This window comes from Amblyomma americanum, chromosome 8 (genome assembly GCF_052857255.1).
Source record: "Amblyomma americanum isolate KBUSLIRL-KWMA chromosome 8, ASM5285725v1, whole genome shotgun sequence".
NCBI lineage: Eukaryota > Metazoa > Arthropoda > Arachnida > Ixodida > Ixodidae > Amblyomma > Amblyomma americanum.
This window is the reverse complement of record NC_135504.1, coordinates 18384867-18456208: the sequence shown is the minus strand read 5'-3', so window position 1 is coordinate 18456208 and position 71342 is coordinate 18384867. Positions and strand designations below refer to the sequence as shown.

General features: G+C 47.7%; 2 protein-coding genes and 2 long non-coding RNA genes across 5 annotated transcripts; all 4 read right to left on the bottom strand.

Annotated features, from left to right (window-relative positions):
- Positions 1-10657: 10657 nt before the first annotated feature.
- On the bottom strand, positions 10658-11474 carry LOC144100199 (uncharacterized). The gene is made up of 3 exons (XR_013307554.1): positions 11387-11474; positions 10990-11146; positions 10658-10930 (listed from the first exon to the last, which is right to left on the bottom strand). It is a non-coding gene; the product is annotated as an uncharacterized LOC144100199 (long non-coding RNA).
- Positions 11475-11701: 227 nt separating this feature from the next.
- LOC144100109 (uncharacterized) lies at positions 11702-14161 on the bottom strand. Its single transcript, XR_013307524.1, has 4 exons — positions 13983-14161; positions 12664-13905; positions 11956-12045; positions 11702-11897 (listed from the first exon to the last, which is right to left on the bottom strand). It is a non-coding gene; the product is annotated as an uncharacterized LOC144100109 (long non-coding RNA).
- Positions 14162-24032: 9871 nt separating this feature from the next.
- LOC144102190 (uncharacterized) lies at positions 24033-45981 on the bottom strand. Its single transcript, XM_077635503.1, has 8 exons — positions 45934-45981; positions 41873-41985; positions 39755-40053; positions 36405-36490; positions 34532-34625; positions 32714-32807; positions 32307-32460; positions 24033-24149 (listed from the first exon to the last, which is right to left on the bottom strand). Exons 1-8 carry the CDS (start codon positions 45979-45981, stop codon positions 24033-24035), a joined length of 1005 nt encoding a protein of 334 aa, XP_077491629.1.
- Positions 45179-59541, bottom strand: LOC144101015 (protein argonaute-2-like). 2 transcript variants are annotated; one of them, XM_077633998.1, is made up of 6 exons: positions 59373-59541; positions 53654-53958; positions 49092-51128; positions 48407-48634; positions 47512-47839; positions 45179-45296 (listed from the first exon to the last, which is right to left on the bottom strand). In XM_077633998.1, the coding sequence occupies exons 1-5, from the start codon at positions 59401-59403 to the stop codon at positions 47528-47530; spliced, it is 2913 nt and encodes a 970-aa protein (XP_077490124.1). In that variant the 5' UTR covers positions 59404-59541; the 3' UTR covers positions 45179-45296; positions 47512-47527. The 2 variants fall into 2 exon arrangements, with proteins under 2 accessions (XP_077490124.1, XP_077490123.1); XM_077633997.1 differs by lacking the exon at positions 59373-59541 and adding an exon at positions 56333-56400.
- Positions 59542-71342: the final 11801 nt, after the last annotated feature.

The window sequence follows — 71342 nt, the reverse complement described above, 5'->3', positions numbered from 1 at the left end:
GTGGAGCAGAGGAAAAGAACAAGATTATGAAACAAGTACTGCAGAGGCAGTCATGAGCGTCAAAGGAATGCCCGTATTGCCTGGAATCAAACATGGTATGAGTGGGACTATTTTGAAAGAGCCTGCAAAACCAGTCATATGGTCCCAAGCGTCAAGCAAAGCCAACTCATTCACAACCTTTATTGTCAACGGAAGAAAATTCAAACTGCAGCCTGACAGCAGTGCTGCCATATGATTGTGATCCTGATGAAGTTGGCGACAGGAGGATAGATCAAGCAGATGAAAACAATGACCGTGCGAATGTGGAAGGGATCCATTGTTGCCCCTCTTTGGAACGCAAGATTGAAACCCTGGATAATGGACGCAGGCATGTTGATGCTGGAGGAAATCGTGAGAGCAGACCTGGTGCGTGACTCCACAAAGCGGCAAATGAAAGCGAATCGCCGCCGTCACCCGTTCAGTGGATCAGAGTCAAAGAACAAGATTACGAAACAAGTACTGCAGAGGCAGTCATGAGTGTCAAAGGATCGCCCGTATTGCCTGGAATCAAACATGGTATGAGTGGGACTATTTTGAAAGAGCCTGCAAAACTAGTGATACGGTCCGAAGCGTCAAGCAAAGCCAACTCGTTAACAACCTTGATTGTCAATGGAAGAAATGTCAAACTGCTGCCTGACAGCAGTGCTGCCATGATTGGGATCCTGGTGAAGTTTGCGACGGAAGGACTGATCAAGCTGACGACAACAACGACGTACGAATGTGGAATGGATTCATTTTTGCCCCTCTTGGGAACGCAAGAATGATTGGAACCATTTATAAAGGATAATGGACACAGGCACGATGCTGATGCTGGAGGAAAATGTGAGAGCAGGCCTGGTGCGTGACTCCACAAAGCGGCAAATGAAAGCGAATCGCCGCCGTCACCCGTTCAGCGGAGCAGAGGCAAAGAACAAGATTATGAAACAAGTACTGCAGAGGCAGTCATAAGCGTCAAAGGATCGCCTGTATTGCCTGGAATCAAACATGGTACGAGAGGGACTATTTTGAAACTGCCTTCAAAACCAGCGATACGGTCCAAGTGTCAAGCAAACCAAACTCTTTCACAACCTTGCTTGTCAACGGAAGAAAAGTCAAACTACAGCCTGACAGCATTCATGATTGGGATCCTCAAGTTGGCGACGGAAGGACTGATCAAGCTGACGACAACAACGACGTACGAATGTGGAATGGATTCATTGTTGCCCCTCTTGGGAACGCAAGAATGATTGGAACCATTTATAATGGATAATGGACACAGGCACGATGTTGATGCTGGAGGAAATTGTGAGAGCAGGCCTGGTGCGTGACTCCACAAAGCGGCCAATGAAAGCGAATCGCCGCCGTCGCCCGTTCAGCGGAGCAGAGGCAAAGAACAAGATTATGAAACAAGTACTGCAGAGGCAGTCATGAGCGTCAAAGGAATGCCCGTATTACCTGGAATCAAACATGGTATGAGTGGGACTGTTTTGAAAGAGCCTGCAAAACCAGCGATACGGTCCGAAGCGTCAAGCAAAGCCAACTCGTTCAAAACCTTGATTGTCAATGGAAGAAATGTCAAACTGCTGCCTGACAGCAGTGCTGCCAAGATTGTGATCCTGGTGAAGTTGGCGACGGAAGGACTGATCAAGCTGACGACAACAACGACGTACGAATGTGGAAGGGATTCATTGTTGCCCCTCTTGGGAACGCAAGAATGATTGGAACCATTTATAATGGATAATGGACACAGGCACGATGTTGATGCTGGAGGAAATTGTGAGAGCAGGCCTGGTGTGTGACTCCACAAAGCGGCAAATGAAAGCGAATCGCCGCCATCACCCGTTCAGTGGAGCAGAGGCAAAGAACAAGATTATGAAACAAGTACTGCCGAGGCTGTCATGAGCGTCAAAGGAATGCCCGTAGTGCCTGGAATCAAACAAGGTATGAGTGGTACTATTTTGAAAGAGCCTGCAAAACCAGCGATACGGTCCGAAGCGTCAAGCAAAGCCAACTCGTTCAAAACCTTGATTGTCAATGGAAGAAATGCCAAACTGCAGCCTGACAGCAGTGCTGCCATGATTGTGATCCTGGTGAAGTTGGCGACGGAAGGACTGATCAAGCAGACGACAACAACGACGTACGAATGTGGAAGGGATTCATTGTTGCCCCTCTTGGGAACGCAAGAATGATTGGAACCATTTATAATGGATAATGGACACAGGCACGTTGATGATGCTGGAGGAAATCGTGAGAGCAGGCCTGGTGTGTGACTCCACAAAGCGGCAAATGAAAGCGAATCACCGCCGTCGCCGTTCAGTGGAGCAGAGGCAAAGATCAAGATTATGGAACAAGTATGGCATAGCTTCAGGTACTGTGAGGTAGTCATGAACGTCAAAGAACGCCTGTATTGCCTGGAATCAAACATGGTATGAGTGGGATTTTGAAACAGCCTACAAAACCAGCGATAGGTCCCAAGTGTAAAGCAAAGCAAACTCGTTCACAACCTTGCTTGTAAATGGAAGAAAACTCAAACTGCAGCCTGACAGTAGTGCTGCCATGATTGCGATCCTGGTGAAGTTTGCGATGGCATGACAGATCAAGCAGACGACAACAACGACCGTACGAATGTGGAAGGGATCCATTGTTGTCCCTTTTGGGAACGCAAGAATGATTGCAACAATTTGAAGTGATCATGGACGCAGGCATGTTGTTGATGCTGGAGCAAGTCGTGAGTATATGCCTCGTGCATGAATCCACGAAGCAGCAATTGAAAGGCAATCGCCGCCATCGCCCGTTCAGTAGCGCAGAGAAGGCAAAGCTAAAGACAATGAAACAAGACGCAGGTTCTGCGAATGCAGCCATGAGGATGCGGGAAACTCCTGTATTGCCTGGAATCAAACATGGTATGAATGGCACTATTTTGCAACAGTGTACAAAGCCGTCCGAAGCGTGAATATGTTGCACATGTGGAACGACTGCGTTGTTACACTTGGCTAGACAACAGTGAATGCAACAATGGACACAAGCATGTTGCTCGAAAAGGTACTGATATAGTTTAGTTTATGGAGTACGTCCCATAGCGACTCAGGCTACGAGGTACACTGTAGTGGAGGTCTCCGGTTCATTTCGGCCACTTACGGTTCTTTAACGTGCACTGACATCGCACAGTACACAATCTTTTAGACTTTCGCCTCCATCGAAATGCGACCGCCGCGGTCGGGCGCATATCTTTGAAAGCGAAATGCTAGAGGCCTGTGTACTGTCCGATGTGAGTGCACATTGAAGAATCCAAGTGGTCGAAATTATCCGTAGCCCCTGTGACGCTGAGGTCTGGGAGTATGCCTGGTTCATGACACTGCAAAGCAGCAAATGAAAGCATTCAAAGAATGTTCAAAAGTGGATGAAGAAGTTCACACACTGGAAAGAAATCGCCGCCATACGGAGCTGTAGATATTATGGAGGCAATCATGTGCATGGAAGGAACGCTTGAATTACCTGGAATGAAATAAATGCAAGAAGTGCGACTATTTTTCAACAGAGCACAGAAGCAGCGATTTCACGTCCCAAGCGTCGAGAAAAGCAAGCTCACAACCTTGCATACAAACGAAGAAAAATGAAATTCAAAGTTGATGTCGGTGCCATGAATATGATTGGAAATAAGTTTGTGACGTCAGATCTGATCGAGACGACGAACCCGTGCATGGGAAATGGCTGCATTTATGACCCACTTGGCAAAGGCAAGAATGAATGCAACAGTGGCGAATGGACAAAAGCAGGTAGTTCGTCAGAGTGTGTCTGGTGCATGAGTCTTCAAAGCAGCAAATCAAAGCGTTCAAAGAATGTTCATCACCAGCCGAAGATGTTCACACGAAAAAATCGCTGCTGTCACTCGTTCACTGAAGCAGTGAAGGCAAAGCACAAGACCATAAAAGCAAGCAGTGCAGAACTGTGCGTACTGAGAATGCAATCACGAGCGTGCAAGAAACGCCCGTCCCGGCCTGAAACAAATATGGAATAAGAGCCAGAAGAACTGTTCTGCTCAAGTGTGCAAATGCAGTGATCCCATTGCAAGCATCGAGCATGAAAACATTCTTGAGGTACTCGTGGTGTGAGACTGCAAAAGACTGTAAAGCAAACTCGTTCAAAATGAGGCATGTCAACTGAAAAAAGTTTAAATTCCATGTTGAAATTGGTGCTGCCAATAATGCGATTCAGAAGAAGTTTACTACGTCAGGACAGCGCGAGCAAACGACGAAACCGCGCTTGTGGAATGGCTTTCTTGTTGCCCCACTTGATAAGGCAAGATTGAATGCAACACTGGCCAATGCACACAAGCATGTTCTCGCTCAGAGGTGAGTGTGCCTGGTGCATGAATCGGCAAATCAGCAGATAAAAGCGTTGAAAATGCTCAGCAGCGGCCGATGATGTTCACTCCCTGAAAGGCAATTGGCGCCGTCACTCATTCTGCTATGCAGAGGAGGCAAAACACAGTACCGTGAAGTAAGCATTATGAAGCTGTAGGTACTGTGGAAGAAATGAGCTTGCAACAAACGGCTGTATTGCCTGGAATGAAACAATCAAGGAGAGCAAGTGGAACCATGTGGAAACAGTGCACAAAAAGCGATACGGCTTCCCAGGAGTTGAGCAAAGGAAACTTGTTCGCAGTCTTTTCATCTATACTGAAGAAAGTCATTCACAGTTGTCTTGGTGCCATGAATATGATTCGAATGAGGTTTGTGACGTCACATCTGATCGAGACAAGCCTTTGCATGTGAAATGGTTGCATTGATGCCCCACTTGGCAAAGGCAAGAATGAATACAAAAGTGGCCAATGGACAAAAGCAGGTTATTGATCCTTGAGAAGTTTGTCAGAGTGTGCCTGGTGCATGAATCTTCAAAGCAGCAAATCAAAACGTTCAAAGAATGTTCAACAGCAGCCGAAGATGTTCACACGATGAAAGAAAATCGCCGCTGTCACTTGTTCACTGACGCAGTGAAGGCAAAGCACAAGACCGTGAAGCAAGCAGTCCAGAGCTGTGGGTACTGAGAATGCAATCGCGAGCGTGCAAGAAACGCCCGTCCTGCCACAAAACGCAGCAATAAGAGCAAAAAGCAGGGCTATCTTGGAACAGTGTGCAAAGGCACCAGAGGCGTCGCAAATCGGGCATGAACCAGAGGCGTCGCAAATCGGGCATGAAAAACTCTATGTGCTCTTGATGCGAGACGACAAAGCACATTTGTTCGCAACCTTGCATATCAGTGGAAAATAAAATTTCAAGGACAGCATAGCTGCGGTGAATGCGTTCCCAAAGAAGTTTGCGACGAGAGGACGAACTGAGCAGAGAACGGCGACCCTGCGCATGTGAAGGGATCCATTGTTGTCCCTCTTCGGAACGCAAGAATGATTGCAACAATGGCTAATGGACCCAGGCATGTTGATGCTGGAGTGAGCCGTGAGCGCAACGCCTGGTCCATGAACCTACAAAGCGGTAAACGAAAGGCAATCGCCGCCGTCACCCATTCAGTGGCGCAGAGAAAGCAGAATGCAAGACCTTGAAGTAATCATTGCAGAGACACAGGCACTGCGAAAGCAATCATGAGTGTGCGAGAAACACATGTATTGCCTGGAATCGAACATGGTATGAGTGGAACTATTTTGGAACAATGTGCAAAGCGGTCAGAAGCATCAAGCAGAGCGAAAAAAAAAGGAAAATTCCAAGTTTACAGTGGTGCAGCTGTGAATGTTTCCGAAGAAGTCTGGGGTCAGGACAGAGACGATCGACAAGCCTCTGCATATAAAATGGCTGCATTGTCCCACTCAGCAAGGCAAAACTGAATGCAACAGTGGCCATGGAACAAAAGCATGTTGCTGATGCTCAAAAAGATCGTAAGAGTAGGCCTGGTGCCCGAATATAGAAAGCAACAAACGAAAGCGTTGAAAACTTTTTTCATCAGCGACCGAAGATGTTCCCGCAATGAAAAGCAATCGCCGCTGTCAACCGTTCAGTGATGCAGAGAAAGCGAAGCACAATACCATACAGCCAGCAACACAGTTTTGGTACTGTAGAGGTAACCATGAGCATGCAAAAAACGCCTGTACTGCCTGAAATCGAACATGAAACAAGTACAAGAAGAACTATTTTGCAACAATGGGCAAAGGCAGTGACCCCGTCACAAGCATCGAGCATGAAAACATGGTTGAGGTACTCGTAGTGAGAGACTGCAAACCAAATTCGTTCGTAATGTTGCACGCCAATGGAAGAAAATTGCCAAGTTCACAGTGGTGCTGCCGATAATGTGATTACGAAGTTTGTTACATCAGGGCAGGGCGAGCAAACGACGAACCCGCACATGTGGAATGGCTTCTGATTTGTCCCACTTCGTAAGGCAAGAATGAATAAAGCAGTTGCCAATGGACACAAGCATGTTGCTGATGTTTGTTGCTGAATTGTTGGCAGGTGAATTTGACTACAACCTCGATGCCAACATCAATGAATCGAGTGCTTGCGACGCGATAGGCCACATTTTGAAGTACCCAGAGGTCTCTGGCCCAACATGAGGTGGTCTACCCGGATTTGTCCACCTTGCAACTAAGCCGGCCTTATGTTTGAAAACAGCGACTGGTTAGCTGCCATGCGCCTGTGAGCGTGAAACTGCACACTGAAGTGTCACTGAACCAACGCCGGGTGTTAGCCTCATGGTTGTGGCAACGAAGAAGAACGGACAAGTGAGGCGCTGCATTGATTCTCGCGCGCTCAACGATGCATTGGAGCGTGAACGGCACTCACTGACAATCCTCGAAGACATCTTTCCCGAAGTCGCAAAAGCAAGGATCTTCTGAAAACTATACCTGGGTGATGGCTACTGACTGTTTTAGATGAGTATAATCGCCTTACCATGTTGGCGCAACAATAGAACATTACCGCTGGCTGCGCCTTCCCTTTGGACTCACTGTCAGCAGTGAAATTTTCAAAAGAAACTACAGTAAGCATTTTATGGCCTGGATGGTGGGCTGGTTTTCAATGTAGAAGAGGCCGATCATGAAGCTCACTGCGATCGTGACGAGAAGGTCGAGAACGTGCTACAGAGATAGATGTCAGCAGATTAGTGTGCGTCTCTACAGAGAAAACTGAATTCAACTGCTAAAGCAAGGCATTTCTAGTTCACATTCTGACAAGAGAAGGGGTACATGCAACCAAAGAAGGCGCTTGAGAGCAACAGTGATCCACAAATGGCATTACTTGACTTAAAGAACATGCTGCTACATTATTTGAAAGCAAATCTTGTCCAGCTCGGCAGGAGCATATCGCAACGACAGAACTGTTGCAGCCAAAAGTTGCAGTCAACGTTGACAAGCAATTGAAAGAGAATATGTGAACGATGGTGTTCTACCATGACTAACAAGCAAAGAATCTGCCACATTTAGTGGAAGGACCTATGTCACAGTACAGCAAAGCCAACAAGTCACTTGGGAAAGAGAAATAGTGACCGAGCAGTGCAGCGACAGGTTGTGAGGGGAATAAACCACCAAGGGCAGGTTCGTGATTACCTCAGGGGCGTGACACCGGAGGATCAAGTAAACCATACGAGACCGAGCCACATAGCGAAAGAAAAAAAAAACGTTGCAATGAAAATGGCGGATGTAGGAACACTAGGAAGAGGGAAAACGTAAACTACAAATGAGCCAGCATGAGGACAGTTCACCGGTCTGTGGCGGTCAGTGCGGGGATCGGAGTGGACAGCTTGGCAAACGACCAGACCGACGTGTGGTTCGCTCGGTAGTAGCTGCTGCTGTCCGATGATGTATATAGGCCCGGCGGGGCCAAGCACCGCCGCAGGCCTGACCTCGCAATGGTAGTCAGGATGCCGGGTGCTGAACCACTGCAGCGGAGGTTAAGGCACTTCCAAAGCCTGGTTGCGCCGTGAAGGAGACTGCTGTCCATGTCCCGTCCAGGTCCAGACACCTTGACAAGCAGCAGGCCCTGCAAACGGGAAGGCAGGCACACAGATGGGCATCCTCATGTGGCAGTCCATAAGGATTTTACTAGGTGTGGTGAGGGAGGGTGGGCGCATGAAAATTCGTGAGGACGAGGGTGAGGGAGGGCAAGATGCACCACCTGAGGGCGACGGTGGTGGCCCAAACCGTACTCCGCGCTAACGTTTTTTTTGTCTATGCAGCCAGTTATAAATTACCGCTTTAAGCGCTACTTCTTGCGGCGGAGATCCCCGGGGAAGACGTAGTTTGCGCAGTTATGGAGGTACACGAGGCGAACACGAAACGCGGGTGTCGCACATCTCTGTCAACGCGATGTACTACACCGCTGACAATGCTATGCCGAAAAAAAGCGCTATTCTAGCTAAAACAGCCTATTGTTAAAGAATTGTGAAGTCTTAGGTGAAACACCCTGTATAGTGCGCTAACAAGGGGCACTGGCCGGGCCGTGCGAGTGGCCGCCGGCCCAACGGGAACTAAATGTGGTACCACAGTCAACATTTGCATCATCAGCCCCGAGTCTGTCGGATGATCAGAGTGTAGAGTAAAACACGTAGAAATTATACCTAGTAAGGCCGCTGAATTCGAAAGTTCTAAGCCTGCTATACCGGAATGAGGTCCGATTTCAGGTGAGTGGTGTTTCAAAGAACTGGCTGCAGTGCAAAAAAATGCTGAATTCCACTGCCAAATCGAAGCCTGTTGGCGGCGTTGGGGTGGAATTTTTTTCATTAATACTGAGTAGTTCAGTACAGTCGTATCTTCTTTCTACTTTACTTTCGCTGTAACTGCGGTGTAGAAAGCGGTGCCGCAATGAGGTGGGAAAAGCCAACCCCTGTAGTCATACCATGGAAATAAAGCAGCAGCTTAACCAGCTTAGTCTGAATTATCGCTCGCTCCGCCTTGCATTGTGCGATAGGCTAAAAAATAAATATATTGTGCTGCTTTCCAAAGAACAGGGACATCTCCTGTTCTGCCGCTGGTGAGACGTGTAACCATGTAACCTCGCGCCTGATTTTATGAACGAAATTTTATGCAGGCATAGTAGGGAATTTGATACTCGGCGTTTGAGTAATGCGTAGACGTGCAAGCAAAAAAAATCACGTTCGGCTTAGTTTGGGGTTAATTATCGTGCGCTAGCACCATTAGCCGGGCTTTTGGATTGTTTATCTTGATTTTCTATGCTTTTGCTTGGCCTGAACTGGCTTACATTGGTTTATATATCACATGATGTAAGTTTGTGTGGTTTTGCATCATTTTAGATTTGTACTGCGGTAGAATTGGTCCCACTAATTCACAGATACCAGGGAGTCCTGATTCTGCTCCTGGCGCAGAGGTTCAGCGGTTAAGCTACGCGCCACTGCCCTGCGATGGCAAGTGCTGCCATCGGTGGGGCTTGCGAGACCTATGTTATTCCTTGGAATCTCTCGCGACTAAATAATTGGTACTGCCACGGTGGGCATGCAGTTTGCTCACAATCCGGTGGGCTTGTGATGACGTCACAAAGTCACGTGACCAAAGTGGCCCACGTGCTAGAAGCAGGCTTTGGGCAGACAGACAACCACTTTTCGGCGGATTGGAAACGCTAGAGAATTAAAATCGCAACTACAGGAATCGTTCACTCCAGACTTGAGGAGTTAGTGATTGATTACCAGTATTCAGCCCAAATGCTGCATTTTAGCGAACCGTTTGATTTTCAAGTAGCCTGAATATTTTTTTTTTATTTTAGGCGGCATCACAAGAGCCTCACTGCCGCGGAAAGCCGGCAAAACACTGGGGGAAGCCACTAAATAAATAAAATCTTTATAGCGGAGGAGCGGGATCCGAACCCGCGGCGGCGCTAAAAAATCAGTTCCGCTGGCGGCTGCTTCAGATCACTACGCCATCGCCGCAGCTTTTTTAAGCATGGTATTTAATACATTGCAAATAAATTATCTTTACATAAACTAAATTATTTACAAAGCATTTAGCAAACGCCACGAAACACATCGCAAAAAGACAGAGCAACAGAGCACTAGACGCGAGACAAGGCTGAGCACATCACCAAGAGTGAAATTCAAAAGACGCAGTGGTATGGTAATTTTATCGGGTAATGTAATTAAGTGACCTACAAACTTTCCTAATTTCTGAGTCTATTCTGCACTTAGCACTTATTGTAATTGTAGTGGTAAACGCTACAGAATTGTTTTCTAAATATTCTTTGCGTACTCATTTTAGCAGTCCATATAGATAACAATAAATGTTATAATTGCAGGGCACATGTATGCATGCAGTGCGTTCCAGAAAAAAAAGGCAGTGATATTTTAGGTTTCATAACTGTCTCGGTTTTGCCTTACGTATTAGCTCAATGAACTCGCACACACGTACGCGCACATAAATATAAGCGTCTAGCCTCTCCTACCATAGTGCCTTGTGGGCTTGTCTTGTATGTTTATTATTCATTAATATCACCAGAAGTTCCCAACTAGAAAATATAACTCGAGTTTTAAAACGACTGTTAGTGAGGGTGAGGGAGGGCCGACGATGTCAGGGCAAGGGCGAGGGAGGGCCAGCAAATTTTTAGCAGTGAGGGTGAGGGAGGACCGGACTTCAAAATGAGGACGAGGGTGAGGGAGGAAAAGTAAAAATGAGGACATTTGCCCACCTCTGGGCAGGCATGGTCGAAGAGCCTGCGGTGCCGGCAGGATCCCCAAGCGGGTAGCAGTAGACAGTGCCCAGTACAGCGCCCACCGTTCGAGACAGCAGGAAGGAGACGACAGGCCCCCGGTTCTGCTAGACCTGCTTCCCAAGTCTGGTCTCCCGGGTCAACAGCAGCCGATTATCTGTCGCCCGTTCTCTTGTGCTTTTTTCCTTGAGCGGTGTGTTCCCCCACACAGCACGAAGTGGCCTGTGGAGCATACGGCAAAGCCGGAGTCCGCACATCTGCGAGACAAAAATGGAACTGTAACAGATGCAAACGCATACAAAATGCTGTCGCTTACTCTAACTGCACCTGTCTTGGGGACAGTTCAGTGTAGGCGACAGCAGCAGCAGAACGGCAGATTGATGTACGACGATGGTATGGCGCCTAAGTGTCCCCCATGCTGTCAGAACGGGATAGCCAGTGTGCGCTCGGTCTTGTAGATTCTGAAGGAGAACCTGCGAGGAAAGCGGGGATGTCGTGCACGCTTTGTGGAAGACCCGACGGACACTAGCAGGGGCGGTGTCAGCGGAAGAGGCAGACGGCATGGAAGGAATAGGAAAATGAGCTACTGGAGGGTTATGGACTGCAGAATGCGCAAAAATCTGGACAGGCTGCTTGTAACTAAGAAACAGAAACATCGACCAGGCATACTCATCATCTAAACATAGAGCTACGGACAGAACTCGAACGCTTACTGTGCGAGTGTCCGAACAGGTCCAAGTGCCGCGTGGAATACTGTAAAGTAGGGTAAGGTGTGGAGAAAGGCAGAGCCAAAGTCCGTGAATCTGCGATGATAAAAACAGAGCTGTAACAAGGGTGTAAATATACAGAATTCGGATGCTTACTCAGAGCGTCAGAACAGATTCAAGTCACACGGGGAGAGAGCCAGAGCCAAAGTCCGTGAATCTGCGAAAATAAAAACAGCTGTAACAAGGGTGCAAGCATAAAAAATTCAGAAGCATACTCTTACAGCGTCCGAACAGGTCCAAGTGCCGCGTGGAGTACGGTAGAGTACAGTAGGGTGTGAAGAAAGGCAGAGCCAAAGTCCGTGAATCTGCGAAAATGAAAACAGCTGTAACAAGGGTGCAAGCATAAAAAATTCAGAAGCATACTCTTACAGCGTCCGAACAGGTCCAAGTGCCGCGTGGAGTGCGGTAAAGTGCGTACAGTACTGTGTGGAGAAAGGCAGAGCCAAAGTCCGTGAATCTGCGAAAATGAAAACAGCTGTAACAAGGGTGTAAGCCTTAAGAATTCAGAAGCTTACTTTTAGAGCGTCCGAACAGGTCCAAGTGCCACGTGGAGTACGGTAAGGTACAGTACTGTGTGGAGAAAGGCAGAGCCAAAGTCCGTGAATCTACGAAAAAAAAACGTTTGAGGTCACTGCGGTAGCCCGCATTGGCGGAATGCGGAAGCATTGACGCCTCCTCGTTTCTCTTTGCCCCTCTTTTCCTCTTTGCTTCACTTCTCCCCTCTCACATTTACTCGATTAAGCAATGATGTAAATTCATTTTCCCAATTACCACAATTGTCTTAATCAATTTCCAACGATTGGCCATTTCGAGTTTTCAAACTTGGCGACACGCTTCGTTTTCAAATTTGGCCGCGCGCGTGGGAGGTAAACTTTATTAAAGAAAAGGTCTTTGGCGCGGCTCCTGCCATCCTTCTGGATTTTCAAATTTGGCGCCACACGTTGCCCTGGCTCCCCCCACTTTTTGAACATTTTTGCCTTTAACTAATAACTCTACCGACATTACTTTTTGCGCAGCATCCTAGCTCACATTCTCTTTCGATTACAACCATTCGCTTGGCGCTACCTCTCGTAAGTTCCTCACAACTGCTGCGGACACGACCTTGTCGACATAGCATAGTAAAGCTTTCGACTTAAAAACAACTGAATTGCGGCTCTGGCGTTACGGGAGGCGAAAGCAGCAGTCACGATCAGGTAGCATGGGAGGAATGGCACGACGCTCACGAGTCAACAGGCCAGAAGCTAGCTGCAGAATGGTCCTGCGTCCCCGCTGGTACGGATGAGGTTCGTTTGCTGGAACACGCGCGCAAATCTGAAAGAAAAAAAAAACTGCCTGCAGCGAAAACAATGCCAGCATAAACCTGCTGTACTCACCATGTAGCGAAGGGTGCGGCCGCTTCTCGGAGACATCGAGCCGCAGTGGCGGACGCGCAGACCGGAGCCAGAATGCGATAATGAAAGCTGGCCACTGACCTTGGCTGCAGCGGAAACACGATGTGCCACAGACCGCAGGCAGCGTCCGTTCTTCGGAGTTGCTGGACGAGGCTGGCGAGAATTCCGAGCGCCGTGTACGGCCACGAACCACATGTCGCTCAAGAATTCAAGAGCAATAGCTTGCGCGCGCGCGATGGCTTTAAGGCCGTACCCTTTTGAATGGCGGATAACAAAAGGAGATTAAACCAATTTCTTAAAGCGCGCGATGGCTTTAGGGCTGTACCCTTGGAAACGGCGGATCACACATGGAGATCAGACCAATTTATTCCTTAACGCCTCACGCGTTGGCTTTAAGGCCGTACCCTTTTGAACGGCGGATCGAACAAGATTAGACCAATTTTCTTCCTTTACGCGCGCGCGCGTTGGCTTTAAGGCCGTACCCTTTTGAACGGCGGATCACACAAGGAGATTAGGCCAATTTCTCCCGTAACACGACATGGTGGCTGGGCCGCAAAGGCACTCGGAACGGGTGCTCATTCCGTCACGTAAGCGACAGTGGGCACTGAGCTACCCTGCCTAGTGTCAGCTAAGCCGGAACGTGTGCGCGTCGCGAATCCTAGCCCGCTGCGCTTCCGTCACGGAAAGAAGACCCGATGGCGGCGCTTCGTGAAACATATATACAAGCCTCGTGTTAATTTTGCTACACTGTTAGCCAGTGCTGCTTTTTGTTTTTCTGGGGTTTAGTACGTCCCAAAGCGCCTCAGGCTAGGGGACGCGCCAGTGCCAATTGTTGCAAAAATGCGAGTATTCTGATAGCGAATAGCCAAGAACTCGTTTCACGAACACAGCCGCCCTCGCCGCGAGGCTTAGCCCCGCTCTCACCTTCGTTGCCGAAGGCCTGGCTCGAAGAAAGTTCCATCGGCGCTCCTCAGTCGTTCACGAGCTCAAGGGTTTTGCAGCGCCTCCGGGGAATGGCGAAGATGACAGCAGCCAGCTGGCAACACGGACGAAGCCACGGCAAGAAGCACCGCACTGCAAAATGATAATAGCCAAGAGCTCGTTTCACGAGCACATGACACCCTCGCCACGAGGCTTAGCGCCGCACTCACCTTCGTTGCTGGATGCCTGGCTCGAAGAAAATTCCACCCGCGCTCCTCAGTAGTTAGCGAGCGAAAGGGTTTCGGGGCGTCTCCGGGGAATGGCGAAGACGACAGCAACCAGCTGTCAATGCGGACAAAGACACGGCAAGAAGGAGCGCACTGCAAGGAGCACCGCACTGCGAAGTGGCCTCATCGCTCGTCTGACAGCGAAGAAGGCAGAATGGCGTCGTCTGAGCCTGGCTGACAGCCTGCGCATGCGCTGCTGACGCTGGCAGAATGTTCTCGAAGGCGCTGTGTGCGTCGTTCGAGTCATCGCGATCAGTGACGGAGTGCTTTCATATATTTTTCTTGCACGACCCCCCCCCCCCTCTCGCTCTTCCCAGCTTCAATTAAACCCCATGCGATCTTCGACAAGAGGTGCCACACGTGCGCAGGCGGCAGCCATGACGATGCACCGGCGCCGCTCCTTCGATGCATGCGGACCATGCTCGCAGCTTTTCCAGCGGCATGACCTTTTTGTTTTTTCTTTAGATGACGGTCCGTATCTTATCTGGTGCGAGATGCTCACGATGAAGGGATACGAAGACGCTCCTCTAGACTACACGCCGCGTCTTTTTTTAACCTCAGCAAGTCCCGTCTGTAGTAGCGCTGCTTTGGCGTTCATTTTATTTTTTCAAAAGCGCGCGTTTTCCACGGCCGGCCACGAAACTTGGAATTATGGCCGTCAAGACAGCAAATTTTGGAAATTAGAAAGCATACGCAAAACTGTCTGTCTCCCTTTGTGCTCTTGACTTTTCACGCGCTTCAGCGGGTGTACTAGAGTCTCGCGGCGATAATTAAGTGCTTTGCGTACATTCACCAAATAAGATGTCGGCCTTTTCAAGGTGCAGTAGCGGCTGCTCCTTGGCTGCGACGTTGTTTTCACTGCCGATTATACTCTGGTTCAAACGTTGACGTTTTCAAGAGGTCAAATAATGAAACATAGAAACCGCATGCCGGTTTGCTTTGTTGTTGTTGTGTACCTCACAAAATGGCACATACCTACAAGGGAGATTGGCCGCAACCAGGCGTTGACTACTTGCATGTTGCCATTTGCAGCAGCCGCGCTTTTTGACGACGTCATCGTTCTTGGTGCATATTTTGCTGGCGGGGCGGGTAAATCCAGATAATAAGAAAAAAAAGCTGGTGCGACCACAGCAGAGCTCCTCCGTACCTGCTCCTAATAATTGGATGATGGTGGGGTTGAATAGCTACCACCCCTCGATCCACTATTCTTATTTCTCTTCACAGTTTTGGCCGCCGTGTGAGTCGACTGTTTTCGTTTTTTCGCCGTCTTCTATGTTTTTGCAGTCTGAACAACATAGCTCACTTAGCAAAGAGTAGCTTGTTTCCCTATCTCAGGTACTATCGGGCCGGAATGAAACGTGAACACGGGAACGCGTGGCCTTTGGTTAATTTTGATACATACAGTTTGGCGCGAAAAGCACCACGTGATTTAGATGTTACGCCGTCGTAAAACTGGGCTGTTTCAGTGTCCTTTACGGTTACGACCTCCATCGATTGAAGGGTTGCTTGCTTCTCATATGTGCGTGATCCCTATCGAGAAGGAGTACTTGCGCACGCACTCACAACAACACGGTTGTTCAGAGAACTATCATGGTGTGTATGATCGTATGACTATTTTTTCTTTTTTTTAATGCGAAAGCAATATCACGTTAGGCCGGCACAGGAGGTGTCCGCAGCAGGTGTCGCCTTAGCTGACGTCATCAGCTGATGGCATCAGCAGTAATGACCCAATTTGTGTGACACTTGATGTAAAAATGGTATATCAGTATTGATCTGTCCGTAACATGTAATTATCTTAATTGATTAGCACAGTCAGTACACCTAATTACAGATCATAATTATCACACTAAATAATTACAGCAACTAATGTTTACCATTAATTGGGTAATTAATCGGATTAATTAATTGTGCTCATCAGTGAGACCATGCGACGTCATAAGAGTGCGACGTCATCCATGCGTCTGATGACGTCACGCCCACACCCAATCAGAACTGTACAGCAACAACAAGTTCACATCGTCGAGTGGTAGCATCGGAGATCAAAGAACGACAGACTGACGACGTCGCACTCTTATGACGTCACATATCCATACGTCTGATCACGTCACGCCTACAACCAATCAGAGCACAGCAGCAAAAAGGCCACACCGTCGAGTGGTAGTGGTAGAGGCGGTAGAGGGGTAGGGAGTGGTAGCATGAATTGGTCATTCTCTGCACTCTTAGATCCTTTTTATAGTTTTCCTAGCACTTGTGCAGCGGTCAAGCGAAGCGCCACTGCCCTTCTATGGCAGGTGCTGCCACAAGTGGAACTTGGGCTGCTTCGGTTGGGTTGCGATCTAATTTGATCTTCCCAAGCAGCCTCTCACTATTAATTGATCTTCCGCCTCACTGAAGCCTGAGCGCAGGCCTAGCTGCTGCTCACCTGCGCACCACTCGGTGGGAATGGACGGGTCGGGGTGGAGGGGAGGGTGAAACAAACCACTCGCCCAGAGGAAACACGCTAGCACACTTTTAAATAGATTGCCTCGGGATGTAAACTAATTATAATTAGGTTGTTTTTGCGTTTGACAACCCGAGGCGAGAAACTTTCTGGAGAACGAAGCATGCAGGCTTGTGCACACAGACCGAGACACCGAAACAACCAACGTTTTCCGAGCTGTTTGTTGATCGACGCTCCATCAAGAAATATTTCGTACCATTTCACTTTCTTCGATCAGTGTGAAGAGACAGGTGGACAGAGCGAATACCAAGGAATACGTGGCACAGTTTTCAGAGACTGTATGAGGTACGACTTCCTGTCATGTGTGGTAAGAGAGAGCAGACACTGTTCCGCTGCACCAAACGTGCATCTCATTGACTGCTTGAATTATGTATGCACACCCACAGGTTAAAAAAACAAGATAGCATGACCAAGGCGTGGCTCTGCACGACACCATGTCATGGCAAGATAACCGCTGGCCCTTAAGGGTAACGAAGTGGATTCCAAGGGAAAGTAAGCGTAGTAGAGAGCGGCAGAAGGTTAGGTGGGCGGATGAGATTAGGAAGTTTGCAGGCAAAGGGTGGGCGCAGCTGGCAAAGGACAGGTTTAATTCGAGAGACATGGGAGAGGCCTTTGCACTGCAGTGGGCGGAGTTGGGATGATGATGATGACGTTGAAAAACCATTCACATTGATGAAATGCCGAAATATGATCATGTTCCAAGCAAGGCTTGTGGCTGAGAATCACAGAATCAGTTATGTCCACTACAGGAATGTAGCTCACTCTCCATCATAAAAAAAAACACTTGCTGTCATGCTATACCTCCCCTTTCTTGCGCTCTGATCTGTTGTTACATTGTCCACAGTTAATGCACCGTTGTTTCTGGGCTGATGATTATTCGATGCGAACGTACAAGACACGGGGAAACGATAGACAAAAAAACGAGACGTTAAACGGTTAAACAGTTCGGGGGGGGGGGGGTACAAATGCTCGCCTAGATGGCCCAGATTCCTAAAAATTCGCCATTTTACTCTTTAAACAAGCATTCGAATTTAGTATTCTTAGGATTTGTCCGCAAGAGCAACAACGGGAGCAACTGAGCTTGCGCACGTGGTTATGATGTCTTCTTTTCTGCATTGTAGTGCACGTGCGAGTAGCCTTTGCAAGAAAGGCTAATTATTATGTTGCGAACTTGAGACCAGTGTGTTCGCCAAGGTTGTCATAGAATACAGATAGAAGGCTAAAACAAACTCGCCAGGCGAATTCAGTTCACCAGTAAGCCGTCGCCGAGCAGGGTGAAGACAACTGCGTCGTCTGCTACGGCGTTCGCCATTTTGAGCCCACTGCTTATGGAGCCAGCGGACACCGCTCAGCAGAATGTTTAGTTTATTGCAAAAAAAAAAATAACGAAGGGGGGGGGGGGGTGGCGCCCTGCGTAAAAAAATATAAAGAATGCACCGAAATGAGCATTGTGTTTAAAATGGTCACTTATTGACGCTCTAAAAACTTTCATTGTCAATATGCAGTTGACGACTGCATTTATCGGCAGCAGAACAACACTTCGTCGACAGCTGCGTCAAGACGTTTTAGCTGAAGGCTGAATGATGAATTTCATAAAAAAAGCAGAGCGTAGTCTCGGTGCTCTACAAAAGATGGCATGACACACCCTGAATTCAAATAGTGTTCTCCCTCATCGACTATAGTAGGACACAACTTATAAAAACAGCAGTTGTTAACACTGGGCCACGGTCCGCGGCGTACTGTATTACTCCGCTAGCCAGTCACAAAGGGAACGAAATCAGCTTTTTAATATTTGACTTTATTAAACAAGCCAGGTATCAAAATTCTAGAACTTATAACTTTTTTCTCATGGTTAGCTTCTTGTTTAGGTGACAAGAGAAGTTTTAACAACGGCCTATATTTTTTTCGTGGAGGAATTCTGTGCGCCGGTCCTGAATGTGGGCGGAGCTTCACTGCAGACTTATGGTGTCTTCGGCTTACGGCACTCGTGGAGTTTTCCACGCACTCGTGCAGTGCCCCACGTTCGGCTGGATGCCACTCGTGCAATGCCTTACGTTCGGCTGGGACGAGCACGACACGAGTGCGCGCCACCGTGGAGACCGACGGTGGAGCGCGGTGCAATCCCGTCGTGCAGCTCGCGCTAGCAGACGTCGCGGGCGGACGATGCTGTTGGCGCAGACAATATCACTACACAGTGGCCGATAGGAAGCATCGACGAAGTGGAAAAAACACGAAGCATCACAAGTGGGCATATTTTAAAGAAATGTTGAATGTTGTAGCGGCTGCGATGCATTTATTCGCGCTGCAATCATGCAGCCACTGGCCGGCGAGCGCTGTGCCTTGACCGTTTGAAAAAATTAAAAGTTCGTCAATATTTTTAGTGCGGCGAACGGCAAATGCGGTTCATCTGGCACGCATGCACTTTATGACATCAAACTTTTTGTCAGCGTGAGCATTGGTTAAAAGATATATCAATACAGTGTCAATGTCGGGAGCTGAGATTGGATTGAGAATCGTCGGCAGATATTTCCGGAAGTCACTATAGCTGTTCTAAAGCGTATGCGTCAAAACCAGCAAGCATAACGCCGTGGTGTGTCTGACAAACCTGCACAAGCACAGTCGCAGTATTTGATGAGCATGGTCGTGGTTCCCGCATTGCCCACATCGCTATGAACGTCGGTCCTGCGCGCTGTTACTGAAGAGGTTGTTGCTAACTGTACAAATTGCTGACTGCAGTCGGCGTCGGCCGCTCGTAAAAATGGCCTCTGAGATCTGTGAGAGTCTCAGAGGCCACGGTGAACAGAGGGCAGAAAGAGCAACGGCACTCTGCGAATGCTTCGCACGTTCGGCTGGGGTGCAAGTGGACGTGCCACTCGTGTAGTATTTGACGTCACTTCCTAAGCACCGGCACGCAGGCAGTGCGGCTCAGCCGAAGACACCATTAAGTTGTATCCGACTATAGACAAAGAGTGTATGCTGCCCCACCGAGTAGAAAGCTGTGATGGTGATGTCATGTAATAGCTCTGCGTCTGGAAGAAGACCGTGCCTAATGGTAAATTCCAATGGCAGGCCCGGAGCGGTCTGCACGCTCTGTGACAGAGCGCCTGAATCCGGCGCAGAGCGCGTGACCTGGAGTACACCTGCTCTGGCCAGAGCATGCAGGCCAGAGCATGTAGGGCGCAGCTATCGCCGCTGAATAAGAACGTCACGCAAACTTCCGGTCGGATCCGCCGATTTCGGCGGAGCAGTCCCGACTGCTCCACGGAGCAATCTTGGCTCGGCAACCGCTCCCTGCCTACGATTGGAAGACACGGTCCGTGCCTCAGATCTGCGTTTGGAATACAGTTGCTCCAAATAGAGCAGAAAACGTTGCTCCAGAAGTGCTCCAACTCTGCGTTTGGAAGTCACCATAAGTGGCGCTCTGCCAATGTTAAACGGTCATTTCAGCGACGATGTGAACTGCAGCGAAGGTTCACTTTTCCGATTAATTTCACGTTACCCGAGTTGTGTGCTGCTATAAAGTGGTAAAAAGGATTGAGATAGCTTAACTTTTTTTTTTTGCTGGCCTTGTAAGAATATCTAATTTCTAGGAAACTGGTGGCCCGACTCAACAAAGAAAGGTGGCTGTAACCGGTCACCGCTATCAGTTTCGGGGAAGACCTTTCTCGCCGCGGTCTTCGATGGTGACATCTAAATGTCTGACTTTCTCTTAAGTGCAGGTGTCGCTGAGTCACCTTCTGGCTTAGTCCGTTCCAGAGGATACAACCCCTGATTCTGTACTGTTTGTACAGAATGGAGGAAATGACCAATTTTCTTGACCGAATCGAGTGATTTGATGATGAAGGGAAATCATGGAAGCGAGTTCAGAGAAAGCATGAAAGGAAGGGGGAGGGGGGAAGCAGGGCAGGGATGAGGAAGCCAAGGGTTCGTTGGCTAGTTGGTGATCTTTAGATTCAATGCACATGGTAACTAGCGCTAAAGATAAGGACAGAAGAAAGAAAGACGGATACCACGAACGCTAGACATCAACTGGTTTTATTCCAGACAGACACATTCAAGATGTAGGCAAACATGTACAAAAGATCACACCCTAAAGCGCATGTGCAACGGCACCTTCTCGTTCATGAAATACAATTCTTTGGATGACAAAGATAACGTTGGGCTGCTTACACACGACTGTCGTTCCAAGTGAATGAGGAATGCTTCCAGTATTTCGCGTTCCTTCTGGTCTGAGCTTGCAAAAATGACCTTAGTCTGATGATAAATCGGAGCACATTTATCCTTGCAACGTTTGCAAGGAGCCGCCAAGTGTCCCGGACCTGATAATGCCTCGACAGCCAGCTTGTGCTCCATTAGCCGAACATTGATACAACGGCCAGTTTGGCCGATGTAGCAATTCCCGCATGAGAAGGGAATTCTGTAAACCACGTTGGTCCTGCAAAACCACATACCGCATTTGGTGTTTTATCGGGAAATGAGGCTTTTTCTTTTTTGAGGCAGCATCAACTGCCTCACACATTTTTTCGAGTTTATCGGGTGCAGTAAGCACTACTCGGACCTTGCCTTTCTGCGCCACCTTCTTTAGGCGGTGTGTCAGCTGGTGGATATAAGGCAGTGCCACGCATCTGGCCCGCTCATGAGCTTGTTGCTCATTCGTCGTTGCCTGTTTCGCAAAGGTTATCATTTTCAACAGGCCTTCAGCGACAGATGTCACGAGTTCCCTAGGGAAGACTGCCTTCGTCATGCGATCTGCCTGCAGGTGCACACTCTCATTCACCTTGTGCAAGCAGGATTTGTCTAGGGCAGCACGAAGGCATGTCTTGGCGATACCTCTTTTTACTAATTTAGAATGGGCCGAATTAAAATTCAAAAGTTCTTTTTAGACCTTGGCTGGTACATATAGCAAACCCTTGCGCCACTCAGAAAGAGCCGGACCTCCAGGAACTGTAGGCTGCCATCTTTAGGAAGCTCCTGAGTGAAACGACAGCAAGAGATGCAGGGCATAATCTAAGGGTAAATTGAAGAGAGAGTAAAATAAAAAAAGGTGCGGTAAAGAAAAAAATGTCACTGAAAAAGGGGGGGGGAAATGGGCTGAGTGGCAGGGTGAATTAAAGAAACGATAAAAAAGCGTTACGAAGGATTGGAAGATTGCTCTGACCATGTGCAGGTCCTATTCAAAGAATTACGGCAGTTTTATATCTCTTTGTCTCGATATGCTGATCCCTGCTGGTTGTAAGGTTTAAAATATCTGGATTAGGACTCTCTGTATTTTCTGTCCCTTGCAGATTTGAAGCCTGACTGAAGAATGAACAGTCTAAGTTTATCGAAGTTGCGACCGCTTTGATTAAAATGTTGGACGCTGCCCTTTGTACATTACTGGCTGTGTCAACACGATGACCATTTAGTCTGGCGCACATTGATTCTCCGGTTTCTCCGATATACTGCTTCTAACAAGAGGAGCATTGAAGCACGTAGATAACATTAGAGGAAGCGCAGGTTATCTTTATGTGGAAGCTGAAGTAGCTTGCAATGCTTCTAACCATAGTTTCGATTTGTTAATGCTTGCCTGTCTCGTATCTAGGTCGAAAGCATGAGCTCACTGTAAGCAAAGGCTTCTTATCAAGAAGCCTTTGTCAAGAAGGTTTTGTGTTGCGTCTGTATGGTACTCTGCGTCAGGAAATATTTTCTTGAAACTATCGTTTCCAGTTAACATAGGGTGGTATTTCCTCAGATTATTGTTTATGTTCGGGAGAACGTTCGAGTATTTCCTTACAAGTGCAGTAGGCCGCTCACTGTTAGCTTTTTGTTTGTTTCTTAAGTACCTCGCCCCGTTTTACAGTGGTGCTCTTTGAAAAACATTATTAAGGCAGTTCTGAGTATGGCTCTTATAAGTTTGGGTGTTTTTTAGTGAGTGGAGGTGTTTCAAATAGTCGCCGTCGTAGGCACATTTTCTTCTAAGGAGCGTTGTCTGCTCTACAAATATGCCTTGCGTATACAATGCCTTGGATGATGATTAGTGAAACCTAAGTATTGTTGTTGGTCTGTAGACATCCTGTGGAGTGCGGTTTTAAGCGGGCTATTTTCTAAACGGATGGTAGTGTCGAGAAACTTGACACGGTTTAGATAGTGGAAGGTAAATGTAATGCAATGAATTAAGGTACCAGACGAATGCTTTTAGGGTTTCAGATCCGTGTTCCCATACCATAAAAATGTCGCCTATGTAATGCAAGTTACATGAGTGGTTTTTTTATCAATTAACTTGTAAGCTTAGAGTCCAGCAGCCCCCTGCTAGTTCCAAATGCTTGATGGTAATAAGAAAAATCGAACTCGAAAAATCGGATAGTTGAGTGTGACTATACCAATTGAAGTAGCTAGAAAGGAGGAGGAAACAACTTTATTGACTCCAAGAGTGGGTCAGTTGAGGGGGGGGAGGGGTGTAGGGCCGCACTTCAGTTTCATGTCGGTGTGGATTTCAGTTGGAGCGCTAAGCAGATTAACCATGAAAATCGGTCGACACCATCAGATTGAGGGGGCCTTTGAGGGGCATCTAGGGCTAAGGGCTCGAAATTTCAGGTGCTCAGCAAAGTCAGCGCTTATCTCCCTTAGCCTTCCAGGTGCAGGGACCCCTGATTCACTGGCAAGAACACGATGCACCCCCTCTTTCCTTTCTTCAAAAGGGGGTGCGCGCGCGGCGTTGGGCCTCCCTTTATGCAAGCAGAGTGTATGTTTCCCTTCTCCCCAGTATTGTGCAGCTGCAGGTTCCTAGTGTGTTATTATCAGTGGGTCATTGTAAACTACAAAAGCAATTTTTGTTGGACGTGGCATTTAGAATTGTAGCTATAGTCATATACAATTCAAGAAAAAAGCGGCTTCTCATGAACCTGCTTGCATATTAGGGTGACAATCAGGCACATCGCCAGTAATTTTTTTCGGGAGGGGCCCGAGGCAGTTGTATAGGGCGAAGCCCGGTGGGAGGGAGGGGGTGTGGCGAGGGGAGAAGGGGCAGGGCCCATGCCTAACAAGACCACTGCTGGGGGGGGGGGGGGGGGTGAAGAGCGCGATTTCGGGGAAGGAAGCAGGCCCCCTCCGGCAGTCCCCTTTGGATACCTGCCTGGTTACAATGCAGAGATTTGCAATGACAATACATCGAGGGCACTATCCCCCCAAAGCAGGGAGTGGGCTATCTCCTTTCATCTACCACTCCCTGCATTGTTACTTTAGCCACTTTTAGCAGGGAGTGGAGAGGACGATTGCAGCCAATGACAACACATGCAGCTGCCTTTACCAATGACCGGTGTCCTAGCATTCGCGCCCTGGTGGTAGACGGCGTAGACCGCATGCCTCCAAGTCGCGTATTTTGCTTCGTGCAGCAGGACGTGCCACTCGTCAAGGTCGTTTCACTCTGTCCTCAGCGCGTACGCTTCGATATTCGAAGATGGCGCACTGCACCAGGTCAGCCTCAAGGAGCAGGTTTCGGTTCCGTCGCTGTGCCGTCACCCCTGGGGAATCTTGTTCACGGAACCAGCCAGTCGTACGGGCATCAAGCTGTGCCTGCGGAGTTCGGCGCCTTCGTCAATGAACGTGGTGCGGTCCAGATGGACATCTGTAACCTGCTCAAGGAAAATGGCGCCAGGATGGAAAACGCCTTCAAGGAGGAGCTGGATAGGATCTTCGGCCTCCTCCGCGGCGATGGGCTTAGCGACGTCGAGCGAATGAAGATCCTCGAGATTGTCCAACTGCGGGCTGCGGGATGGAACCTTAACTAGGGCCGGGAATAATAGTAATAATCATAATTGGTTTTTTGGGGAAAGGAAATGGCGCAGTATCTGTCTCATATATCGTTGGACACCTGAACCGCGCCGTAAGGGAAGGGATAAAGGAGGGAGTGAAAGAAGAAAGGAAGAGAGAGGTGCCGTAGTGGAGGGCTCCGGAATAATGTCGACCGCCTGGGGATCTTTAACGTGCACTGACATCGCACAGCACACGGGCGCCTTAGCGTTTTTCCTCCATAAAAACGCAGCCGCCGCGGTCGGGTTCGAACCCGGGAACTCCGGATCAGTAGTCGAGCGCCCTAACCACTGAGCCACCGCGGCGGGTCACCGGGTACAAGACTCAAGTCAGAATTTTGGACGAGCGGATAGCGTCGACTTAGGAAACTCCACTGCCGTCCTGCTGTCCAGGTCTCGAACGCGGAGAGCCATCACACCAACATCGCGTGCTCCGCCGCAACGGCCAAGGCATCCACCGAGAAGCGTGGGCAGCAATCGTGATTAACGGAGGCCTCTACCGGTGCCCACCTGCAGTGGGGATTACTCTAACATCGTGCTACACGGCCCAACGCCACGGAGAGCTTTTGGGTGCAGGCAAGCCTCCTACAGACTGCCGGATACAAGAAAACCTGTAGTTCACAAGAGTTCTCGCCCGGACCAAGACACTCAAGTACCTCCTGATCCATCGTGTCATGCAGTCAAAGGGCAAGTGCTATACCACTCGCCACACAGGTGCCCGCCGAATTGCCGCAGCACAATGTAATGGTAAAGGCTTATCACATCATGTCTGACAAGCAAAGCTAGAAACTGGCTCTGAGGCTGAAGTGTCAAGATTCTGTACACGACTGGCTAGTTGCAATACATGTTGTGTGCATACGATGTTGCCTTGTTTTTCTGCTATTGACGCATTTTATAATGCTACCAATAGCTGCTCCTAGGGTTGTTTGCTGTAAAAAAAGAGGGGGGGGGGTGGACCTCTCATATGCATGCTTTGCTTTCCAATGGATGTGTAAGGGCTAATAGGTTATTGACGGGTATTAATGTTGTGAACGCTACGCTGGGGGCTGTGACGTACACTGTAGTGGGGCTTTGGAATAGTTTCAACCACTGAGGTTCTTTGTTATGAACTGAAATCTCGGTACGGAAAATGTTTTTGCATTTTGTGCTACATAGAAGACGACGATGAGCGGGCAGTGCTACCGGACAAAGCAGGTGGAAGTTGGTGAAGAGACGCTCTGCAATGCACAGCGCATGAGTGCAGCGCAGATTGACACGAGGAGTTTTCAGCTGCGGCTATAGCCTAGTGAGCTCGCGCAGCAGTCTTTGAAGCTGATCTGTTCATGCTGCCCTGGATTCGACTCCCAGTCGTGAATATTGATGGGATTTTTTTTCTTGCTTCTTTTTTCTATGGGGACATACATCCGCAACAATTTTGTAAGGCTCTGAACTTCCAGATTTTTGCACTAAAATTACAGGGGACACTTAAGCTTCATCGTAATGGTATGACGCGATAGTGCTAATGCCCATGCATGAGGAATTAGTCAATCTCTACTCAACATTGATAAATCGCTTGGAGTCCTCACACCACTCCAGCTGCAAGCAGCTAGGCAAGACACCACTGCCCTGCAATGGCAGGTGCTGCCATTTGCAGTGCTTGTGCAACCCACATTGCACTCCCCTAGAAGCCTCTCGCGACCAATCTAAAGATTCAGTCTAGCAGGATGTGATGGGGCCACAAGGCAACGTGACCTAGGTGGCCCACCTGCCCTCAAGATTGCTACTCCGGGGATACTTTGTAGATTTTTTTCCATGAGCGGCTGTGAGGCTTCAAACGGTTGCCAACGCCAGACAATTTTTCCACGACGTGGGGTACAACACTCTTGCGTTAAGAGAAGAAAGAAGATGGCTGCGGAAACTGCCATATGTTCATCGGACACCTGGCAAGATCTTGATTGCCTCAAGAAATTTTACAATGGTGCGAAACATATATGAATATGAACACTCAAAAACATTGGTACCAGCCTTCCATTACACTAGGCAAAACTGCTCGAGGTGCTTAAATGTGGCTCTGCACGGTACTCTTACACTTACAAATTTAGATTGGTTAGTAGGAGGCTACCAGAACTGCCATACATGAAATTAATGGACGATGCTACAGAAGCAAATATAGTACACTTTATTTAAAAAACATACATGGCTGATTTCAAAGATATATGTACACACATAAACACTGCAAGTTACAAACAAGCAGAATGTAACAAATGCCATTCACATGCAACACAGTAAAATGACGAAAGGATCCCATCCTAATTCGAACCCTCCATCAGTACAATATTGCTAGTAAAAAGGCACAAAATGCACGCTTGCATTCTGCACGCAATTTTGATCAGTCTTAGTACATTACTTACCTATGCACTACGACCTTCTGCACAGCATCATGTAAAAGCAAACCAGCATACATGCGCAAAAAACTGAAATAAAATGCACAAAAAATGGGCACCCGTTTTAGTGTGTTACATCGCTAGTGTAAAAAACCTGTTAGGCAATATAACATTTACATTATTCTTCATTCACCACATGCAACTATATGCACACATATAGGTATACTACGTATACATTCTAATAGCATAGCTGACACATACTGTACATGTGGCATTAATATTTAAAAAGTCACTGCCTCAAACGTCTAGTTTTAGATAAAAAGCAATCGCCAAAATACTTGATGAAAGTGAGAGGAAACCAGTATATGGACTTTCTTTTCTGCCATGTCGGCGAGGCATTTCTTTTTCAAAAACTGAAACAGCCATTAATAGGCACACAGTTACTCTGTCTTTATTCACCTAGCATTTTAGCATGGTGAGAATATAGTAACTCACTCAGAGAGCACTGTAGCATGTTCATTCAGTGGCAAAAGAAAAAAAAAGAGAGAACCTTTGAATGTGCGAAGGCATAAATTACATGCATAGAATAAAAATTTTGCTCCGAAACGCAGTGGCAGTTCACACTTAATTCTGATTGCTCGTACCTGTGAAAAAAATTCTACAGGAGGAAGTGTTGGAAGGGCAAACTATGCAGTCATGAAAGGGAGTAGTTTCATTCTAAAAAAAATTATGAGGAGTATGAGGAGTAGCCCAAAGCATAGAGTGAGAAGACCCCTAAAACAGACCTCGAACAAATGTGAGCAAGATTTCTCGCCACTGGTCAAGTGTGCCAAGGGGGCATTTTCTTCTCTTGCTAAGGAAACACTTTGGACTGATGCAACACGTGAGGAGGGGATGGTTTGGTCAGATTTGCACAGGCTACCAGTTCTCGAACTCTACTAATGAGGAGAAAGGAACATGGTTATCGTTTTACTACGTTACATTAGCTTGCGTTGACACAGCACAAGCTTGAACAACGGCCACGACGAAAGAGACATCCAGTGATGTTTCATATGAGGAATTCTTGCTCTTTTTCGGAGAACTCTAGCCACAGAATTTGGCGAACCAGGATTCTTCGTGGGTTTTAGAAAAGTGTTGAGAACCAAAACTTTCGTATTATTTTTTCTACAAGTATCTATTTTTCCAACGCTTGTGCAGAAGAAAAAGGCCCATAAATAGGGATCTTCATGTCTAGTTAGGGGAACTTTTTATTATAGCATGGAACATCATTATACTCATTACGCTGACTGGCATTTGGTGAGGATGAGAGAAGATGACAAACACACAGACTTGAGAAACAGTTCTTGTTCACGTGGGAAGCGAAGTATTGTGGCCACTTTAACTAGGACAAAAAAAAAGGTGTGAGAAAAAAAAATCAGCAGCAGAATCAAACATGGAAAAGTGGAAACAATATGATAAAGGGGGAAGGAAAAAAAAGGAAAGAAAACATTCCATCTAACAAGAATTCCAGAAAAAAAGAAAAATATAACCAGAAAGCAGAACCAGATCACACAAAATAAGAGTAAAGAAGAGAGGTGGAAGGGAAATGATAACAAAAGCAGGCAACTGGAAGCACTGGAACAAAATAAAGATTCTACTCTGGCCAGCTACAAGACCCTGCAAGAGATGCAGTTTTTATGGTCCCACTTTTGTGCTTTTTTTTCCTTTTCTCTTTACTGTTCCCACATTTGGTTCTGGTGCTTTTTCTTTTCCCCCCAAGCATGTTACCCCCACCCTATCCACATCACAATTAGCCCTCACTACCTCCACATGAGCCCTTGGAATGCAAGGCCTAAGCCAATGATGAGGCCAGCAAGGAAAAGTTCTCGTGTTGAAACATTGCTCACTGACCTGAGGCTTCTCATGTGACCTTTGTCTAAGTTTGTGCCGTCCAGAATTCCATCTACCATGACATTTCATTCCTTGGGCTGCCCCAGTTCTGTCTTGGGTCAAGAAGCCTTCACAAAATTTCCCTCCGACCTTTTTTCTGGTCTCAGTTAGCAGAGACCAGACAGAGGAATGGTCAGTTCTGAATAGCTTTTCAAATGTCTAGGATTCCGATTTAAAACACAACAGCCATAAAAAAAATTTCATCAATATTTCTGACAACGCCCAAGAGACGACAAAGGCGTCGCGACAACTCGTATGGGATGCATCTACAAAGCAGAATCAAAGCCCAGCTTTCAATGTAACACTCCGGAAGTGGCAGTGACAAGCAGGCACAGTATCTGACTAGGCAGCCCCAATGACTTGAGAAGCACTTCCTCAACTTGGCACGTACAAGACTTCCTTCTTGCCTTTGTGCACATGGCCAAATATAAAAGTAAGATCTTTAATTGCCTAACTGCCCATATTGCCACTACAAGACCAGAAAAAAAAATTTTTTAGTAGAACCCTCCAGTTGGTTCATTTCGAGGAAAGTTAAGACTCTGCAAATATGACACTGAACATTCGTTTTCACCGACACATTCAATGCCACATTCGTTTCCTTGCCTCTTGTCTTTGTTATATTCACGCAATCTTAACTTTGCTCAGAACAAAAATGACCTGGCAAACTGCCAGTAGCAACCGCAAGTGAACTTTCAAATGAGGAAAGGCTGTTTTAACTTTCTTCAAGGTTAAAAACCAACAGTAAAACACAAAGATGTACAAGAACAGCGTATAAAGCAAAAAAAAACCTTTCTGGGCAGTGTCACGACAGTTGCACCTTTGCTATCGCAATCAAGAACGCTTTAATTGAGATTAACCTGTACTCAACACAGAATGACGACTCCTGGTTAGGAAGCTTGCCACTATCTTTTCAATTTGAGGAGCTGCCAGGAAAAGCAGATGAACTCTGTCTTCGAAAGCCTAAATCAATCCTATACATTATAAAACAAAGGACCCTGAACAACAACAATCACCTCTAAGAACAAGCTGTTTACACTGAGAGCACGCAGACAAAGCACAACTACTTCAGTGTTGTTAATACTGCAAAAATGGCCCAGCATTGTGCAAAACCTGCCACACACTGCTATCACCATCGGGTATTTCTGAAGTCAGTAAGCAGCAACAGGAGCAGCTCATGAATGATATTGCAGACAAGCAAACCTGTAAGAAACTCGCCAAACACCTAAGAGTTAAAGCCGACAAAATTCTCGCCATGTGCACAGCCACGGAAACAAGACGTGCCAACACAGCATGAGAAACAACACGAGCCAATCATGAAATGTAAAAATTAATGTGGAAAGCTTTGCTCAACGCTTAGCACTCCAATGTCCATTCAATCTCAAGCCTGTTCGCAGCATCAGCTACGTTTTAATGAAAAAATGGCCCCCTAAGTCACACAGCCCAGTACTATTCCAATCTAACAAGAAGTGACAAAAGTACGACACAGTCAAAGCCAAAATTTGTGTTGGACTACACTGCCTTGCCCCCGTACAGACTACCAAGCCACACGTGCTGGTGGGACAGCATAGTCTGCCAACTAGGTGTTTTTGTACTTGTGTTGTTCAATGCTTCCAAAAAGACATTGTCTGCCTGCAACACGCATCAGCAGTTCAGCACTACAAATGGTTAAAACTCACAGGTGGTGCAACTATCAACCTGACTCGACATTATGCAAAGGACACATTTCTTCGCAGTGTTACACCTATATTTGAGTGGACGTTCTCACAAGCAGTGGCTGCACATACAGGTGTACTGGCTTCGTAAATTTCTACGTAGTAGAACATGCAAGACGTCTAGTGTTTGAAGGGCAACTACAGGGGTTTTTCAACTGTACGTTTCTCTCTTGTTCCTAATCATCTCCACCAAGTGTTGGCCACCCAAATGCAGCATTTCATTCTTGCACAAATTAATCATAAGTCTCCTATTTCTGTAGCCTAGGTTCAGCGGATCACAACGGGCAACACTGCATCTGTGATGTCAAAGATGTTACCGACATTTCGATGCCCACTCCTAGCATTTTGAGCTAGCTTTAAAGCCGGTACTAGGTCGTCTCATGCATTTTATGAATGGAGTCATCAATTTTAGTTGCTATTTCAGTCATTCAGTGCAAGTATGAGAGTTCTCTCAATAATGCTAGTGACGCCACTGTTGTGTCAAGCAAAGTATTGTGCCTTGTCACAAACCGAGTTTCAGTTTGCAGTTTAAAAATAACTCCACTCGGTATAGGGAATGTGATGCAATCAATGTAGTTGCCCTTCAACGCTCACCTACGTCCATACTACTCCCCCCCAACCCACGTTACGTAGTTCCCCACGGGATGGCATGACGGCGCGTGTGCTGCTCACAGCAATAAGCCAGCAACAATACAATCGCGAAGATAGCAGTGGGAGGCAAAGGAGATAACGGGCGCAATAAAACGGCACCCTCGCGAGTGACCCGTCTCACTAGCGGCAAACCGAGCAGAAAACTGCACTGTAGTATCAGATTCGGGCGTGCGTGCAACTAACCGTCTGGGAAAGCGACCGCCAACGCGAGAGCCGGCTAAACGGCACGCAATTCGTGCCCTCATCAGTCACACATTTCGCAACCACACTAAGCGACGCCCAATCTTCCCAAACCTGCCTTGCGCGCAACCATGTACGTGTTGCTGGTGTGGTGCAACAGAGTGCACAAGATATGCGAGTAACATTTTTTTTAAATCCGGGTAAAAAGTTGGGGCTGCTAAAATTTTGCAAGTAAATACTGTATCTTTTCTTGAGCTTTGATAGCACCATGACATCAAGCACAATAAGAGAATTTGCTGCGCACTGCACACAGACGGCCTAGCTAACCCTAAACATACAAGCAGCAGCGACACTACAGTGAGCAACAGCAAGCACGAAATCATGCATGAAATTTGACCAGCCAAAGCTACTCTGACTTTGATTGGCTGCTTAGCCGATGATGCTAGTGCGACCGTTGATGGTGATGCTGGCGATTACGGCGCAGTTGCTGATACTGTGGCGCCGGTTTCCCAAAAACCATTCTTGCGCGGGCAGAGACAGCTTTTCGGGAGACGTGGTCGTACAATTGGAAAGTTCAGTCAAAAATCGGGAGTCTCCCGGGCGAATCGGGAGGGTTGGCAGGTACAAGGCTGTGATCACGTGACCTAGGATGTAACAGACGGGTAAGGTCACGTGACTGGACGGACGGTCGCCGCGAGTATGAACCATTAAAGGCTTTCGCAAAACTATGCGAAATCGGTCACTCTCTACATAACATTCATAGATCCCTGGGAGTTTTCCGCCACTCTTGGCGCAGTGGTGCAGCGGCTAAGCAATGTGCCCCTGCCCGACGACGGCAGGCACTGCCACCATTTGTGCAAACCAGGTTGGTCTTCTTGAGCAGCCTCTCACGACCAATCATTAATTTAACTGTCACCTGCCACTGTCAGCAGTTTGCTCGTAATCCGGTGGGTCGGTTGTGATGACGCCACACGGTCATGTGACGACCTAGGTGGCCAACCTGCTCCCAGGTCGCTTCTCCGCGGATTTTTCGTGGGTTTTTCGCTCACGGTCAACGACACTGGCTCTTCTGCGGCACAAGCTCCTTAACGCTATCGCGTTAAAATGCGTGACGCGAGTGCTTGCACCGGTGCCACGCCACTGACCTTGAGGTCTTGCTGGCAGGCATCCGAGTCCAGGGGTATGGGATCCTCGTTCTCACGGTTGAATATGATCAGTGCAGTCTTCGCCGGATGGGGTACTGCTGGCGGAAGGCTGGGCCTCTCACTGTCACTCTCCCTTCTGCTCTTCCATGGTGGCCTGTCCGAGAGAGGGAGGACCCAGTGGCTCAGACTCCAGGCAAAATTAAAATGACAATGGCAACAGTCCGTTGAAAACACCTTTATCAGAACACGCAGTGCAAAGAGCTTGTACCAAGACTGCTGCAGAAAGTGATCCATAGTTTCAGTAATGCGTGCTCCAAGAGTGTGCCCTTCTCTGAAATCAGTGATGCAGAGAGCTCCTCACGTAGAAAATGTTACACCCCCCCCCCCTCCTTTGTGCTAGCAGTTACCTTTTCGTTCTGGATGCTGTTGTGCGGGCCGTGGTTGATGACTGGGGGTTGAAAGCAGACAGGTCCAAGTAAGGGGTGTGGATGTGGATTTTTCCTGCACGAAAAAAAAAAATTCAGTAAGGCGACAGAACAGTCACCACAGAGTAGCAGCAGTGAGTCAAAAAGACAGCTGGAATCTAGGAAAAAATAAAAGTGGCAACCACTTTTACATTCTAATATACTCTTTATTTTTGTATGAACTATACCTCTTATGCGATTTATTTTTGCTTTGTTTCGTTTCTTTGCTTTTTGTTTGCATACTGCTTGTCACTTCAATTTTTGTTTTGCTGTACTGGTATCAGTGTGCCCTTATACACTCTCTTGCCCCCACCTTATGTAATGCCTACAAGACTTTAAGGCTGATATAAATGAAATGAAAAACCAAAAAAATTATTGATACAGACAAAACAGACAAACCTCAATTCGTCCTCAGGGTCCCTTTACCCCCCCAGGGGCTCACTAAAAAAAAAGGTATCAAAATGGCTTTTTTTTTATCACGCGAAATGTTTCATAACATTAAAAAAATAACAATATCTCTGGAAACATTTTATGGTGAAGAATAATGGTTTATTTACTCTCAGGATGGCGCCAAGGGGGGGCGAGAAGTCGCGGTCACCACTCCAAAAATTTTCCTCACCAGAGAAAAATTTATCGCACTTTGTTCAGGCCCTGAGAAGGAGGATGTTTCATGGTGGCACAGCTCACATACAGGGTGCCCTCGCTGTGGGCCCACTGCATTTTATTTTATTCATTCATTTTATTTTACAGAAGCGTGATGACACAAAAGCAGCATGCCAACCCAACATGTTACTTGCCCCTCTTCTCTGCACCACCCGACCACGAATGTCCTGGCATCGTCCCTGTTTGCAGCTATGTATTGCCCAATTCACTCATGAAGCTCCGTAAAAGAAGCAGGTTGGTTTTAAATACCAGTAGTGCATTGAATTGTTTCGAAATGCACTGTTCCTCCGCTGATGCCATCCAAACTAGTGGAGGCTACCAACGGGTCGGTCTACGCTGCACCATCCACGGGAGCTGGCTAACATCTCATCCATAATTTCTTCGTCCTTGGACTCTCTGTCATCTAGAGCATCGTTACTGCCTTCATTGCTTGAAGAATGAAACATGAAGTTGATATCCTTGCCACTTGCTCTATCATCAGCTGATGGATAGCAATGTACCGCACTAGAACAGTGCACAGATGGCGCCTTGTTTGTTTGAAAGTGCGAGAAAATCTCATGCTAACAGGGTGACCTCTGCACGTACAGAATGCCTGCTGATATCTACTGTGAAAAGTCTTACTCATTAAAAGCACTACTGATCCGAAGTTCCCGGTTTCGAACCCGACTGCGGCGTTTTTATGGAGGAAAAACGCTAAGGCGCCGATGTGCTGTGCGATGTCAGTGCACATTAAAGATCCCGAGGTGGTCGAAATTATTCCGAAGCCCTCCACTAAGGCACCTCTTCTTCGTTTCTTCTTTCACTCCCTCCATTATCCCTTCCCTTACGGCCTGGTTCAGGTGTCCAACATGAGACAGATACTGCGCCATTTCCTTTCCCCAAAAACCAATTATTATTAAAAGCACTGATAACACAATGGCTATTACCATCTACGTCGTAAATGAAAGAACACCCTTTGATAGCTTCTCTTTATGAAAAGCCACTCAGAAAGTAGCGGATTACCCTTGACGAGGTGAGCTCGTCATTAGCTAAAAAGTGACGATCGCTCTTGATGGGCTGACCTGCTCAGAGCAAAAACACAATGCTGCGCAGACTGACCTTTGGGAAGGTGAATGACTCTAGAAACATCCAGGTCCACAGCCGAATGCATCTGGGCGAGCTCCTTGTACCTGCTCAGATCGACATCCACTGCCTGTTAGGGTGAAAGAGGAACAGGCAGCCACTGTTAGGTGTGTATGGTGGGCGTAGGAAGAGCACGCGTCCCCCAAAGATGACTCTATCCTGGCACTGAGATGTAAAGAGATGCATCGGAACAATACGGAGCTACAGAAAGGGGGGGGGGGGGAGGGGGAATATAGCGTGGCTCATATTCGCACTGCATCAGGGCACAGGCTGGCCATAGGTCAGCTTCATGAAATGATTATGCACACACGACAGTGTGAACTTGCCCTTCAGCCAACTTTTAGCGTCAATACCCATGACAATACGTGCCGTTCTCAATGGGAGGTAAAGTGTACAGCCCTCGCATATCAGTTTTGCCGCACGATGGGCAAAAGAGACGGTTGTACACCAAAGGTGCGAAAACAAAACCACGCCGCGAGATGCAACGCACAGGTTACCCTGTGCGAGAAGCTCCGCAAGCTAGCTCCCAGGATTTTGTCTCTGTCACCTGCACTTTTCTTGTCTCCCGTTGTTTGAAATGCACTGTTTTCAGAACCTAATAAAGGAAAACTGTACGATATGAAATTGGTCAATGCAAACCGGTCACAGGGTCGAAAGGCACTTCGTTTTCTGACCCTTGAGCATGCAGCAGCCGCACCAGACGCACCAGCTCTCGATGGCTGCCAATGCACCGGTTTCACGCAAGACCTGACGTTATTACCGCGTGTGCACTTTTGCTGCACGCTTATAGTCAATTCTAAGAGAGAAGTGCAAGTCAAGCGATGTAACTAGTGCGAGATGCTGTAACCATTGGGCGCTGTTTGGAAACTCCGTGGCCGTTTACATCGTGTTCAGAAAATATTAAATGTCCGTAATTTACAGTGCAATGTCCGTAAAGTACAGCGCAAACTGAATCATACGGCGAGAATGCACTGTTCACAAACTGTTCGAAGTTTTGAATTTTTGCTCACTTCGCCAAGAACCAAAAAATATGGCAGTGGCTTAACGTGGCTAACGCTGCAGGAATTCAGCGAAAAACAAGGACGCTTGCTAAGCGTCTGAGGCTCGTCCATGGCAGCTCCGCTACACGCCCGCGACAGCCATTCTATATATACCCACACGGCCACGTGGCTGTGACGTGGTATCACATGGTCTTATGTCACCCCCATCGGATGTCATCACGTGGCTTCACATCACCCCACCGGATGTTCTTAAGGTCAAAGGTCAACCCAAAAGGTCACCCAATGTCAAAGGTGAGAGGTCAAATGTCAAAGGTCAACTAAAGGTCATGGGTCAAGGGTTCGACACCATAACTGTACACATATGGTTATAAACGGCTAATGTGGTTTGGCTGAAGGTTGTTCAAGGTCATTCTCCTGCCTGCGCGGCGACTGCTTTACCTAGCGTAGTGAAGGTTTTCGCTTCAAAATCTGTGTTGGACGCATATGGCCTTTGGCGTAGCTTGACACAATTTCGGCCAAATAAATGTTTTTGGTGCAGATATGCGCACCAAATAGTGTTTGTGTCAAAAGGGTGCAAATGGCATGGCTGTCCCTCACCTGAACTACAAGAGTGTGTGCCAGGTAACAAATGCAATATGCTGTTGGAATATTCTGGCACAAAGGCTGGCTGTGCCTACTGACACAAGCAGAGCTAACCTTTGTGCCCTGTGGAAACAGATCAGGGAAGACATCGTGCAATGATAAAATACTCTAAAGACAGCAGCACATTTCAGCACTTTTCAGCCATCCATTTTCTGTCACCTCACAATGCAACTTTGGAAATGTTGGCAGTGCGCTGACGAACCCACCTGGAGAGGAAAAGCCACGTCGTCCTCTAGCAGAGGCACCAGAAACTCTGGTAAGAATATCTCGGAATAAAGTTGGGCAGCCAAGCCTGCAGGAAGAATGGGACAGCAGCGCTAGAACCACAACACTACCACCCGCAGTGCCAAGCCCTTGGCCACAGCACTTCACTGGAACAGAGTTTCGAGGGCATATCACATAGAAGGCAGCACCTGTACTAGCCCCTTCAACTCTGGGTATGACATTCCACAGTCATAATGAACATCATCATCAGCCTAAGTACACCACCTGCAGTGTTATGGCCTTTCCCAAATCTCTTTTTCTCATTTTCTTGGCGTCCACGCAGTTACCCCGAGGATCCATTGCTTATCTTCTCTTTGCATTGTGTGCCCTACTCACACCTATTTCAGCTAGAACCCACTCAGCTCCCTTCCCATCTCTTAATGTCACACCTTTTATATTCCTTTCCGTAGCTCACTCTCCTTTTTGCCACAGCCTCCAAGTTTCTGCCCCACAAGTGAATAATATTTCCCTCTTGAGGGGATACTGGCAAGCTGCTATCCATTCCCTGAAAGTACTTGCCAGATGCTCCATTTTATCCTCTTAGAAGAACAGAAAATTCAGTGACATCTGGTGCACCACTGGAATGTGCCGTGAGGATGGTAGTCAGAAACGTTTCTTACAGTGCTTCCACCGTCTCCATGCAAATCAAATTCAACCTGACAGCAGCAGCTGGACAGAGGCAATACAGGATGGCACAAGGTTACAATAGTCTATACCGCTTCATCTTCCGTGGCACAGTCAGAAAGTGCGAGATAGAGACGCGAACGCAAAACTGTATGGATGAAAGCAGTCGCTGCAAACCGGCCACAGGGTCGACCACACACATGCCGCAGATTTGCCCGTTTCATTTTCCAGATTCGTCCAGGTGATCCAAGTACACTTGGATGGACGCTTAGTGAGAGACCGGGAGCTTGCTGATGCATTTAATCAGTACTTTGTAACAAAAGATACTGATCAGAATGCTCGTCCTAGCAATGACCTCACTGCACCTAGAAACAATAATTCCATTTTTTTCGTGCCAACTGACAGTGATGAGGTGTGCTCCATTTATCTCAACCTTAAAAATTCACGCAGCTGCGACATAGACGACCTACAGATACGGCCTGTTAAATATGCCATACATGAACTCGTCCCTATACTGGTGTACATTTATAACATGTTTATCTCTTGCGGGGTTTTTCCTGACAGAATGAAAACCGCAAGAGTAATTCCTATTTTTAAAAAAGGCGACAAACAGAATATAAAAGATTACCGTCCAATATCGATTCTCCCCATTTTTTTTAAAGGTTTTGAGAAAATTATCCTCAATAGGCTGTCTTCATTTTGCAGTAAACACCAGCTTATAACCGAAGCACAGTATGGATTTCAGAAAAAGAAGTTCACAGAACTAGCGCTTTTAGATCAGAAAGAGCACATATTAAGAAACTTTGAAAACAAGCTTTTAACTCTCGGTATATTTGTTGATTACACTCAGGCGTTTGACCATATCAACCACAATATTCTCCTCAATAAACTAGAATGGTACGGCGTAAGGGGCACACCACTCACTTTATTATCTTCCTACCTCAAAAACAGGCACCAATGTGTCTCATTAAGCGAATTCAAATCGCAAACCAAGGGCATAATCTCAGGTGTACCACAGGGAAGTATTCTCGGGCCGCTACTTTTTAACATTTATGTTAATGATATAGTATCGATTTATCAAGAAGCAAAATTTATAATGTACGCAGATGACACGAGTATTTTTTTATCGTCCTGCAATTACACAGACTTAATAAGAATGGCAAATGAACTTCTCGGGAGACTTTCGATTTGGTCGAAAAAAAATTGCCTACAGGTTAATTGCAGTAAAACAAAAGCAGTAATTTTCCGAACTCAAGGAAAAGAAATCCCACAGTACCATAATATAATGTTCGAGTCTATGCAAATTGAGGTTGTTAACTCAATTAAAATTCTTGGTGTAACCTTCTCCAGCAGCCTACAATGGGACGAGCATGCAGATTCAGTCCTCAAGAAGCTAAGCAGTACGGTTGGTATGCTAAGTCGCAATCGACACATTTTTCCTACTTTTGTTAAAATACTTTTGTATAATGCCTTGTTTGCCTCGCACATTAATTATGGTCATTTAGTATGGGGTACAACGACACAATCAAATCTTAATAATATATTAATCATGCAGAAAAGGGCTCTACGTATTATTGCCAATGTATCCTTTACGGAACACACTGAACCACTCTTCGAGAAGTATAATATAAGAAAGATTCACGACATTTACACATACAGACTTCTGCGGGATTTTTACTATAGCAGCAGGAAACATAATTTTACGTTAGTGAAAATCGCGAACCTGCATCAGAATGTACCTGCCTACACTACACGCCGCACAGAAATATGGAATGTTTCGAGATACAGAACTAATTATAGCAAACAGATGCTTGAGAATAATTTACCAAGGTTGTTGAATTCCCTAATTGAAATGGGTATCGACATTCTAAGCATGAACCCGTCAAACTTTAAAGCCTTCATGCATTCCTATACTGCATAAAATGTAATATATTTTTGTCTTTATTATTTCTTTAATACTTCTGTCTCTCCTTCATACATATTTGTGAATGTTTCTATGTTTTGTTTTGGGCTTTCTTTATTCACTTCTTGTGTTCTGATGAGCTGACTGCCACCGCTGCTCTGCCAAGTGTACACCAGGATGCAGAACCGGTCAAGCCTCCAGGAGGCTTTTTGCCTGCCATCCTCGACATTATATCTGTATGGTGTAATGTTGGAATAAATATTTGAAATTTGAAATTTGAAATAAAGCATAATATAAAAGCAGAAAACACGCAAGCGAAAATTCGGTGTTCATAGTCCTTTAAGGCAAACTTTTGATAAGACAAACAAATTTTCATGGTCCCTTCAAGTCAGTCTTAAAGGGAGTACATATACTCTATTTACTACAAGAAAGTCATAGTGTCAGTTGCCAGATGCCTGCTGAAAAATAAATGCATGTGAAAGGTAACCCTAAACAGTCTGGAATTTCCGTGGTCGTAATAGAGCAGTTTTGAATCTTGCTTTTGATTTACTTTATGTGCCCGTGTATTTTCGAACAGTTTAATCTTCCATGACACTCAGAATCCATCAAAATTAGCTTAATTTAATTATGCTGCAATCATATACTTCTTAATGAATCTGCCAGTTTTTTTACATTTCTGCAATGAAGAGACCATTAGTGACAAGGCTCTGGAAGCTGGTAACTATTTTTGATGCGTTTTCAATGAATGGGCGTATGCCCTCTTACCAAGCCAGTCTTTCTCCTCGAGTGTCCGCTCATGCCAGTAGGCCGAGGGCAGCCTTGGAAGCAGCTGCTGGGCCAGCCCCGCCCCCGCAGCCAGTGCTGACTGCAGGCCGCCGGCTGACATGCGCATGCGCTGCCGGGCACCCACCCCAAGGCCCAGCTGCAGTTCACGCTGGCGCTTGTCCACCTCGGCCTTGAGGGCTGACACCACGTTGCTCAGCTCGGCCTCCAGGTCCCGGTACGGACCCTGGTCCCGGGCCAGGGTGGCCGCAAATGGACCAAAGCACTGCTCCACAAAGCGGCTGCACGAGGGTAGGAGGAGAGTATTCAATTAGGAACGGAGTTCCAAATTTCTTAGTTATTTTTACACACTGCAGCCTCGCATGAGGCTATGGCAGGAGGAGATGAAAAATGCACAAACAAATGGTAACAGTCAGCACCAGCATATGAGATACAGTGAGCCAGCTAATTACTCAATACCATCCACATGTGCGTAGCCATGTAGCTAGGGAGGAAACCCATACAGCTTTTTCAAAATCTTTACAGTGGAAGAAAAAGTCATCACAGTACGGGGTCCCCATATTGGGACCGGGGTCCCCAGACCAGGCGAATTTTTCAAATGAAAAGCTGCTGTGACAACTGTACAGCCTTCCTTTGTAGCCGTACGGCTGCACTCGGGTAGATGCTAACGAGTAATTACTCCCTAATTGAAATCTACTTCACCATGGGGGCTTCTCTTAGATACACTCGACTAAGAAGAGTTTATTATAAGGGATTTACCTGAAAGTTTCTGGTGACAGAACTTCAAAAATACTGCATAGATGATGTCAGCAGAGAAACCCAGGAGACATATGATAGCTAACTTTCAATAATTTATCGTGAACCATGGCGCAAGGCACGTCCTGAAATTCAGTGCAATATTTCACTGCATGTTTCAGTACAATACTAGCAACAACAATGAAATTTGCGTGCTGCGTTTGCAAGATGTCTGGCCATTGTTTAAAGGTAGTGCGAGTGCATTTCGTGCCTTCCTTTGTTCTCCTCATCTTCTTGAGCTGAGCTTTATGTTTGAAATCGTGTCACCCAAACTGCCAGATTAGTCAGCTGAGAGAGACTGCTCCAGACATAAGAGGGATATCTCTGAGGAAAGAATGGGCCACTTGATAATTTCACTTTCATCAGATAGGCCACCTTTCTTGTCATGTCCCACCATGTATAATGGTTGTTCAGCTACTACGTAAGTAATAAAGTCCTCTTTTTTTCTTGTGAACAAGAACAAGAAGTGAGCAGGTGTTGCCTGACGCAACAGAATTATTCTCTGTGCGAGGATATAATGTGGCCCCTAGTTTCCCACGATTCCGTGAAAAACCGCGGATTTAAGCATTTTTTGTGGAATTGTGCGTTTGCAAGTCGTTTTCATTTTTTCCCTGAACCATTGAACTCTTTCAGTGCCTTTTCTTTTTTGACAATGCATACCGCATTCTCTCTGTACCCGCAGTTACGTTCTTTGCACTTGATTGTCGCGTGCTTTGATGCAAGTTCAGGGAAAAGCTGGCTTCTTATACCGGCTCGCAAGCCTAGTGGTGAAGGTCACTTTAGATACATTGAAAACCTCGGGGGAAAAAGAATGGCGGTGGTTTAGCTCTGGTTAAACCTGGAGTGACGCGATAGCTATCAGCTGGCTGAGTGGAACTTGCTCGGTTGAATTGCAAAGTCAGTTTTTCGCCGCTCCGTTTTGCAGGGCGTTCCTTCTTCATCTTCGTCCCACTTGACACGGCGCATGCGCACAGCTGTTGCAGCTCGGTTTCGCCACCGCGCCGCACCGCCGACAGCAGCAGCTGCTCCGCACCACGTGGCTGGTCACGTGCTGCCGCCACAGTCACGTGCCACCACCACGCTGAAGGCTCGAAATGCTACCGTAATGTAGCTATTGCTACAAAATTCATACCATATACATACCACAGAACCAAATATAATGCAAGGTGCATTCTGAGGCATTCTCTTGACGTCTCCCATGGAATATTGCACTGTCTTTATTCTCAGTTTGCCGAATAAAACCTTCAACCACAGAAGGTTAGGGGGCCTTAAATATAAAGATTGGACTAGCAAAACGAAGCTCACTCGTAGGCCTTCAGTGGCTCCAAGATCTGCTGTTCGGTCTGCTGCCCATAGATCAGGAGCTGCTCAGATTCCACCTTTGCTAAGAATGCTGCCAAGGCTTGCTCTGGGTTGACCTGCACGCACAGAGTTCGCAAAGCTGACACATTTCTGCCACTCAATCAATGAAAAGTAGTTTGCCAATACCCTTCAAAATGCCAACACTAAACAGTTGCACCTTGCCAGTACTCACCAACAACGCAAAAGCTTAGAGGTAAACGCACAGGCTGGAATTTAAACTAAAGACAAGCACAGCACACATTGGGAAAAAGGAAGGGGCAACAGATAACCTACTGGAAATTGACAGCAAGAAATGGGTATGAGTGGGACAAGTAACGTGGAGAACAGATTTAGATAGAAGAAAAAGATGACGATTGATTTTTTATGGCGCAAGGGCATCTGTGGACAAAGGGTGCCATGGCACAAGGCATTTTTCTTCTACTCAAAGCGGGGTCAAAGACCTCTTTCCCAAGCATTTCACGTTAAATAAGCCGAGCACCAGGCCAGGGGAAAGCTTGTCCCCTACCACCGGTGGGGACCCGGCGGCACAGGGGATTGAATTCCGCCGAAGAGCCAGATTAGGGAGCCTGCTTTCTAGGACACAGTGGCCGCAGCTGGGCAAACAGGAGAGGAGTCCTGTCACCCTTCCTTTTTAATCTCTCACTAATTAAAATTCCTTCTAAATTAGCAGCCATCCCGGGGCTGCAACACACATTCTACGCAGATGATATCACTTTATGGACCACAACTGGCAGCGATGGTCAGATAGAGGATACCCTGCAACAAGCTGTAGACATAATACAAGACCTGGCGGGTAAAGCAGGGCTAACCTGCTCGCCCTCCAAGTCCGAATTATTTCTAATCAGATACAAACCAAGGGGCCCTCGAGCAAAAAATTACAAACCTCCGCCTCCACTGAAAATCTGGGTGGAAGGGCTCCCTGTAAAGGAAGTTCAAACTATAAGAATCCTAGGACTCTTCCTTCAGTCGAACCGGAAGAACAAGGCAACACTACAAAAACTCCAGACAACCGTCAATATGACGGTAAGACTAATTAGACGAATTGCAAGCAAAAGGAAGGAAGTGAAGGAGACAGAACTTTGCAAAATAGTACAAGCATTTCTAATAAGCAGGCTTGTCTATGCACTCCCATACTTAAAATTAGACAGTAGTGAAAAAGCCGAAGTAGAGTCTATGATTAGAACAGCATAAAAGGTAGCATTAGGGCTACCGAACTGTACCTCCACCGGAAGGTTTCTGGGCTTGGGAGTACCCAACACCTTAGACGAGCTTACAGAGGCACACTTAACAATGCAGAGAGGCCGGCTTTCCCGCACCAAAGCAGGAAGAACCATACTTGATCATTTAGGACTAGACATACAGTTGCCACAACAATATACCAAAACACAGATACCTAAACGCATCGCTAAAGTAATAAGAGTTAAGCCACTAGCTAAGAATATACATCCTGCTCACCACGAGGGGAGAAGGGCTAGGGCAAAAGCTCTACACAACATATACAACCAAGATGAACATGCAGTATATGTATATGCCGCAGAATATCCCCAGAAACAAGCGTTCGCACTAACGGCGGTGGATACGCAAGGTAGACTGATAGTCTCCGGCACTACCATAACGAAATCCTCGGAAACGGTAGAAGAGGCGACAATCGCCCTTGCTATCATTAACACAGAAGCTACTACCATACTCAGCGACTCTAAATTTGCCATACGCAATTATGCGAGGGGCAGAATTTCTCAGGCAGCAATGAGCATATTGGGTCAAACCAAAGACTTAGACAGAGTTATTGAATTGATAAGGGTCCCGGCTCACTCGGGGAACCCTGGTAACGAAGCGGCACACAGCTCGAGGATTCGTCAGCCGAGCAGGGGACGCTGTCGTTGCCGAGAGTTTTTCGAAGGACGGCCTATCATCTTTTCACGATATTACTACTCATTTTAAACTTGAAAGGAGGATATTCCCTCCTCCAGACAAAGCCTTTTAATAAGGAGCAGGAGACCACTTGGAGGCGACTCCAGACGCGACCCTTCATGACGCCTTAGCTGTTGTCAAAATTCTACCCCGGTGAATACGACCCTGCATGTACATTATGTGCTGATTTAGCCACTTATGATACCTATTGTGGAATTGTAAAGAGGAGCCGCCCCCGAAATCTAATACAGGTTCCTACTCTCGAGCAGTGGGAGGCCGTGTTGGTCAGCTCAGACTTGGGAGTTCAAACCCGGGACATTGAATGGGCTACCCAGGTAGCTGTCAGCCGTGGACTGATAGCCACCTAGCACGGATCGTCTGCATTATGCCTTTTCTAACGAATTAAATGTTTTCCAATCCAATCTGCGTCCTTGTAACGCCGAATGCTTAGCAGTGCGATGTTAGCAGTAAGAACGTTAGATTTCAATACAGCCATGTCGCCGCAACGCGAACGCGCAGCTTACGTAAAAACCCTCTGCAAAAAGAATGAAGCCCTGAAGCTTTGCATTGCTTCCGGTTAAACAGATTACGTGATGTGAAGCACTGTATATGAAGCGACGTTTTCAATTAGACACGATTTTAAACATCTTTGTTTTGGTAACCACGACATGGTTTAGTACAGGAATAAGTTCACAAGCACAAGCACAACACAAGCACACAAGCACTGTATGAGTGAAAACTTATTGCTTTTCTGACCAAAAAGTGTTGTGAAGGTAGCCCTAGTCCAGGGCACCTGAGGCGGCGTGTGTCCATTCCACCAGCCAGTGCTGGTCATCTGGTTGCAGCTTAGCTCCTGGTGCGGGGATTTTGCTATAAAACAAGGGGCTTACTCCAAGACGACTCGGCAGTCACTGCAGGCCCGAACACTACACTGGAACAGTGGGTGGAAAGATCAAAATGTTGCCGAAGAAATATTTGGAGTCCCACAGAAGCACTAATTTATATTGCATGAAGATCACTTTCCTAGCGCAAGCTGGAGTCTTGACAAAGGTTGTACATAGTTACAGGCCGAATTCCATCCCAGGCCCAGAAACATCCGGGGTTCTGACCTAACCAGGATTGCTGGCAGAAAAGCCTGGAGAGGGGGGGGGGACATAGAACTCTGGGAACGGTGTTAAGGCTACCAACATCCACACACGAGCAGCCATGTGGCACAGCACCCGCTTAATTACAGACTGTTACTCCCTGCCCATATTGCTCACTGGAATTGGAGTCATTTCATTTACTGTCGGCCAGTTGTGAATAAAACAACGCAGTTATGCCACGAGCACAAGTCACTTTATTTCAAAACAAAACAAAAGATGTTTAAAAACAAAACAGGCACCCTTTAATGTCATTGCACCCATAAAGTAAAAAGAAAAAAAGGGTGGTGGCAGTCTGCCCTGCTGTTGAAGACCTGAAACAGACAAAACGAACAAGCACAAGAGTCATGCCGCTGATTCAAGCTGCAGCTTGATTCTGTAAGGGAGCTGTGCTGTCAGCTTGAGTGCAGACAGCACAGCTCCCTTACAGAAGTTTCTTTACACACTCTATATATCCATAGACTCAATAGACAAAAACTAGAGAACAGTCTATAGGCAACACATTACCTATAGTCAGTCTATAGACAATTTATAGATTTATGGCCATACCCTTTTAGTCGACTTGTCTATAGACAGTCTTATCTACTACGAATTGACAAACCAAAATATCAACAGGAAGGCAGTAGAGTCTATAAGAAGCCTATAGACTATCTATAGACCACTTTTGTAAGGGAAGCTTCCCGTGCCGGGAGCATCGCACACTAAAGCGGTAACAAAATATTAGGGCGAACACACGAATAACATCAGAAATGCACAAGAAGGCTGACACAACTACATTGAAACACATTCTCCTCATTTGTACATGATCAAATTTGTCACCAAAAGATTTTGCATGTTCAAACAATCGCGGATTTTGGGCATTCATTGGTAAGAAAAATGAAAGGGGACACAAGGTCCGCCTGAAGGGTATGATGTGATAGTGTAACCCTTAACGTCACGTAGGTGGCCCACCTGCTGGTTGCTGTTGGTTGCTGTCTGGTCAAAACCTAACAGAGCCATGCCCATGACTTCATTCACGGCACCGATGCCGACCACGCAAATACCAGATCTTATGGAGAACGGGGCATTTAACGCTGTCGCGTTAAAATTCACCACCTTTTGAGAAGAGCAAGAGGCAGGCCCTTACCTCTTCCACGAGGTAGTTTCATGCTTGTATGATGCGCCTGCACACCAAGCAGTGTAGCAGGGCATACTCTAGTGAGCGTAATACTAGACGTTGCAAAACGGATGAAGCCCATACACGTGGCATGAATTGCTTAAATATACCGTGAATTCAAGGGGTGAAAAGATGTTCGTACATTACCTAGGCCAGGTATTTCTAAAACAAAATCAGTGTAACGCCGAATTGAAAGGACGATCAATCAGTTTCCTAGGAATGCAGGAAATAAAGGTAATAACATCATGATTCTTTGAAGATAATTTCACGAATTTTAAGTCGACGTTTTGGCCTAATTTTTTGAAATATGAATTCTTGAAGAATTAGGTCCTAGCGAAATTTAGTTGATTATCTTTACATGACTATAAAACCCAATTCATGTGGTGACCGTTACGTGACGTCAATTGTGAACTTCTTAACTGAAACTTTAACTGAGGACCGAAACTGCAGGAAAGTTTTCGATAAACTAGGCGTTGACCAGAAAAAAACTCAGCCATGGCTTAAGTCTCAAAATCAATTTTGTAGCCAATAAAAATTTCTTGATACAGTCTGGTGGCTACAGCCTTCCGCGAGTTGCTGACGAAGAGCAAGAGAGGGTGCCCTGCAGAGTGAAGAATATTTTCCGCTAAACCGCAACAGCACAAGTGTCAGCTGGCGAGGCGTTACAATCTCTACGGCGCTCGGTTCGAACCATCTGCGATATTGCACTGCCCCAAGTACTTAGTCTTGCTTCGTCGTTTGGTGCAATAAAACAAACAGAAACTGGTGCAATAAAACAAACAGAAACCAGTCACGTCCCCGTCGTTTTGGAGAAGGACGAAGCTAAAGTAATTGCTGCCGTGGTATAAGAGCATAGACTGTTTCAAAATGGCCGCCGTAGGGATTGCTACGCCTCTCCAAAAGGACGTCACCTTTGTTCGAAATTTTGTCGAAACATCGCATAATTACTTTATGTACGAGCTTTGACAGAATTAACTGTGAGTAACAAGCCTGTCCATGGCTTAGGTCCGGCGTTTCCATGTTTTGTTTGCCAACGAGGCTCAAGTTCCTTAATTAACGGCACTGTATAGGGCAACTTTTTGCTAATGAGCCCTCGTGTCGAGAAGTTGGTTCATATGCACATAGCCTACATTGCTCACATTTACTGACCGGCCGTGAAGGCACAGTGGCGATAGGAAGACCCCCGTGAGCCATGCAAAGGCAGTGCACACTAAGGAACCCTCAGGTGTTCCAAGACTAATGCGGAGCTCTCCACAACAATACCTCTCATAACCCATGAGCCTCCTTGGAACGTTAAACACAATCACCACGACACATCTAGGTATGGCGCGGTGACGTCACGGCAGCTCAGTGAACTCTAGTGCATCGCTCACCCGGCAGCGGTCCTCCTCAGACAAAGTACATGGCACCCTGGAGGGAATCGAGCACTTTGACGGCCTCGACGTACTGCCTGGTGGTGACCGAGTCGGCGCTGCCCTCGGACGAGTCGCTACTCGAGCTAGACACGTCAACCTTGCTCGCCACGTGGTTCTTGGCCCGGTACGCGGCCAGGTGCGCGTAGTAGACGGGTGCCGGGATGCTCACGCTGCGCGCACAGCGGGCATACGTATGGCAGAGGTAGTAACTCAGCTTCTCCAGCTCATCCGCTGTAAAGCTTGAGTCGTCCCACACGACGTAGTAGTGCGACGGCTTGCTCGTGCCCTGCACCGCAGACGCCACGTGGACGGTTAAACCCGCGGGACCGCAGCAATAATGTCTATAGTTGTAGACGACAGACCTCGCGTCACATCCACGCCACTAACTTAGGAATCAAGAGGAAGAAATGGATTCGGGCAGGGTATGCAATGCGAGGGGAAAACAACCGCTGGTCCTTAAGGGCAACGGAGTGGATTCCAATGGAGGCGTAGCAAGGGGCGGCAGGAAGCTAGGTGGGCGGATGAGAAGTTGGCCTTTATGCCCAGTGGCAAAGTCAGGCTGATTATACTACTGATGATGATGAACTGAGTGTGTCCAAAATTTGTTACTTTTCCTTGTGGCCCCCTTTCTGGAACTCGTTACACTTTTCGGAAGCTCTTTACCGGCTGTTATGCAATGAACATCAATGTTGGCGCATGCGCTGTTGCTATCCATAGTGTTGCATTGACATGTTCTGAGGACGTTGAGTTCGTTTCTGCGTCATTGGGGAGTTTCAGCGACCCTGTGATCCTCTATGGCTATTAGTACCGATTATTGAGACTATGCCCCAGACGGCATTCCATTACTGCGCACCTGAATGCCGAAGTGGCTGCAGAGGTAGAAGTCGAAGTCGAGAGGGTGCGTGACCACGGAGTCTACGATGGTGCCGGGCGGCACGTTGCGGCACTTGCCAACCCCGTCCCGCTCGCTGGCGGGCATGAAACGCGTGTGGTGACGCTTCTGGACCACGATGAAGGTCAGCGCCGGCTCGTATGTCTCGTTCGGGGAAAGCTCCTGACACGCCAGTCGGATGGCGCTCACCTGTAAACAAGATGAGGGCCAAGTTGTAGTCCTGAACAGGCCGGCTAATTTGTTAAAACACTTTCTTGAGCTTGACATAGGGAATGGACAGGACAACACCAAGGTGTGCAGAACTGCTACGAACCGTCATCTCCGCACCAAGTTGGGAGAAACTTATGGCGCTGTGAGTAAATTAGTATCGTATTTGGAAAACTGATAGAATACACATTAATTTGGAAGCGTGTCTGATCACGCTAGCAGGAAATTCATGACAGCTAAAAATGCAACTCAGTGCAAGACAGGTGCGATGAACACCAGCGATGTGGTGTCCAGCGCTCAGGTGTGTTGCATTTCATTAAGACCCGCCAGTCCATCATGTTCGTTGTTGCATCTGCGAGACAATATGCTGCTGCCTCTTACAATTATAAACAACCCACTAAAAGATGTGGGGATAAAACTTATTGCATTCAAAACTTACCTCACGGTTGCGAACCTCCATGAACTGCCCTTCGCTCACTCCGTCCCGGTAGAAGATGATGCGCTCTGGCTTGTGCTTGGTAGCACGGTAAAAGGCCTTCAGCATGTCTTTCATCATGTCCTTGAGGTCCTTGATGATTTCCAGGCGCGAAGTGGCGGCGGACTCCTCCATCTGGACACGAATGGAGGCATGGAACTTGTACGGGATAGCATCCAAGCTACCAACGCACGCCGCGATGGACGGCCGGAGCTTGTCCCCGGGCGCCGGGTGAGTCACGTCCGCGCCGATGATGATCACCGGCTTCTGGAAGATGTCTGGCTTCTCCTGGGCCAGCAGGCTGTTGTTGGTGCCGCCCAGCTTGGCGTTGATCTTCTGGCAAAGGTTGGTGATGAGCGCGGCATTGCACTTCTTGGTCACGTTGTTGTCCATCACGCACTGGGTGCGCAGCCCGATCTCAGTCTCGGCTACCTGCTTGATCTCGGCGTAATTCGTGTTCTTGGCGAGCACGATTATGACCATCTCGACTTTCGCCGTCTTGCGCTGCTGCTCGAGCAGGATGTCCCGCATGGGCTTGCGGTTCGCGTCAATCGTGGTCACGTCCAGTGGCTGCTCGATGTGCATGCCCAGTTCCTGGCCGACGCGAATGAGCATCTTGATGAAGTTGTCGAGGCTGTCTTGCTGCGCGAACCGGCTCAGGTTGAGCAGCGTCCAGCGGGCCAGCGTGGCTGGCTTGTAGAAGTGACGGCCCCGCAGTTCCCAGGTGCCGTCGCGGGGCTTGCCGACGGAGTTGTTCTCGAAGACCAGCGACGGCGGGTCCAGCACCCGGCCCTTGAGCTGCGTAGGCTCGGTGTTGATCTTGATGCCGAACTCGTGCAGATACTGGTCGCTGCTCCTGACCAGGTCCCGCACCGACTGGCGGATCTCGTTGAAACGCTTGGCCGGGGGCTGGGCCGTGCGCTTGATCATCTCAGATGTCTGGTTCTCGTCCAGTTTCTTCTTGCAGTGCTGCCCTGCGACGATCTCGCAGACCTCCAGTGGGAGGTAGACCGGGTGGGTCTCGCTGCCGGTCTGGATGCAGGGCAGGTTCGGGTAGGAGAGGCGGCCGTAGCGGTTCTGGAAGTAGTTGGCCACCGAGCAACTGGAGCCATCTTCCATGTTGAAGAACAGCTTCTTGGCTGGTTCCTTGGTGACACGAACCACCTTGTACTTGCGCGGGTAGGGAAGGTGGGTGACCTTGACGCGCAAACCCTTCAGCTCCTTGTTGAGACGGATGTTCTGGAAGTCCCGCAGTTCTCTGAAGTCTCCTGCCGACATCTCGCGCCGGCCCTCGCTGAACAGCTTGCACATGAAGCTGGTCACCGGCAGAGGCTCGTAGAAGGCAGTGGCCGACATGTCGACGTTGAGCATGGGCTTCCACTGAGCAGGCCGCACGCTCGTGTAGTAGCCGAACCAGACTTCTCGGCCACCTCCGAGGGTGTTGTTGTCGTTCGGGAGCGGCGGCTTGAAGAAGGACCGCCCGACGGGCATGAGGTTGATCGACGGTCCGTGCCGCATGACGATGTCCACGGCTTGGAGGACCTCCTGGGGAACCTGGCTGACACGGTTATTGAAGACTGCGTGCAGCGTGTTCAAATTCACAGTGGCCGCGTACTGGATCTTGACGATGAACTTCTGAATCCGCTTGTCCTCCTCGAAGTCGACCGTGAAGGTGCGCTCGCGGAACTTGAGCTCGCTGCGCGTGTACAGGTTCTTACGGCCGTCGAAGGCGGGCATGCAGCCGTTCAGGTCGACCCGGTACTTCTTCACCAGCAGCTCGATGACCAGGCGGTTGATCTTGGTGCTGATGCAGCGGTACTTGCGCTTCTCGGGCACTTTGGCCTCCTTGCGCGTCTCTGAGCAGATCTCCACGTCGTAGTGGAAAACGTTTCCGGTAGGAATGTCAACGCTGAAGTGGTTGGCGGTCAACTGGATCGGCCGACCCAGTTTTCCTTGCGAGGGCCGGTGCGGGAAATGGGATGGCAAGGTCCGCTCGATTTCCTGCAGAACACGCCGGGGCAGCCCGCGGCTAAGGTTTAAACTCCCACAGCGCACAACTAGTGTTCAGAATTCTTCGAGAAAATGTTTGAATATTGAATTGTTATGGAAATATTGGAAGGTAATGTTATGGAAATATTGTAGGTAACGGTCATAGAGCTTTTTTTGCTAGCTGGAATCAAGCAGTTAAGACTTCCATAGCAAAAAAAAATGAACGCTTCTGACGGTAACAAAAACGTTAATAAAAAATTCAAGCCTACCAACGGGAGATTTGAAGATATTTTGTCCAGAATTGTCGGGTAGGCAGTTGAATTACGCACAAATTCCGTTCATGAACTACGCTTGCCTCTGCATTAGCTGTCTAAAAGCAAACTCCCTCAGAAATCGGTTAATCGATATAAGCGAAGATATAATGAGTTGCGCGTCACGTTGCTGATATCGAGAAGTCAAAATTATCTCGGCAAAGTAAGGAGAGAAACCAAAGTGAATGGAATGCATTGGTCAGATTGTCACGTCTCTACGCTGCGGATCGAGAACTCGTGATTTTGTTTCGGCGAGGCTCACTTTTTCTCCTGTGGACTACTAGCACGGAACCAACTCCTGTGAGCTCTTAATCGGCCGTAGTACTCTTTCTTATCTTTTACTTGTAAAGTACCGTGAATTTCGAGACAAACACGAAAATTTCAAATTTCAGACACTCCTGTGGGGCGAAGTGAGAGCTGTGGGCACCTGAAGTTTGCAGCGTCAGTCGCAGCACTTTAACATAGGCCAGCGAGAGGACCAACCTTTTTTTAAGGGAATGAAGATACCAAGTTTCTGGCAATGTACAGAAAAACTGCAATATGAAATCTACTTTGTCGTGTTAATTGAAACACTTACACTGAACTGTTGCAGAAGCCAGGATGGCAGAAAATGAACAAAGAGCTATATATAAGTTTTTGTATGCTTCATAAGACATGGTGCTTACTTGTGTCATCACAACAGTCTTTCGACTGCTGAAAGCAAAACAAATTGCATGAAAGAATAAATTCATTTATAATTTAGGCGCTTAGCGCAAGCGAATTTCACAGAGTGATTCATTTTTACTATATTTGCGTGCATGTGTGTTTGGTTTTTATGGCGCATAAGCAGCTGAGCCTACCATGCACAGGGTTGACAAGATCTCACTGCGGCGCTGGAAAACAACTTGTTCTTTAAAAAAGTTCATTACCTGATGACACTTCCTTCTTTTATTAATCTAACTACTCGTGACAGGTCTACTACTACATTCTCTGCTAAGAGCAAGCAGGGGTGGAATGGGACGCGTTTGTGGGGAAATTTCGAGTTTCCTGCATGAAAAAATATGCAAGACATATTCAAAAGGAGGATTTTCTTGTGTCTCAAATTTCTTGCACATCATTCGGAAGTTTGCAACCACAACGAAAATTTTGACGAGCACATTAAGCGAGCCCGTAGTGCTTTTACACAACCACATTCCATTTTCCGTGCTTCGTTGAAGCCATCAAGTGACGTGCATCAAGTAGCTGCATAGGCCACGTCTGGAGTACCTGAGCAAGCAATGCAAACACGCGTCTCTTATTCGCAATGTGGTACCTGAATCCCATCATTGAACTTAAAGTAAAGCCAACCTTCGAAGAACAAAATGGGGCAGTAGACGTCTTTCACATGTCGCGTAAAGATAGGTTGCACATAAGGGGCATTCACATGAAAGAAGACTGGAATGCACTTGTCCCGTCTTCTTTCATGTGAATGTCACTTTTGCGCTACCGATCTTTACGCTACGGTGAACCATCTTGCTGAATCGCATATGTCGGTGGGCACCAGAACCGCGCCATAAAGGGAGGGAGGAAAGTGGGAGTAAAAGAAGACAGGAAGAAATAGGTGCCGTAGTGGAAGTCTCTGGTATAATTTCCACCATTAATTTCTGAAAGATGCCGCTCACCTCCTAATGAGCCCATACTTTCGACATCAGGCCCTCCCATTGGTCAGACGCCGTCCCGTGCTTTCACGCGCTTTCTCCTTCCCTCTTTCCCTTCCCACGCGGTGCCAAAAAACGCGAGCGGTGCATGCAAGCACCGATGTGATACGTAGCACGATCATTCCGGAGACTGCTCAGGTTAAGCATTGTGTAGGGGGAGCCATGGTCGATAACGGAAGAGGAGCAGCGAAGAATGAGGAGAGAGTAGATTGCGCGCTACCTTTGTCCGCTGAGGGTCGTTAGTTGAGTTAGGATCATGTGACATTTCCGAAGCCTAGTTATAAAATGCGCGGTCACTAAAAACTCCACTAACCATGCCATCGCTTGAAGTCTGGCAACTATCAAGAGCCGCGCCACTGCGCACGCGCTGATTGGTGCCGACGTGGCAGGTAGGCGCGCTGTTGACGAGAACGTGGCGCCATCTGGGCTATGTGCGCGGTAGCGGTCGACTATGTACTGATATGCTACGACGGCTTTAGCGCCCACACCCATCCACAGGCTTCAGAAACGTCCGTGGGGGCACGCAGAAACAGCAGCAGCCGCCGCTCACCCGAATCTTGAGCTCGTCATTCTGCAGTTTGTTGTGGCCGACGCCGTTAGGGGTCAGCACAGGCGCGACCATCGGCGATGGCGAGCCTTCCGTGGGCGCCACATTGCGAGCCCCGTTGCCGTTGGTGGTGCTCCCGCCGCGGGTGATGACGGCGGCTACGGCGGTGACAGCGTCCGTGCTGGTGCGAAGCTGGGGCGGGGCCGCTGTCACCACCCGCTGCTGCATAGCACTCGCGAAGGAATTCTGGGCGGCGCCATTGACAGGAAGCGCCGATGGGGCGACCGGAGAGCATCCGGTACGTCCTCCTGGACCAGAGGGAAGGAGTTAGCATCACAGATGTCGGAAAGGCTTACCGATGCGTGACCGGTCTTGCCAACATGGCATGACCAAACAGCTCTCAGCACTATTGGGAGTTTCACTATTGCATCGGCTATGTATATGTTACGTCGCTGAAGCCATGATAACCTCACCTTCTGTTGGCTCGTCCACCAGACATACACGAAAATAAGTTAGATCTTTCATTCGGTCAAATTGCACTTTGTTTTCAGGTGAAATTTTTCTGACAGCGAAATAAAAATCTGGGCAAGGCTAGGGGAGGTTGTTGAAACTGGGTAAGCTAATCTATGAGGTAAGCCTATCAAAAAAAGTATACCTTTGAGAGCAAGGTAGCGCGTGTGCGCGCTTGTGGGTGTGTGTGTGTGTCGCCTGATCAAAAGCATCAGGCGACATGCCGCGCAGGGGTGAATGTATGGCAAGAAGACTCTTACGACAAGTCGACACGGCCATTGTGAACATATCCACTTGGGGGTTCGAGACCCTCCGGATAAAAAAAAAGAAAATGCGTCGAGACCATCCGACACGACGGATTGACTGCGACCTTGGTTAGATTCGAGCGCGAATAAAAAGCGGCAAAAGAGCGAATTTAAACCAAAACTGCAAAACAAACCTCGTCGCTTCACCGCGACAAACACATGAATCGCGCGCCTCCGGGCAAGATGTAATCGCAGACTTCTCGCGCGACAGGCAAGTTTCACTAACCTAGGGGTTAGTGAAATCCAGGCCTAGCGCATTCCCGAAAGACGACCTAAATATAGGGGGGGGGGGACGCCATCTCATGACCGTTGAAGAAATTGCGCAGAATAGTCAAGAGTCGCGAAAACCGATGACGAAATTAGCTTCGGTCAAAAGCGAATCGCCACTCTCGCTAAAAGCGGCATCGCGCGCTGGACTTCGCCATTTCGCCGCGCCGTACCAAATGGACCGGGTGGCGCGGTGACCGTCTACGGTCATGACGTCATCCTAAGCCGTCCGGTCCGACAGGTCATACGGGGTGGCCCTAAAGCTAGCGATTCGGATGGCGGACCCGTGGCCTCTGCGATAGGCCCGACGGCGCGCTCTGCACTATCACGGAGGCCACGATGAGCCATGGAAAGCGCCTCCGCGATAGGCTCCGGCGGCGCGCCGAGCTATCACGTAGGCCACGGAGGGCCTTGGAAAGCGCCTCCGCGATAGGCTCCGGCAGCGCGCCGAGCTATCACGTAGGCCACGGGAGGCCTTGGAAAGCGCCTCCGCGATAGGCTCCGGCGGCGCGCCGAGCTATCACGTAGGCCACGGCAGGCCTTGGAAAGCGCCTCCGCGATAGGCTCCGGCGGCGCGTCGAGCTATCACGTAGGCCACGGCGGGCCTTGGAAAGCGCCTCCGCGAAAGGCTCCGGCGGCGCGCCGAGCTATCACGTAGGCCACGGCAGGCCTTGGAAAGCGCCTCCGCGATAGGCTCCGGCGGCGCGCCGAGCTATCACGTAGGCCACGGCGGGCCTTGGAAAGCGCCTCCGCGAAAGGCTCCGGCGGCGCGCCGAGCTATCACGTAGGCCACGGCAGGCCTTGGAAAGCGCCTCCGCGAAAGGCTCCGGCGGCGCGCCGAGCTATCACGTAGGCCACGGCGGGCCTTGCAAAGCGCCTCCGCGATAGGCTCCGGCGGCGCGCCGAGCTATCACGTAGGCCACGGCAGGCCTTGGAAAGCGCCTCCGCGATAGGCTCCGGCGGCGCGCCGAGCTATCACGTAGGCCACGGCAGGCCTTGGAAAGCGCCTCCGCGAAAGGCTCCGGCGGCGCGCCGAGCTATCACGTAGGCCACGGCGGGCCTTGGAAAGCGCCTCCGCGAAAGGCTCCGGCGGCGCGCCGAGCTATCACGTAGGCCACGGCAGGCCTTGGAAAGCGCCTCCGCGATAGGCTCCGGCGGCGCGCCGAGCTATCACGTAGGCCACGGCAGGCCTTGGAAAGCGCCTCCGCGATGGGCTCCGGCGGCGCGCCGAGCTATCACGTAGGCCACGGCGGGCCTTGGAAAGCGCCTCCGCGAAAGGCTCCGGCGGCGCGCCGAGCTATCACGTAGGCCACGGCAGGCCTTGGAAAGAGCCTCCGCGATAGGCTCCGGCGGCGCGCCGAGCTATCACGTAGGCCACGGCAGGCCTTGGAAAGCGCCTTCGCGACAGGCTCCGGCGGCGCGCCGAGTTCTATCACGTAGGCGACGGCGGGCCTTGGAAAGCGCCTCCGCGATAGGCTCCGGCGGCGCGCCGAGCTATCACGTAGGCCACGGCAGGCCTTGGAAAGCGCCTTCGCGACAGGCTCCGGCGGCGCGCCGAGCTCTATTACGTAGGCCACGGCGGGCCATGGAAAGCGCTCACCTCTTCCACGGCCTCGCGGCCGCGCTAGCTGAACGGTCTCCATTGGGGACACAGCGACCGGCCGGGCGATGAACGAGCTCCTTCTGGAACGAGCTGGGCGGAACGTGCCTCGCGCCTAGCCTCTGGCCCGGATGGGTGCGGCCCCCGGGCCGGGCCAATGGGGGAGCGAGCCAGTGTTGAACCCGCGCTGTGACGTCACAGAGGAGGGAGAGTGCGGAGCCGGGGGCGCGCGCGAGCTCATGCCACCGGCACGTGGTATGCGCTTCTTCGCCGTCTTCGACGGGGAGGTATAATTTGGTCAAGAAGCGGGATTGGAGCGGTTAGCTGCCAGACAGCGGTTAACAGTCCTGCCAAAGGTCGTGGAGGGCACGGTAAAAGTTCACTTCGCACCTTCGCTTATGGCGTTACGGCAGGTGGACAAGAGAAAGGATTTCCTAAGCTGCGCTTAGAACAACTAGGAGGACTAAGCGAGTTTAACTTGGGAGAGTTTGTCCTCTTGGTATTCCCAGAGAAGAGGGTCCGGGAGGCTCTGTTCTTCAGCCCCCCTGTACGTACGTACAGCTTCTGTCATAAGTACCAGGATGCATGATTTGCCTACTTAGTTGCACATTTGAGAACTTATGCCATCCCATAAGCTCTTAATCGCATACGGGATTTACGGTGAGGAATGCCTGGTCCTCCCCGTTTAAGACCACTTTACCTTTACGGAAGCTGTAAGGGCCCCACTATATGAGTGAGAAGCAGACCATGCAGCCTAGTTACTTTTGGCACAGACTGCACGTACCTTCGGGCCCCGTGGAGAGGAAAGAGGAAGGGATAGAGGGAAAGGCAGGCCTCCTTTTCTCAATTTAGAGCCCCTCTGATAAAGCCAAAGGAAAATAATGAGGTGACCAAATGCCTGTCCCTGCTAAGCTGTGAAAGGCATAAATCAACCAAAACAAATGAACAGGGGCTAAAGAACAGACGGCAGTTAGTCCAAAATATCTTAAAACGAAACGCTAACCATAAAAGAAAAAATCTGTCAGGGTTTGAACTGTAACTTGTTAAACCCATTATTGTGCGAAAGCATTCCCAAATCACCGAAGTCAAATTTTCGCAATGGCCCGGACCAAATTTGTTGGTCTCCATTGTGCTGGACACGATGAATTGTAGTTGGACATCGACTTTGGTCCAAAATCAACCAAAGTCAAATTTCAGGGTGCGGCCGAATTTTCGGGTGGCCCGAGCCAAATTTGGAGGTAGCCATCGCGTTCGGCGCGGTCAGTTATGGCTAGACATCGATTTTGATCAAGATCTGCAAAGGTCAAAATTCGGGGCGGGTGAGCCAAATTTTAGGGGTGTACCGGGCCAAATTTGGAGGTCGCCATCGCGTTCGACGCTGTCAGTTTTGGCTAGACATCGATTTTGGTCAAAATCTGCCAAGGCCACATTTCGGGGGTGGGTGGGCCAAATTTTAGGGGGGCCAGAGGCCAGGGCTCTTTCTCCCTTTCTTCTTTCACTCCCTCCTTTATCTCTTCCCTCACGGCGCAGTTCAGGTGTCCAACTATATATGAGACAGATACTGCGCCATTTCCTGTCCCCCCCCAAAAAACCAATTATTATCGAGTAGAGCGCTTAAAAGGCACAGTATGTCTTGACAGGCGTACCAGTGACAAGTCAGGTCCGCGGGCATGTGCCGACCACAACACACAGACACACATGTGCACACACACAAAATCTAACTGCTGCAGGACCCGCAGCTCGCATGTTGTACTGCGTTCATGAAATAGAACCATGAAATTGCCGCTGACTCGTCTTCCTAGTAATAGGACTATAATCTAAGAGACGCAGAAAGTCATGAATTTTCGAAGTACCAATCTAAATATGCTACCATGAAACTAACAGAAGGAACAGAAGGAATACACAGCACAGTGCAAATAGGCTTCCGCCAAATAGGCAGGACCTGAAGTGAAAGAATCTGAGTGGCGTGAGCATGCGTGTACAGCGGCAAGGGCGAGGCTAGATTAGAAGCTAATGATCAATCGAACACACATGGGTTAAATAATGCCCCACAAGTGCAAGCAAACAAATTAAGAAAAAGACAACCGAAACGATTAGCAATTAATAGCGCATTCATCTACCAAAGAACGAGGTGACTCGCGGCACAAGTTCTTGCACACCAAAATCGCTACAGGGCGAATCAAACACGCGAGTAAATATTTTGAGAGTGAGTAGAGACAAATAACAGGGAACAGTAGAAGTGAAATTTCCCGTAGAAACAGTCGGCCACATCAGAGATTGAGCGTACTAACGACGCATAGGCAAATCCGCTCTATTCACCTAAATAGCGTGAACAGAAGGAACCCAGCACCGTAAGATCGCACGACACGAATAAATGCCAAGTGTGCCGCGTCTTACTGACTGCCGTAGCAATTTCCCCATGAAAGTCAGCTTAAGTAAATCTCAATAACGACACCATCGGCGCTTCTACTCACTGGGAAAAAATCCTTTCAATAACTGCAAACTGTATAGCGGTCGAGCCCGGACCAGCGTCAGGACCTTCCTGTGGAAAGCCACAGCTCAAGCCACGAGCGGCTGTGCCACCGGTGAAACACCCCAGTGTCGCCACGTCAGCAGACGACTATCAAACATAACGGCATCCACACCGCGAAAAATTCAAAACAGCAGTGAGGCGGAACACCCAGAGAATATGCACTGCACAGTTTAGCTGGCCGCACTAATGAGTCGGAAAAGCCGCCCAAGCGGGCGGTCAAGTTGACCGACTCGCCGCCGCGACTAAGTGAAAATGAGGTAACGAAGTACGCAATTTATTCTCAACCTCTCGCCTCTGTGGCTCCTGGTTTTGAAAAAGCACGAATGTTATGTAATCCGTGGGTTACCCGAGTCGCTTTCGGACCGAACCTCTCTGTTCCAGGGCACGCCCACACATTTCGAACACATTACCATGTTCTTAACCTGCGCCTCGGAGGACGTATGCCACATGGTGAGCTATCAGAGAAAAAACGCGCGGGAAATTAAAAAATAAACGGAAACTACTTACTGCGGAGTCGAATTACATCCACCTTAGACATTCCGTCTTCTCCGAGTTGAACGACTTTGCGGTGAGGCCGCCTAGCCCAACACCAGCGGAGGTGGTACCGTGCTCGATGTAAGAGACGCTGATCTCAGGAACTCGCAGCCGCTGCCTTAGCCGTCGCTACCAGGAGCCGTTTGGACTGGGAGCCAGCCGATGACTTGAACGTGTGGGCCCGGCAGAGTTCGAAAGGCCACCTGCGCGAGATGGAACAAGTTCGAACGAGTCGGATGCTATGGCCGCTGTCCAACGTACCTCTCTGCAGCTGAGCGAGGACAGAATGATTACGTCGAAACGACTGCTTGTCCCGTCCGCTACTGGCGACGTGGCGCCGCGTTCCCGTGACCTACTTGTGTCGCAACGCCACTGGCTGAAACCCCCGGGGCAGACAGCTCCTTTCACCGCGTTCTGCCACTGCCACGTGGACACAAGAACAGTGCGTGCGTTCCTGTGTGCGTCTGTGTTGCTGCGTGTGTGTGTGCATGTGCGTGTGCGCGCATATGCGCGTCTGCACCACTGCATGCGTCTCTGTGTGTGTACACCAGTTCTTAAACCACTTTTCAGAGCCCGTCCATCACCAGCGACCAATTTTCAAATCTAACTTAATATATCGCCGCCTATGTGCAAATAAAATGACTGTTCTCGCTTTTCAGACAAAACTGACCAGGGTAGAATAGTTTATTTTAAAGCCCGTGGTAGCATTAATATCCGCATATTTTGACATTGATACTGCGTTTTTTGGATCCTAAAAACGCGGCATCTGTGGAAAATATCTCGCATGATTAACTGAGTTGTGGCGAACGGTCGCATACGTAGCCGCCCATTTTCCAATCAGAGGCCCTGCGTCAATATTTCCAAAATGGTTGACGCAAAATTGCGACGCACTCGATCGCGCGTCTCAAACGCAGAGCTAAAAACATCTGGAGGACGTTTAAGCTTCGTCTTTAAGAGTGAGACGTGACAGCGTGTTGCAGGGTTGCCAATGTGTGCACGGAACGGCGTCGCCCGATCGGCGCGACGCGCGCCCTGTTGGACAATTTAAGGAAAGGACGCCTGTCTCGCATATTTCGGTGGACACCCAAACCGGGCCGTAAGGGAAGGAAAATGAAATAAAATTTGGTTTTAAGGAAAACAAATGACACCTGTCCCTCAATACATGCTGGACGCCCGTACCGCGCCGTAAGCAAATAAAATTCCCTTCCCTTACAGCGCGGTTAGGGTGTCCACCTAGATACGCATTTTTCGCTCATGGCCAACGCAGCCGACGCCGGCTTTTCTGCGACACGAGTTCCTTAACGCTGTCGTGTTAAAACCTCGTAGGGCTTCTGGTGGTTATGCGCTGGGCTGCTGAGCGACGAGGGATCAAGTACCGGCGTCCGAGCTGCGGCAGCCGTTTTTTGATGCAGGCGAATGCAGACGGCGCCGTGGCTGTGCGATAAGTGCACATTTAAAACATGGAGGATGGAAATGCTTTTAAAGAACCGCTGGTGGTCGAATAATCCGGAGTCCTCCACTGCGCCAGTTCTTACCCACACACACTCTCTCTCTCTCTCTGCGCCTTTTGTGAACAATTTTTTTTTGCAGTAGCCATAGGTGGAGAAGTCAGTATTACCGTCTGAAGCACGCGAACGCAGGGCCAGCCACCGCACAACTGAAAAGATAAGTTGCACTGCGATTCTGGAATTATTAAGAGGGCTTTCAAATTGGGTTAGTTGGTAGTTAACATGGTCAAACATAATTGCGCTTTCAGACTGACGTGGGACTGGGAGTATATTTTGACTATGAGTATGTGTGCATGGAAGGGGCGGAACGTTAGAGCTGATTGTGACTGACCTTTTAGTGTCAAGCTATCTACACTGTATGCTTTTTGTTGTTGTTGCCTTCGTGACATGGCACATACCCACGACGGGGGATTGGCCAGGGTTCAGTGGGAAACTTCATAGAATAGGGTAAACTGGTGTCAAGATAATGATTGTGCCTTGAGTGAAATTTCAGAGTAATTTAAAAGAAAGGAAGAAGCAAAATATAGGGAGAGAATGAGAATGAAAAATTAAACATGAATATACCCAAACGCTCTTTTATGCGCCGAAATTTTGGAACAATTATCAAGGGAATCAGCCCGTAGCTGTTATATAATTGTGGAGGTATTCGCAAACTTGATGCAATGCAAAACCCCTGGCGCTCGCGCCGAAAGAGAGGAGGAGGGGAACAGACAAAGTGAGACCCGACTTTGTAATGGGAATTTCCAGGTGTGCTCTCCTCTGATGTGCCAACCTCCAGCAAGAGAGTAGAAAATGCTCCAATGTCTCGACATCACCACAAGCCGCACAAAAGTTTGTGGGACTGAACCCGCATCTACATAAGTAAAGACTTAAACGGGGAGTCCTGCACCGCATGAGTGTCATCGCTACCTCACACTGCAGGGTTTTACACACACGAGTCTTCCATGGGTACATGAGATGTTGGTAGTCAACATTAGTGAGTAAGGAATCGTTGCACGTGGCGGTTATAAATTGAAAACTCCGGAATCGAGTCATACTGAAAAGAACAATATTAGGGACGTTACAGGTAACAGGTGCATTTAGAGCTGATGTCAAAAAGTCTGCTGCTTCATTTTTTTTTAAATACCGCAGTGGCCTGGTATCCCGAGGAAGCGCACCTCTTTCACCCATCCGCGAATAAAAACTGTAGTGAGCGTCTCAAAAAAGCGTTTCGCGTGGACTCCATCGCCAACGAAACAGATACAATCTGAGCGGAATATCACCTGAGAAACATTTGTGGGAATTTTCAAAGCAGCCAGCCCCAGAGCCATAAACTCTGCTAGAAAGAGGGTGTGTAATCCGGGACTCTAACCGAAAAGCTCCCCGAGAGCGACTCTGAAAAAATACCAACCGCTGCCTTCCGGTCGGCCCCAGACGCATCTATAGCAATCACAGTATGCTGCGGGAAATGGGCAAGGTGGTCAAAGAAAAGTCCAGTTAACGTCCTTGCCGGCAGACGCTTCTCTTTAGGTGGGAAAATATAATCAAAAGCAATATCCACGGGGGACGCTGCCCAACCAACTCTGCATACAAAATTGTTGTTGTTGTTGTTGTTAGCCTATTAAAAGATGGCAAATACCCACACAAGGGATCGGCCAAGAATCGGGTGGCTGTTCACCTGAACGCAGTTAATAAAAAGGAAAAGCACGTGGGAGCGCAACACCGGTGAATTCTTCCTCATGAACAATTGAGATCCACACCAATGTTGGATTAAAGGTCTTCTTCTTCCTCTTAGAACATGGCACATACCCACATGGGAGATTGGCCAAGGTGTAGTGGCATAAACAAGGCAATTTCCATAGGAGACTACGACAAAATTTTAGCACCAATAATAATAATAATAATAATAATAATAATAATAATAATAATTGGTTTTTGAGGAAAGGAAATGGAGCAGTATTTGTCTGATATATCGTTAGACGCCTGAACAGCGCCGTTAAGAGAAGGGATAAATGAGGGAGTGAAAGAAGAAAGAGGTGGCATAATGGAGGGTTCCGGAATAATTTCGACTACCTGGGGATATTTAACGTGCACTGACATCGCACAGCACACGAGCGCCTTAGCGCAGCCGCCGCGGTCGGGATCGAACCCGGGAACTACGGATCAGTAACCGAGCGCCCTAACCAGTGAGTCACCATGGTGGGTCTTAGCACCAAGTATGAATTTTAAAAAATGGTTCGCATCTAGCTTGTTCGTCTTCTGCCTTCAGAAATGTGAAATAAAAAGAAGAAAATAAGTAAAGTCCATATCGGTTCGAGCTTAATAATTCTAAGGCTCACCGACTCTCCTCTGATCTATTGTTAAACAGAAAAAAAAGTTGTTTATGGTTTAAGGTTAATTGGGGTTTGACATCCCAAAGCGAATCAGGCTATGAGAGACGCCGTAGTGAAGGGCTCCGAAAATTTCGACCACCAGGCGTTCTTTATCATGCACTACCATCGCACGGTACACGGGCCTCAAGAATTTCGCCTCCATCGAAATTCGGCCGCCGCGGCCGGGTTCGAACCCGCGTCTTTCGCGTCAGCAGCCGAGCGCCATAACCATTGGGGCACCGCGGCGGGTCTTGACGATTTAGTGACATGAGAGGGCGACGGGGGTCTAAAGTTGATTCCTGTCTGTCAGTAGCCGTAATGTTCGCGTCGTCACGGGAGAATCCCTGCGCCTTAATTTCCACAGTAGATTCCATTTAAAATGCAGCCATTGTCTAGATAGTGATAGTGAGCCCCAAGCTATGCCATTGAAGACATTAAGCACTGAGATTAAAATATTAAACTGTGGGATTTAACGTACCAAGGTGACATGTGGATTATGAGGGACGCCGTATAGTGGAGGGTTCTGGATTCATTCAGACCACTTCGTGTTCTCTAACGTGCCCTGGCATCGCACCGTAATACTGCCGTGGAGGGCGGGATTGAACTCCGACCTTCGGATCATCAGCGTAACTCCAAAGGCACTGAGCCACCTCCGTGGGTCTCTACTCGCTTAGGTAACGTGCCTATACGAATATGACACGTATAGAAGTGCTGCGGCTACGGAAGTTGAGAGCAGCTTGTTATGGTAACCTGTTACTCAGGACAACTTCAGTTCTGTATTCGTCAATAAGTCGTTGCCAAACTCAAAACGAAGTTGAAAAGCTCGTGCTTTCTTCTTTAATTTAAGCCAAAAAGTGAATTTGCGCAATAACAAAATTAATCAACTTCACGCTTTCCACCTGTTCACATTTATGCCTGACGAAAACCCACATCTTCACCGATGTTATCAGATTAAAAAGCACAGCGGTGCGCCTACGAATATCACCGCCCTTCAACGAAAATTGGCCCGGTTTGCACAAAAACATTCATTCCTTCATTGAATCAAACGAATCCATAGAATACGGTTGTGAAGACAAAGATTACTAGAAGTTGCATGGCTACCAGGGAGGAACATATTTCCTAGTGGCTACAACGGGCAAGCTGCAGAAACGGTTCTGTGCCGAGGTATATCGGTGCCCGTTGGAGGCCGCCAGTAGCACCACAATATATGATCGAAAGTAACCCGGGAATCTCTGCTCCGGTACGTGTCATAGTCCAAATCGCACTGGTATGGCAATGCATTGTTAAGGCTTGAGACAGCAGCATCGGTACCACTCAGAACGAAGTTTATTTCCGAGTAGTAACTATAACGACCCATGAATCCGGGACTGTAGGCTTCCGATTTGTATCGTGTGGACACTAAGAGTGCCCTTGCCGTTGCGATCGTGTTGTGCCACTGATGATGATACTGTGGGCATAAGTGGAAGTTCCTGCCCGTCAGGTATGGTATGGGGCATGATATGCTGTATCGTATGGTATGGTATGGTTTGGAGCGATAAGGGAAATTTAACGCCCCGAAGGTGCACGCAGGCTATGAAAGATTCCATAGTGGAGGGCTCTGGATTAATTGCGAGAACTCGGCGTTCTTTATCCTCGTGCACACAACACGAACGTGTTTATTTTCCCTCCGTCGAAATGTGGCAGCCACCACGTTAAATGTCAACACACGTCCTTAATCCGGACACCTAAAGAGCATCCCTCGCAGCCCATATATGTCTTTTAAACCATATATACCACTATCCCTTGCGCTCTGGGCACCATAGCCACTGAGATGCCGCGGCGGGTTTCATTGTTAGAGTACAAAAATTCAGCAACCAATCAGCAATCATTCAGCAACTTTATGCTTGGTAACGTGAACCCTAACCACACACTAAACAATTTCTCACCCTTAAGGGTGTAAATCAGCTGTCTCCAGACGAGCGCCCTTTCCCAATTATTCGGTGCTAAAAAAGGGTGCAGAGATGAGCACCCTTAAAGAAGGGTGCACTTCATGATACTTAAGAGGATGTCATGGTTGCACCCTCATTAAAGGGTACTATTTTTCCATAACTCCTCTACGAATGCATGTTGGAAGGGTGCTCCACATTGATCCACCCATGAAGCAAAATCCTTAGACTGATGCGCTCCCTCTAAACTTTCATGCTGTGCACCATTTCTTAAGGGTGCTGATCTCTGCACCCTTTTTAACACCCAAAAGGGTGTTCGTCTGGGGACAGCTAATTTGCACGCTTAAGGGTGAGAATTTGTTTAGTGTGCAGGCAACGTTCTTCAAGCCCTCGCTATAGGCTATTGCTTAGATGAAACGTACAGTGTATTTAATTTGAAAGCGAAAGCTTTACTGGCCGCGAACTTGCGATTTCCCTGTGGCGGTGCTCCGAAGAGGCACATGAGGTCACAACGCGCGCTTCGCCGCAGATATTTCTCTCTCTCTCTCGCTCCCTACTCACAACTGCGCATGCGCTAGTAGCACCGAGCCACAGGTGTTCTGCCGCTGTGCAGCGCCGCGCCTTTCCTCAAAATATAAATAATAATAATAATTGGTTTTGGAGGAAAGGAAATGGCGCAGTATATCTGTCTCATATATCGTTGGACACCTGAACCGCGCCGTAAGTAAAGGGTAAAGGAGGCAGTGAAAGGAGAAAGGAAGAGAGAGGTGCCGTAGTGGAGAGCTCCGGAATAATTTCGACCACCTGGGGATCTTTAACGTGCACTGACATCGCACAGCACATGGCCGCCTTAGCGTTTTTCCTCCATAAAAACGCAGCCGCCGCGTTTTTATGGAGGAAAAACGCTAAGGCGCCTGTGTGCTGTGCGATGTCAGCGCACGTTAAAGATCCCCAGGTGGTCGAAATTATTGCTTTAATCTTTAACGTGCACTGACATCGCACAGCACATGGCCGCCGAGCAGTCCCAGGAGCCAGTCTGGGAACCTGGCAAAATTGGGTGGCCCACCTCAAAATTGACATTGCCAAATCGAGAGCTCAGTCAACCCACACCAGAAACCTACTTTGCCCACTCCAAACAGATTTAGCCCACCCCCAAAAATGATTTCGCCCTATTCAAGAATTGAGCGAACCCATTTTTCACGTTTTAAACAATTTCACTGTGTTAAACCACTGCCATTTTTGTTGGATATTTGTTCAAAGACAAAATTAAAACCGATAACAGTACACAACCTGGCAGTTCAATACATCCCGATGCAGGCAGAGTAAAAAAAACAAGCAAACTGGATTGAGTTCAAGGTCATGATGCTCCATTGTGACAACAGTGTCCTATTAAAGGGAGTTTCTAAACCAAATTTTAAGCCAAAATAAGGACTGCTTCTACAGCCTAACATATTCTTTTTCAAGTATACTAGCTGTAGCAGAATCATATTGAAATGATTGATATGCAGCTCGGAGGGTTCAGTATACCAAAACATGCAATATCGACCAGCTATTCCAAGGTACATCATTTACCCACTCACGAAACCAAGCCTGAACATCTGGTGAGCAGAAAAAGTCTATAGCAACATCTCCCAAATAGTTATGGATAATGTGTAGCAACAGCTTAAATCACGTCAGGAAGAATTGAATACATTATAAGTGTTTTCACACCCTTGCTGCATTTACACTCGCATGTTTCTGGACAGTACTACATGAGTCACCAGAGGAAAAGTGATGTCGTCCTTGGTGCACCATTTTAGAATGAAAGATTTGCGATGGTAGGGCTTGGTGTTTCAAAGTGACTAAGGCTATGACGGGTGCCCTTTGACCAATGGATCAAAGGAACTATCCTATCCTTAATTCCACTCTTCTAATAGAGAAAACTGGGATGTCTGTCATCAGGCTGAGCAATATGAACACATAAAGCAAAAGCACTTTCATATACCAGGTTTTGCCACATTACTGAGAAAACATCAAGATCACTGGTAAGTGAATGCTCTTAGTGTTCGAAAATTCAGACACTGTCAAACCTCATCATAAGTTGAAGGGGCCCCCACAATTTCCTTCGGCGTAGTGGGTTTTGTTAAGGATTTCCAAACAGCTGCAATTTCAACAGCCAATACTTCATTATGTTCTTTATTTCGTACAAGCAGCTTACGTTATAATGAGGCTCAACTGTAGTTAAGATATATCCAGATGATATATGCAGACAGGCACTTTAAACAAGGGGCATTTCAAACATCACAAGGAAATGTACATCACTGCTTTATTCCAGTAGCACAGACCCCTGAAGCTCAAAGTTGCAAGGAAAAGTTTGCAAAATACTGAATGCAAAAATATGAAACTTAGCTGAACACACCTTAATAAAAAGAAAATGACTTTATTACAGCAATGACAAAAACAGCACCTAGTTATACAGAACCATGTCACTGATGAATATGAATTGAGCAAGGAATGCAATGTGCAACTTATGGTTGATGGTCTGCTATACTGAGAGTGAATACAAGGAAAAGGGAAATGTAAATGTGCATGGGTACAGTGCAAGATAAATTACAAATGCAGATGTTTTACTTTGACAGAGCAGGCATGCCTTACAGAAGACATGGATGGATGGTTTTAAAATCCACACTGGACTAAAGGCAGTGAAATGAATGTCTGAGGACATAAATATGAGTATGTGCCTCCCAGTGCAGTTACCAACATGTATTCCCTAAGGCAAGTCTTAGTTTCAAGATTAATAGTAACTAACATTAAAGTAGCCAAAATTACATAAAAAAATATGATAGAAAAGACAAAATTACATGAATGTTGCTTTTCACTACCAAGAGGGTCATGAAAAGACCTGAATGAAAATTGAGAACACGACAGTGAGTCATCAAGAGAAAAACTACACTTATATTGTTAAGAGACTGAAGTTTGTAAGGAACAGAAGTTGATGATACCCTAGCTAAAATGAAGAAACAAACATGGGCAAGATGTGCAATTCAAACAGAAGCTAAATAATGGTCCCTTAAAGAAGCAAGGTGGATTCCAAAATATGGCAAACATGGCAAAGGGTCGGGTGGGCAGATGAGCTTGAAAATTTGCTGCGGCAATGTGGCTAGCACAGTATGGAAATTAATTAAGATATCATAGAGACCCATCTACAGTAGTGGATATCATCAAGATGATGGCGATTGTGAACAAATGCTGTGCAACAATCACCAATGATTACATGCATATCTCCTTGAGGTGCTACGTTCACATTAGTACATGCATACAAATGCTGTCAAATTTCTGTATAAAACATACATGCAATGGGCCAATGTATTGCAAGTGCTGAAGTCTGCAAAATAATGCACATAATTTATAGTAAAGCATGCAAAATAATCACAATACAGTATAATCTCGATAAACGAAACCAACGCTTAAATGGAACAAACGCCTCGCAGTTGGTTGGTTTTGTATTAAGGCAATGTAAAAAAAATCTCGTTAATCAGAACAAAAAATTTTTGACCACCGTATAAACGGAACCGAAAATAGGCTCAAAACTGCAACTTGACGTGAACGAGCAGCCCCATCACGGTTCACATCTCTGCCCCCCCCCCCCCCCGCTCTTTCTGATTTCTGTCTTTGGACGTTTCCGGTTTTCTCGCAGCGAAGTGTGCAATGAAGGGTGGTTGACGAGATTTAAAGATCGGAATGGCATAGTGTGCCATGCCGTTTCAGGGGAGGCTGCCGCTGCAGACACTAGAGCATGCGGGGACAGGTGAGCAAGACGGCTCCCCAAAATTCTGCAGAAGTGAGCAGCCTGTCTAGTATGAGTGGCACCATCCAAAGAAAATGGTTGCGAGAGCTTAAACAAGCAAACATAAAGTCCTTTTTCATAAGCCACTAAATTGCAGCTCCAACTGATTTCCATGGAATAAGCGGACTATTGACATTTTTTTAAATTTCAGTAGTGCTTTGAAAAAAAAAAGTTCACTGCTTACTGCTTTTGTGCAATAAAGTTTGTGCCCATACTGTACTGTTCTCTTTATTATCTAGATTTTGCATTTGAGATCCGCTTCTGCGGAGACTGCCAACTGTGCACACCTGCCTCGTCGGGACCAAGCAGTGCGAAATGAATTGCGAAATCCTGAACCTTCTCTCTCTAAACGAAACCCCTGATAAACAGAACATATTTTCCTGGTCCCTTGCAGTTCCATTTAACGAGTCCACTGTACATTGTTTTAAATATAAATGCCTCTGTATTTTATGGCTGGTGTTGCACGCCTCTGGTCAATGCAACATTTGTTTCACTTAATTTGCAACAATTAGTGCTTTAAGTACTTCAAGTGCACTGCTTTCTCTATATATCAGGCCCTGATGACAGGAAAAAACCAAAGCAGCTTAAGTGAGACTGTCAAATCAGTGTTGAGCAACAATGTGCAGATTTTAGGCACCGACGAGAACTGCATTATAAGCCAATAGGGACCAATTTGTTTTCCTGGGCAACCCTGGCAAGCTTCAAAGTGAAACCTCAGTGCTTCACCATTTTCATTCTTTGAGAAAGTAATCGCCTGAGGGGGATCTACATGTGCCACTCCAATGCCACTAGCAAGTTAGTGAAAAAACTTTTCGCACTACTTTTGCAAAGTACAATTTGTCACCTAGGCCCATAAAGATACAAGAAGCAACGTCTGGAGCAATTTCAACCAGTATTTTTTGAAGGTGAAGCTGTCCTTTACAATGTGATCAGTCATGAGTGCTGACGAGGTAGAATACTTTTTGGCAACTACGAAAACATTCATTTTATTTGCTGTGTCTATAAAAGATACTATGTTCTCAATTTTGATGGCCAATCCTGTTGACGACATCAGAGCTGTTGGGTCTGTTTTGTTTGGCCTGCAGTGCTCTTCACTATGAAATATATGACCAAACACTGAAGCTCTGCAGTGTTCTAAAACTGGCTCATTCACAATGCTGCCCATGTTAGATTTGACAAATGCCAGTACTGGTTAACATTCTTCTCGTGGCTTACCCTGGAGCAGCACTGGATTTCTGCTAGACAACTTTGGAGCTTTTGACAAAACGCTCAAAGTCTGTGCAGAGACCAATGTCATCAGGCTTTTACTGTTACTGATCATCAGTAAGCGTCCCACAATTTGCAGTGGAACACGTTTGGCTGACGTCACCACTTCTTTTAAATGGCCCATGTTTGCCTCAAAAGCAAAGCAAGAATGCACCCATAATGACCCCTGAAGCAACGCGCTCTTTGGCAAGTGCATAATCTGATGCACGTTAAATGTCATCTGCCTCTTGCTGTAAAGAAACTGTGTGTCCACAACAAATTACACGAGGCAATGAGCGCTCTCAGTCACATCTGTCACAGTCACCGTGCCTTTCAGCAAGAGATAGATGCCTTGAACAAGAAGAGTGAAATGCTTTAAGTACCGTGAGGGCAAAATGCCTTGAAGACACAGCAATACAAAGTACAGCAGCCATTGCTGCCACTCTGTGGCCTTCCAAAATTTTTTCTCTGACAACGAATGCTGAAGTCGTCTGATACACTGTGGTGGCTTCAGCGTTGAGAGGCGAACACCTAAAAGCTGAAAAATTTGGGGTGAGCCAATATAGCATGGTTCATGCACCTCACTGTACCAGAGCTCAGTAAGCTGCCGTGTCACTCCAAGCAATACACAATGCATGTAATCTTGGTTCAACCCCCAGATTACATCAAAGTGCTTTAAGTTCATAAGAGGAGACGGCCCCTTCGCTGCAGCAATGCCTGTTTCCAATGCTGCAGCATCAGCCATTTGCGCTCTGGTCGCAGAATCGGTCCTTTCTTGCACAGTAGTGCCAACAGGGTACTTTATGGTTCTTGCGCGTGCAAGAAGTGAAAGGTAGAGAAAAGATGTAGTATACACACCCATACTGCAACAGTCATTTAGTATAGAGCTATATTGACATGGAGGAAATTTAGTTTTCACAATTGTCTATTCCAGTATTTGTAACTTTTGCAATGTTACTTAGAATCTCTCTTTAAAGAATGCCAAATATGCATTGAAACTGAAGAACAAAGCAAATAATAAAACTTAGAATCCTTCTTTAAAGAATGCCAAATATGCATTGAAACTGAAGACCAAAGCAATTAATAAA

Excerpts from the sequence above, each read along its gene's own strand:
- LOC144102190 (XM_077635503.1), bottom strand. The coding sequence starts at position 45,981 with ATGGCTCTGTTAGGTTTTGACCAGACAGCAACCAACAGCAACCAGCAG. Across the intron at positions 41,986-45,933 it reads CAACCAACAGCAACCAGCAG|GTCAACCCAGAGCAAGCCTT; the intron begins GTGGGCCACCTA and ends CTGTGCGTGCAG. Across the intron at positions 32,808-34,531 it reads AGTCATTCACCTTCCCAAAG|GAAAAATCCACATCCACACC; the intron begins GTCAGTCTGCGC and ends TTTTTCGTGCAG.
- LOC144101015 (XM_077633997.1), bottom strand. The coding sequence starts at position 56,375 with ATGGAGACCGTTCAGCTAGCGCGGCCGCGAGGCCGTGGAAGAG. Across the intron at positions 53,959-56,332 it reads GCCGCGAGGCCGTGGAAGAG|GAGGACGTACCGGATGCTCT; the intron begins GTGAGCGCTTTC and ends CCTCTGGTCCAG. Across the intron at positions 48,635-49,091 it reads TGGAGGTTCGCAACCGTGAG|GTGAGCGCCATCCGACTGGC; the intron begins GTAAGTTTTGAA and ends TCTTGTTTACAG.